Here is a 50,683-nt window from a genome sequence, read left to right on the forward strand (position 1 = left end):
CGACTCGACGGCAGTGGGTTTGGTTTGGTGAGGCTTTGCCATCTTCACTCTGACTGGCTGCAAGACCAAGAGAGCCTGGGAGGACACCCAGAAGGAGAGGGTCACAAACCAGTGACTTGCCTGCTTTCGGCTCTGGGGTAAGTGGGACCCCTGCAATGGGCCCTGCTTCCTGCCCAGCCTGGGGAAGGCTGCAGGAGAGATGGAGGCTGCCTACATGTGCCCCCCTCTCCCCCATGGGGCCAGAAATGCCACCACCAGAGAGCCATGCCTTCATATTGAGCATTGTCCCCTCCAATGTCATCCTGCAATGTAAATACCCCAGTAACAGTGTGTCTATTGGTAGCTCTCAGGGTCAGAGAAAAAGAGGAAGCCCCCTGAACGAGATGGAACAACACAAAGGAGATGGATGGACCCAAACGCAGCAACGATTGCAAGGGTGGTGCAGGACCAGGCAGTGTTTGTTCTGGTGTACTTAGGGTGGCTGTGAGTCAGAGCCAACTCGACAGCACCTAACAACAATAACAAATTGGTAGCTCCCACGGGGTACATTTATCTGTGCAGGGCCCCCGAGAACACCTCAAGAGGAGAAAAGGCCTTGGAACCCCCGTTGCTGTCCTGAAGGCAGACCTGGGAGTGCAGATGCTTCCTCTGGCATCGCCAGTGACCCCCAGCCCTCAGCCCCCCGGAAGAGCAGCAGACCTCTGCGCCGCCCCCACACTCCCACCCATCCAGAGCCCAAGAGGTGGTGGCAGCCAGCCCAGAGGTGGCAAAGCCTGTTCAAACTTGTTTTTATTTTCTAGGGGGTCAGGGCACGGGTACGGGGAGGGCGATGCATAACTTGGGTTTCAGGAGGAGCCCCAGGCCTCGGGGGGTGCCCTGGGTCTAGCCCCTAGTAGGGGTGCTTCAGGGTGTGCTCCATGATGGTACGAATGGCCATCCATGTCTCCTGGGCGGTAGGGACGATCTGTGTGGCCGGCAGCAGGAAGCCATAGCGCCCGGTGTCCCGGAGCTCAAAGCTGAAGGCGTACTTGATGCCGTTGTCGTAGGCCCAGTCAACGGTGATTCCACTGGCCACGTCTGGAAACAAGCAGGCCAAGAAATGCCCCAAAAGAAGAATGGGGCATGGCCACAAGGAACAGAGGCATTGAGTGGGCAGTGGGTTCTGGAACCAAACCCTCACCCACCTCAGGCCGCACCAAGCTTCCTGGCCCAGGTCCACCTGCCCTCCCCAACCTGGACCCCACCCACACAGCCCATTCGCCACCCCTGCAGAAAGAAGTTCCTTGAGGGTATCAGACTTAGGATCCTTTCCCTCAAGGAACTTAGCGTAAGACAAGCATTAGGAGCTGTGCACTAAAGCTTCAAAGAAACAGCTCCCTGGGTCGCCCCCCGCCATTCACCCAGCTACCCAGGCATGGCAGTCCATTTGGGCCCAGCCCAACTGGGTGTCTGGTGTTTCCCCACAGCCACCAGGCTTGTAGGCATCTTAGAGCCTGCACCTGTCTGACCCTGGTGGACAAGGGGCTTGAGCAGCCCCAGGGCAAAGGTCACTCACAAAGGGTGGTGCTGATGCTCCCGTAGATGTACTCGACCCCGTGGGCCTCATACAGGGCCTTCACTGCCTCCCTGGCCAGATAGTACTGCAAAATTACACCCAGAAGGTCAAAGGGTGGGGCCCAAAACAGCTCCCACCCTCCCTCACCAGCTGGTGAGAGGCATGCACTTAGGAGTCCTGAAAGTCAGACTTGCAGGTAGCTCTCAAAAGATGGGAGCAGAGAATCTCTGACTTTGAACTTGACCACACGTGAGACAGTGAGCCCCCTTCTGCCCTGCCCTGGAGTCTACATTAACTTGGCAGGGACATTTGTGTTTTCTATACTCTCGATTTCCTGACAGAGCAAGTTTCTTTTCTTGAATTTATCATGGTCTACCCAACAAGTTGCCGTTGAGTTGATTCCAACTCATGGCAACCCCATGTGTACAGAATAGAACTGCTCCATAGGGCTTTCATGGCTGTGACCTTTTGGAAGCAGATTGCCAGGCCTGTCTTCTGAGGTGCCTCTGGGTGGGTTTGAACCACCAGCCTTTCAGTTAATAGTTGAGCACTTAACCATCTGCACCACTAGGGACCCCCTGGGGTCTATTGGTCCACACCTTGTCTTCAGAGTGACCTAAACTCTTTGGGAGGGGGCCAGATGTAGATTTTCCTGGGGAGGGGCCTCCTTTCCCCTCCCCAAAATGCTGAGCAGCCAATCTCACCAACTCCCTTTGATTTGAAACAGGCTCCAGTGTGTGCCCATAAGGGTACATGAGCATCTGAGAGTAGCTGTGGATGGAGATGAGGGCCTTGATCTTCCCATGGGCTGTGATGAACTTCACAATGGCAGCCACCTCTGGCTCTGACTGAGGAAAGGGTCCGTGGTAAGTCTCTGAGCAGGGGTTTTTGTTAGAACCATTTCCTAGAAGTAAAATAAAACCACCCCAAGAGTTAGAGTTCCCAGGTGCGGCAGAGATGCTTAATGCTCACAAAATATCCATGTGTTCCCCTACATCTCCCAACCTCCCTTGCAGCTTGTTTGAGGCCATGTGGCTAGTTCTGACCAATGAGAATGTTAGCAGAAATGATTTGTCACTTCCAGCCTGCGGATGTTAAGAAAAACCAAACCAGTTGCCAAGGACTCAGTTTCCATGTGCATCAGAATATAACTGTGCTCCATAGGATTTTCAGTGGCTAATTTTTCAGAAGTAGATTGCCAGGCCTTTCTTCCAAGGTGCCTCTGAGTGGATTTGAACTGCCAACCTTTCAGTTAGCAGCCAAGCACATTCTCTACATTCTCTTTGGTCTGCATGGCTTGATGCAACAAACTCTAGATGGAGGAGTTAAATGATGGAAGCGTCCTGAATCCCTCTGTCACCATCAGAGATGCTAAGGGGTCACCCACCTGCATTGGGCTTAAAAAAAAAATGTGCAGGAAAAAGAAACTTTTATTGTTAAGCCAATTTTGGTGAGTGTTACTGCAGGAGTTCCTGGAGGTACCCATAGTTAATATGTTCAGCTGCTAACCAAAAGTTTGGAGGTTCAAGTCCACCCAGATGCACCTGGGAAGAAAGGCCTGATGATCTACTTCTGAAAAACCAGCCATGGAAAATCCTACAGAGCGCAGTTCTACTCTGACACACATGGGCTTGCCATGAGTTGGAACTGACTTGGCAACAACTGTTTTTTTGTTACTGCAGCATCCCTAGTCTAATACACCAGAGAAGTATAGCCACACCATGACTCAGCAACGCCGCAGCCTGCCCCTGCCTGGAGCTCCCTCAGCTTCTCCTTTGGTTAAATTCTGGCCATGGCTCCATTAGAAGGGTAGACCTGCCTCAGAAGTTGCATACAAGGGAAATTAGGTCTTCCTAACCCAACCCTAGCTTCTCCTACTGCACACGGACCCCTTGGGCTGACCCTCAACTGCCACGGACAAGGCTTGGGTTCACTGTCAGCTGAGAGCCCTGACTCGCTGTTTGCTCAAGCTTGGCCACCACTGTGGCTCCAAGAGCTCCAATGGACTTGGGGACCAGGCTAAGAGAGAACCGATCCCTACAGTTGCACAAGGCTGGTCTGGGACCACAGATGCCGGGAGTCTTTGGAAATTCTTCTTGGGGGCCCTGAGTTGGGACTATTTTTCTATTTACGAGTTTCATTTGTTGTAATCTCCTCCTAGGTTCTTTGCTCCCTATCTCTATTCTTCTTCTTCCCCTCCTTTTCGCTTTTCTCCCTGCCCAAGGGCCATGTCCTAGAGGGCTGGGCTGGGCTAGAAAAAAAGACGGGTCAAGATTTGTGGGTTAGGGGCATATTTGGAAAAAGTCATTCCCATTTCTCCTCTTGCTCCTTGAAACAACAGAACCCAAGCCTAGCCCAGAGGCCAGGGATCATCCCAACTCCAGAAACCTCCTGAAGACCCAAAAGCACCCTACTCATCTCCAGGGACAGCAGCTGGCCAAAAAGCTGCCGGGCTGGCTGAGGGACTGGCTCAGGTGATGTTCTGGGACTGCATCAAACCGGTCCTCCCCAAGAGGGCAGGTGATGGCGCACGTCGGTGGGCGGGATGGTGTACAGATTACTCATCACACAGCAATTCAATTAAGGTGATAATAAAACCATAAACAAAATCTTCCTGCCTGAGTCACCAGCCCAGACACACACTATTCCTGGCCGTGGGCAGGCACGGAGGCAGCTCTGTCACTGGGGAGCACACCCCCTCTTGGTCTGCTGGTCCCCACCTCGGGCGGGCACCCTGGTTGGAAGGGGCTGTGCCTGCGAGGAACAAGGGGCTTCGGAGCAGGCCCACTGGGTGGAGTGGGCCCAGCTCACAGCGCCTCTGTTTGTTGTGTCTGCGGTGAGCTCTGCACCTGCCACACTTGATGAATGACAAATAACAGCAGATGAGCTGAGAGGGGAGGCTGAAAGCTTTGTCTGCGTTTGCAGCCCACGCTTGGAGAGCGGTTCCCTTGCCAACGGCCAGGTGGCTTTGCCCATATATGGAGAAACACTTCAGGCCATTAGTTCTGGTTTGAGCTAAGCAGAATAAACTAATCTTCCCCCGACCAAATGGGAATTAGCTGCCTGCCTCTCTCTGCTGTTCCCAGTCAAGGTGCTCCGAGCCTGTCTGTTTCACAAGTACCTGCTAATGGATTCATTGGCTATTTATTTTTCCTTTTCTAAAAAGTAATTTGGAGCAAGGGGAAATCTTTGGGAGGAGATGGTAAATTATTAAAAGCAGTAATCTTAGGGTAATGGGATTTGGGGAGCTTTATCCTTTCTCTGGGTTTGTTTTTTTTTTTTTCCTTGTATATATTTTTTATATTACACTCATATATATAGTTACATTAGACTGATATTTTTTCCCGTGGAGAAACCACAAAAGTTATTTTCTTTGAAGAGTCAATTTGTCTTTCTACTAGGCAGCCTACCTCGGGGTCCCTGGGTGTTGACTTTAGTCAGTTCTGGGGTTCACATGGAAGCCCCCCCAGGGCAAGCGTACCATCATCTGGAGGTGGAAACACTATTTCTGTGTGGTCATGTTGCCTTATCCAAGCTGTCACATACACAGCCCCAGACCCTCAGGTAACCTAACCCCAACAATGTGGGTTGAGTTCTTGCTCTGGGTGGTTCAGAGCCATCTTATTTTTCCAATGAGAACAGATCCAAATAAGCCAGACAGTCAAAGTAATGGGCATCCAGATCTAGAATGTTCTATCTCCTTGGTTTGGCCACCAGGCTGTGGATCTGATTTTCAACAGCAATGGCACTGTTCCCTGTGGAGCCAGACCCCGATCCCCCAGTGTAGTGTTGACTTTTGTGGGCCAAGGGCTGTGTCTGTGCCACCCCTGGCTCTGGGGCCTCTGTCCTGGGTAGACCCAGCATACCACCCACCAAACTGCTGCATTCCTGGGGCCCATGTCCCAGACTCCAAGATTTCTGGAGGCCTCAGCTTCCCCATCTCGTCCCAGTGTCCCTGGCATGGTGAGGGACGCAGCCAAGGAAGACTACCAAGAAACCCAGGAGAAAGGTGCCCCCACCTGTCCCCCTGGGATCACACAGCCATGCAGATATGCACCAGCCCAGTAGCCCATGGTTACATAGTAATTGGGCCAAAAACATAAACCAGGCTGGGCAAGTCAGCCTTGATGATAAGGAAGTGGCTCCTTCTATATTTGAAGTATTCCTCTGGTTTCCCAAAGGGCAAATCGCAGGTCCCAGTTCTCGAAGAATGAGTCCAGAGACCTTTTCTTGTGGCGTGCTCCCTAAAAGGAAGCGCTAGGGACATTTGGGAGGTACCATAAACGTCGGCTATTGATCAGCCAGCAAGGCTGCCTTGCACCTCTTTAAGCCTTTCCTGCCGTAGTTAGAGTTTGACCCTTGCAGTTAGCCCCCATTTCAAGAGCTGGGGGCTCCCTTACGGGCTTTGCATGAATTTGTAGCATATGCACACATTGATTACACGTCTGTGACCTCTCCCCACATGCCACAGCCACTCCTAGCCACGTGCTGACCTGTCCCTGGCCATTACTCACTCATCTTAGCTCACTGCACTGCCCTGTGCCTCCAAAGTTATGAATCAATATAATCTGACCATGTGGGAGAACCTGCCAAGGACCAACAGTTCCCTGCCAGCCGTGCCCCTGGGGTCAGCGGTTGCCATACCTCCAAAACCCGTCTTCCAGTTCCTGTTGAGATCCACACCGATGCAGAAGATGCCAGGTCTGGTAGACTTGTTCTTCCGCCACAGGCGGTTCTAAGAAAGCCCAGGTCAGAAGGCCTCATTACCTGGGCCCACCCCAGGAAGGCACCTCTCCCTGACATCCTGGCCTATGAAGGGGACTGGTGTGGCAGGAAGCACTAGGACGGGATGAGAACCCTAGGTGGGGACTGGGCCAAGGCTGCAGATCAGATACTTTCAGGTCAGGTCAGAGTCTGGGAAGAAGCCTGAGCTGAGGCTGCCACACTGGCTTCCCTGGCAGCAGGAAGGAGGTCAGCGGGCAAGAAGCCACAGCCCCTGAGCTGTATTTCTGGCCCTGGGGATGTTCTCAGCAGGGAGCCCCTGAAGGACCTGGCCTCAGGGACCTTTCCTCCCTCCCCCAAGTGTGCCCCCGAGTCCCTCAGTGCCCTCACCATGCTGTGGGTAAAAGCAAACCCATCAGGGTTGGTGACAATCTCCATGAAGATGTCCATGGCGTTCAGTATGTTTGTCAAGACAGGGTCTTTGCCATATTTAGTGACAATCTGCGTGAAAGGAGGGGTGGGTGCAGGATGAGGGATGGGGGGTCCTGCTGTCTCCTTCAAGATACAGCAGGACAGCTGCACAGCCAGCGGCTGCAGGAAGGGCTGTCACCAAGCCATCAAGGACATCCTTCATACAGAACTGAAGACAGATTTTCAACATCAGGAAAGCCAGGGAGATGCATGGGCTCTGGGCGGTGAAAGGCCAGAGCACATGGTTGTGTTCCAAAGGGCAGGAAGGCATACAGCAACCAGACTTTGAACACAGCAAGTACCATTTTTCAAGTGGAAGTGCCCTTAAGTGGCTGAACAGCCCCACCCTCCACCCTGGCTCCAGCCCCCATCACGGCAGCCCCTCGGCCGCAGATCCCTGCTGACCTTCTTGGCAATCCAGATGCCGGTGGCATGGGTGATCCACTCCCGGGAGTGAATCCCAGTGTCGATCCAGATGGCTGGACGCTGAGAACCTCCAGTGCTAAACTGGGAAAAAGAACCGGGCACCAAACAGTAAGTCACTGAGACGGTCCCTGGAAGAAGGCTCCAGACACATCCTCCCTGCCTGGGCACCTCCATTTGCCAGGTGGGCTTTGCCAAGAGAGGGGGTGTGTGTGCAGGTGTCTGTGTGTGCCACAAAGCTGCACATGTGGGGGTCCTGGGGAGATGGTGGTGTTCTTGGAAAGCAAAGTGATCCAGCCAGAAGCACGGTATCTCCCAGGTTGGAAAGCATCTTAGACTAATGCATCCCAGACTTAGTGTGCACACAAGTCACCTGGGGTCCTACTAAATGCAAGAGGTCTGGAGAGGGGCCTGAGTCTCTGCATCTCTAACAAGCTCCCAGGTGATGCAGTCCGTGGACCACACTTTGAGTAGCCAGGCCTTGGATGTTTGAGAGAAGACGGACAGCCGCTGGGGGAAATAGAGGCAGGAGCAGGGGATGCAAGTCCCAAGTTAGGTGAGACCACTTGGCCATTGGGAAGCATCTCCAGGGCGTTCCAGAGGACAGAGGGTCTGTCTTTCCTGGAAGCCAGTGTCAAATGCCAGCCTGGCCATACTCCAGAGTGCTCTTTAGGGCATGGCTGAGAATTGGTTTCAGGTGGTGAGTACATGGGGTCCCACACTTGCCTGTCCTACGTCCTCATGACCAAGGGCACTGTAGTAGCCGAGTTTGCTCAAAGTCTGCTCCCTGTGGTTCTGGGGAAGGGCTGGGCAGTCTGCCCATAGACTCAGGCCTATCTGTGAGGCTGCCTGAACTGGATGACCTCAGTCACTTGGAAATGAGGCCTGCAAGTATCACTCTTCTCATTTAACAAGTGAAACAACCGAGGCGACAGGAAGAAGTTTGATTGACCCACACTCACACCGCACATCCAGGGTGATGACTGCCACTCTACAGTTCCCTCTCCTTAGCCACCTTCCCACCTACTTCCTGACCCAGGACATGCCAGGTCACCTGTCCACACCTACGAGGGTGGGTGGACCCCTGCACACCGCAGTCCCAAAGTCTACAGGTCACCTTAGGACAGGTGTACACAATCCTCCCTCTCCCCAGAACTCCCAGCCTGCCATTAGTCCCATGAGCTCAGTCTTACACCAGAGGTTCTCATGGGAGTGTCTACTGGTTCACACTGCACTTTTACCTTCAGGACAAGAATGGACCGGTTTTCAAAGCTCTGGCCAATCTGGATTTTTGAGACAATATCTGAATGTTCTGTTACAAAACTATCGATCCAGTTATATATCTGAAAGGAGTGAAAGTTATCACACTATCAGTTAAACAGGGAGAGGGGTGAGCCCCAGGACTTCTCAGAATGTTCTCCCCCCAACCCTCCCTCCCCATTGCTTTCCCACCTCCCTCAAGGACATAAAAAACTCAGATCAAGAATAGAAACACCGGAGAAGCCCTCCAGGCTAAGGACAATGAGTGGTGACCTGCCTGGAGTCCAGGTTTCTCACCCCTGTGCAGAGTTAAGCCTTTGCTGGGCAAACAGCATAACCTGAATCCACTCCAATCCCCAGGTCTGCCTGTATGACTTTCTCGTTGGACCTTTTCCTCTTGCCTTGGTTCCCTTGGACCATTCAATCCATCTGACAGATCTCAGAGACCTGGTAGTGCTGTTTTTGGTCTTACTGCCCCTTTTCGATTTTAACCCCTTGAAGGCAGGGCCCAAGTTTTTATTTATCTTTGGCATCAATAAATAATGACTGTATTTGTTCATTCTCTTATTCTTTGAATTGCAAATATATGAAAGAAAATGGATCCTCTACGACAGATCTGGTGAAGTGATGGTGATAATGACCGAGTAAACAAGATCAGTACTGTTATGTCCTTTACGTGTGAAATAGGGCCTGAGCCTGGATCTCTCTCTGGAGTGGCCATCCCTGTGCCCACCTTGCATATTCTCCTTGGTAAATAAGTCACAATCAGTCCTGTCTGCCCCAGCTGGCTGTAATGGAGATCATGAATTTTCTCCATGTGAAGTCAGCTTTGTTTTATTCTACAAACATGGCTCTCCAATGTGCCTGGCTTCCTGCCCCTACAGCAAGGGGCCACTTAACACCGGGCTGATTATGGAGAGAACAGGACCCCTGGATCCTTGGCTAGAGGGGTGGGCCTGAAGGCAGCCTCCTGCCTGCCCTGTTCTGGCCAGTAGCAGGTCCCTGCCTGAGCGTTCTGCCATAGACCCCTTACTCTGGTCCTGAGCCCTGCCTTGCTTCCATGCCTCCCTCTGAGTATAGTTTGAACTGCAGTCTCTCTGTGTGAAGCCTGGGCTCTGGAACTCTTTAAGGCTGACTGGCTACCTAACAGATATCTACCTACTGCCTGCTCTGGATCCCCCAAGTGTCAGTTCACTGTCTCCTGTAGACCCCCCGAGTCCTCCACTAATTTCTGCCTGAGCCTGGAGACCCCAAGGGATAACAGAGCCCAGAGCTTGACCAGGTAGACCTACCTCCTCCAGGGTGTGGTAAGAGGAGTAACTGAAGCTACTGGTGCTACGCTCCAGCCGGCGGGATTTCGCCATGGCTTCTCTCTCCTCATCCAACAGCACCTGGGAGACAGGAGCACATATTGGAAGAGAAGGGGAAGGCTGGGCAGGTCTTGCCTCTTCTGAGCCCTGCCCGTACACAAAGACAGGATCAGCATGGGAGAATCAGCCACCATGAGTGTGAGCTCTGCAACAGAAGGAGCTGCCAGATTGCTGGGGATTCTTCTGCTTGGCAGAATCAATGCTGCCATTTCCCACATGAGCAAAGGGCAAGGAGTTTGGAGAGCTGGGTTCTAAGTCTCCCTCTGCCACTTATGTGTGACCTTGGCTTTAGTCTCCTCAGCTTGAAAATTGGGACAACAATACTTGCCTTGCCCATCCTCATAGAATAAAATGTAGTAATGGATATGAATGTTTTGAAAAAGGTACTCTTGGCCTACTGCTAACATTGCTTTTGTTCTCCATAAACACTCCATTGAATCAGGGCCTAAGCTGACTCATGTACACTGACAGAAACTGGGGTGAGCAGAAAGCTTCCTTGTCCCCAACGTTGACTTTACTCCCAAGAAGTAGCCTAGACAACTGGTACCCAAGCCATTTGGAAAGCCAGGTATGGACAAAGCCAGTCCAAATTATTATCAACATACCAAGAGTCTTTGACTCACCATGTTAACTGCCTCCTAAACACAAGTCTGGGTGAGCTGAACACAGTCCTGGGGGTCAATTAGGAGGTGGCAGTCAGCCCTCACATGGTACTTCCCGTTGGCCATAGAGAAGACACTATTGTGGCTGGGCTAGGTTAGTTGCCCACTGCTTGGACCTCCCACATTGTCCTGGTTCATTTCTCCCATCTCGGGTCACAGTGAGGTGGGCAGACGTCCTTCACTCAAGCTCATACCTTCACACTTGCACCCAGGGCCCAAGGCAGCCAGGATGCAGCACTGACTGCCCAATGTGGGGAGGGGCCCCTCCGCCACAGAGGATGCTGGGAAAGTGGGGATCCCAACCCAAAGTTGCCCCTTGTTTGCAGCTCTGGGTCACAAGTAAGTCCTGACCATGTCTTACTTTTGGCCAGAGCCTTTCAGTTGTACTTTATCCTCATTGTCTCGTTTGATCTGGTCAGATGACCAGACTACAGGGCAGGAATGAACCCTTCCCATTTGAGAGATTTGGCAGATCAGAGAGGTGATAACAGTTCCTTTTAGAGATTTGACAGATCAAAGCTAACAAGTGACAGACGTGAGATAAGAACCCTGATGGGTAGTTTCTAGCCTTGGGTTCCTTAAGGCTAGCTATCAAAACTAAAGGCTAACAACAATAACCATATCTATGTCTGTATCTATGTCTACGTTTTTGTCTTGCTTACTTTGGACACATCTTCAGGAAAGACCAGTCACTAGAAAAGAACATCCTGTTCGGTAAAGCAGAAGGTCAGCAAAAATGAGGGAAACCCTCCATGAGATGGATTGGCACAATAGCCATAACAATGGACTCAAATATACCAACAATCGGGAGGATGGTACAGGACAGGGCAATGTTTCATTCTGTTATACACGAGGTCACCGTGAATTGGAGCTCGCCCAGTGGCAATTAACTAACAACAACATGTCTAGGTACGCACACAGAGAGAGAGAAAGCAAATGTACCAAATACTAACAATAGCTAAAAACTCCATCACACTATTCTTGGAATAAAAAAACTTTAAAAAATGATGAAAAAGCAAATGCTGTTGAGCACAGGAAACAAAAGACACTATGACACCCCCCCCCCCAAAAAAAAATAAAATAAAATGCAACAATGCCTGTTAGGATAGAAGGATTGAGATTTTGAGAAATTTTTTCTTTATTTTTACATTTTTCATAGTGTGCTTATACTACTTCATTAAGTAAGAGCTTTAAAAATTAATACAAAGAAAAAAAAAAGCCTTCATGGCTAAAATGAAGCTGCACATGGAGTCCTCAAATACCAGAGCCAGAAGAGAGGTCCCACCCACTTGCTCCAGATGAGGCTACAACCAGGGATGTGCTCTTTTCTGATGATGTAGTCGCTTGCTCTCCACCTTCAAGTTCACAGACTTAAAAATGGGACTGGAAATAGATGTTTGGGGCTCATTTTTATTTTTGAGCACCAGCTATGCCCTAGGCCATTGTAACTGCAGTGTGTTCTAGCTGAGCTGGCTAGGCTGGGGACATTCATACTTGGGCAAAGCCAGGCCTGTCCATCCATCCAGTTGGATATGGCTGCAGAGCCCTGGTCCTCGCTGGCACAAGCACCACCCTGGCACAAACACCACCAGATTTCTAACAAAAGGAATTTGTCTTCTTCCCAGGAAATCAGACAAAATCTCCACAGTCCACCATGACCAATGTGTGCCCGTCACTGTGGGACAGCTGGGTGCTACCAGCTGTGGTGAGCAGCTGCCAAGCCTGAAGCAGGCTGGGCGGGTGTGCACATGGAGTTGGCAGGCCTGGTCCCAGGCTACAGCCCCACTGCAGTGAGGTTGAAGAGGCTGGGCATCTAACTTCCTAGGGACTGGTGCTGTGTTGTTATTAGGTGCAGTAGAGTTGTTTCCGACTCATAGCGGCCTTATGCACAACAGAACTAAACACTGCCCGGTCCTGAGCCATCCTCACAATCATTGTTATGCTGGAGCCCATTGTTGCAGCCACTGTGTCAATCTGTCTCATGGAGGGTCTTCCTCTTTTTCACTGACCCTCTACTTTACCAAGCATGATGTCCTTCTCCAAGGACTGATCCCTCCTGATGACATGTCCAAAGTATGTTAGATGAAGTCTCGCCATCCTTGCTTCTAAGGAGCATTCTGGGTGTACTTCTCCCAAGACAGATCTGTTTGTTTGTTTTTTGGCAGTCCACGCTATATGCGATATTCTTCGCCAACACCATAATTCAAAAAAGGCATCGATTCTTCAGTCTTTCTTATTCACTGTTCAGCTTTCACATGCATATGAGGCAACTGAAAACACCATGGCTTGGGTCAGGCTCACCTTAGACTTCAAGGGACTGATAGGTGTTGCAAATGATTAGCACCTTAGACTGTTAATGCAAAGGCTGGAGATTCAAATTCACCCAGAGGCATGTTGGAAGAAAGGCTTGTTGGGCTACTTCCGAAAAATTAGCCATTCAAAACCCTATGGAGCATAATCTTTAAACCTTAAATTGAAAATACCCCCTGAAGTCTTCTTAAAACCAAACAGTAGTTTAGCTTAGTGATTAGATCTTTGTCGGATTTGTCATAGCGAAATATTTTTTCTCGGTCTGTAGGTTGTCTTTTTACTCTTTTGGTGAAGACTTTTGATGAGCGTAAGTGTTTAATTTTTAGAAGATCCCAGTTATCTAGCTTATCTTCTGGTGTTTGTGTATATTGTTAGTTATGGTTTGTATCCTGTTAATGCCCTGTATTCGGGCTCTAGCATTGACCCTATTTTTTCTTCTATCATCTTTATAGTTTTTGGTTTTATATTTAGGTATTTGATCCATTTTGAATTAGCTTTTGTGTATGGTGTGAGGTATGGGTCCTGTTTCATTTTTTTGCAGATGGAAGTCCAGTTTTGCCAGCACCATTTGTTAGAAAGACTGTCTTTTCCCCATTTGATGGGCTTTGTCAAAGATCAGGTGACCGTTGGTGGATGGATTTATATCTGGGTTCTCAATTCTTTTCTATCGGACAATGCATCTGTCATTGTAGCAGTACCAGGCTGTTTTGACTACCATAACTGTATAGTAGGTTCTGAGGTCAGGTAGTGTGAGTCCTCCTACTTTATTCTTCTTCAATAGTGCTTTACTTATCCAGGCCTCTTCCCTTTCCATCCCTTTTCATATAAAGTTAATGATTAGTTTTTCCGTCTCTTTAAAGAATTGAGCGTAACTAGTAAAGAATGTCTGCCTTAAGCATTATGTTCTTTTAAGATCTATCTACACGGGATCAAAGTAACAGCAACTCATTAGATAGGAACCTTAGGCAGTAAGTTTATGTTAATGAAGAAGGAACAACTCAGAAAAGGAGAGTGAGAATGGTTGCACAACTCTAAAAATGTAATTGGTGTCGCTGAATTGCACTCGTAGAAACTGCTGAATGGGTGTATGTTCTGCTTGTGTATATTCTCAACAACAAAAATTATTTTTTAAAAACCCTACTGAGTACAGTTCTACTCTGACACACATGGGGTCACCGTGAGTCGGAGTCAACTTGACGGCAGTTAGTTTTATGTGGAGGGTCCGAGGTGGTAGGTGAAGGTGGAGAACAGAGAGGAGAAATTGGAGAGCAAGGACCAGAGGAGCCAGTTCTTCCCACACAGCCCAGGACTCTCACAGGAGGGCGGCCCCCAGGAAGCCAAGCTATGTTCCACACAACAGCCTGAAGGCAAATGGGAAGTGGGCACCAAACTGCAAACAACTTCCCAAACACCGTCACAGCCGTGTGAGTCGCTGTAATGCCCTCGCACAAACTACTGCTCAACCCTCACAGCCCCCTCAATTCCAGACCTGAAAACTGCACAGATGCCTGCTCCCTTCACAGGGCCAAGGGAAGGGGATGGGAGAGCTAAGGAATGCGGCCTTGCCACTGGTTCCCTCCGGAATGCCTAATTACAGCCCTGTCAGGCTTCCCAGGGGGAAAAAAAACTCAAAAGTAAGCCATTTGCCTTCCTGGAAGCCAGAACCTGACAAGGAAAGTCATATCTGGGTGTGAATTAATTTATGGCAGGGGTAAGGGCCAGATGGGGCGCTAAGTGGAGAAGAGTACTCCAGGGTGGGGGAAGGGAGGGACACAAGACCCTGGAAAGGCCTGAAGGAGCAGGTCCTCTCAGCAGCTGAACAACCACAGCTGTGAAATGGATGGAGAGCTGGGGCATCAGCTCTGTGACAACAGCAGACACCTCTGCTGATACATCCCTGGCCTCCTCTTTCCAGAACTAACTTTCACAGAAGCAACTACCTGGCTAGTGGTCACTACAGGCCATGCCTGCATGCGGGTGGCTACATGTAGATCCCATGCTGTTAGAATGGACACCCACACACACAGGTCAAGGCTGAACCATGGTCTCACTGCCCAAAAGGTCAAGTTAAAACACCACACACGCAACAAGAATGCCCACAGCGAAGGCAGATGGAACAATAGCCAAGAATGGGGGTCTTGGAGCAGGACTGTCTTAGATTAACTCCTGACTCTCACTTACTCAGGCAAATTACCGAAGTCTTTGTGCCTCAGTTTCCCCATCATAAAATGGGGATCATGTTAGCACATGCTAATTTAAAGGGTTCTTTCTGAGGCTTAGCAGGGTTCCCACATGTAAAGTGCTTAGACCCTGCAGGCAGATAGTAAATGCAGGCAGTGATGATGATGTGATGATGATGATGATGATGATGGTGAGGATGACAACAGTAATCTTGACATGACTCCGGGGCTCTGTGATGCAGCAATCATTACAAGGCATGGCCAAGGGATCTGGGTTCCTCCAGAGGGAATATGCAGCCTCGGTGGCACAATGGTTAAGCAATCAGCTGCTAAATGAAAGGTCAGAGGTTCAAACCCACCAGCCTCTCCCCGTGGGACAAAGACGTGGCAATCTGCTTCCATAAAGATTACAGCCTTGGAAACCCTATGGGGCAGCTCTACTCTGTCCTATAGGGTTGCTATGGGTCGGAATTGACTCGATGGCAGTGGGTTTGGGTTTTTTGTTGTTGTTGTTCCAGGGGGAATATGGCATCCATAGTGCTCAGGCGGCAGACTGCCCCCTATTAATGATCACTTGGGTGAGTGAGCCAGCACCCGCCCCTCGCCAGGCCAGCCAGAGGGGCCTGATCTTTCCTCTGTCCCTGCCCCTTGGTGCAGCCACAACAGCTCCTGCCTTCCCTTGCCTTCTCCAGCACTCTCCCAAACTACCGGCTTCTCCTCTTTTGGGCTGTACCCACCCCCACCTCAGGCAATGGCGTTTCCACTTCTAAAACTCTTCTACTTGCCAAACAAGTATTTGTTGAGCACCTACTATGTGCTGGGCACTAAGATATGGCAGCCCACACACCAAAACCTCCTGCCTCATGGGGCTTACACGCTAGTGGGGGAGACAGACAATAGATTAGTCAATTATATGGTATATTAGAAGGCAAAATGGAGTTATGGGAGTAGGGAGAAGAGGGTACAATTTAAGCTATGCAGACGTCTGCAGAAAGAGCATCCAGGCATACCAATACCAGTTGCTGCGGCGTTGACTCCAACTCATGGTGACCCCATGTGCGTCAAAGTAGAACTGTGCTCTACAGGGTTTTCAATGGTTGATTTTTTTGGAAGTAGGTTGCCAGGCCTTTCTTCCCAAGTCTGTCTTAGCCTGGAAGCTTCGCTGAAACCTGTTTAACATCATAGCAACATGCAAGCCTCCACTGACAGATAAGTGGTAGCCACACGCACATGAGGTACATTGGTTGGGAATTGAACCTAGGTCTTCCACATGGAAGGTGAGAATTCTACCACCGAACCACCAATGCCTAATCACCAGGAGATAGAAGGTATTTAACACCATGATCCTGATTGAAGGTTTGGAGGAGACATCCAAGGATGAGCTAGGAAACAGAAAGACAACATGCAAAGGAGCAGCCAAAGAGGTAGGAAAACCCAGGAGGGTGAAATATCCTGGGAGCCAAGCCAAGAGATGCTTTCGTTCCAGGGAGGAGAGAATGGCTGGTTGTAGCTTACCAGAAAGATGGGTCCTTTGAATGTGGCCGTGCGGAAGCCATTTTTGACATTACCAAGGGCAGTTTTGGTGAAAGGAGGCAGAACCTCCACTGGAGGAGAAGAGGGGCTGGAAGTGGCAAGGGTAGCTCAGTACTCCCGGGAGTTCTGCTACACAGGGGAGCAGAGAAACAGGGTGGTAGCTGGAGGGGGGTAAGGGCTCCAGAGCAGACTTTTTAAGATGGGGGAAAGAACCATATATTTGTATGCTGTTGGGGAAGATCGCGTAACGAGGGGGAAATTGGTGGAGCAATATTCACACTGAATCGTGTTTCTCTCTAGATGGTCAGAGCATGGGTGATTTTTCTTTCCTTCTCTGAGCTTTTCCCTGTTTTCCAAATTATCTAGCATGAATATTTATTAAATTTGTAATCAGAAAAAAGCCATTAAAATCCACAGAGCTGATTGCTCCAGTGAAGCTTCGCCGTGGTGACTCATCCCGGGGTGAGGAGTGGGGGGGAACAAACTGAAGGGCTGTAAAGAACGAGGAGGTGAAAAAAAATTAAATGCAAATAGCACTCTTTTGGAATCAGATAATTTCTTGCCTGGCCCACTGCAATTTCCTCCCCACCCTTCTGCCTGTCAGTCTCTGCGTGGCCCTGTCCCCACCTCCACACTGTCACGACCCCGCGCACCAGCCGTCAGAGGGACCTTTCCTAAATGCAAATCTAATCGTGTCAAAACCCCTCGACGGCTCCCCACGGTTCTCAGGGTAAAACCCAAGCCCCTTCGCAGGGCAGAAAACGCCCCCTGTGATCCGATGAGGCCTTGGTGTGCCCCCCCTGGCCCGCTGCACCATAATTACAGCCTTCTCCAACAAGCTAGCAGCAAGCAGCAAGCAGATGGACATACAGGGCCTCTTGCATCCGCTCCCATAGCAACCTGCCTGCTCCGCATCCAGCTCCCGGCCTCACCATTGTCATCTCGGATTGGCTCCTCTGCTCCCCCACCCCCTCAACACTCCAACCGCCCTGGATAGAGACCCCGTATTACAGGGCCAGGGTTGCTAGCTTTGTGTTTCCAGCACCTGGCCCAATCCCTAAGTGGACCCTGGTGGCGCAGTGTTGAAGCGCTTCGCTGTTCAAAACCGCAGCAGCTCTGCAGGGGAAAGATGTGACTCTGCTTCCCTAAAGATTTACAGCCTTGGAAACCCTATGGGGCCATTTAACTCACTCGTATAGGGTTCCTATGAGTCAGAGTTGACTCGACAGCAACGGGTTTTTGTTTTGTTGGCCCAATCCCTAGTACACAGTAGGTGTCCTTGTGTCTGTTCGTGGGAGTAAGGAATTTCATCTTTCTCAGGTCCCCCTCTGATCCCAGTGAGGGAGCCCTTCCCTTCCTTAAAAATCTCCTCTGCCCCTGAGCAGCGAGAAAACTGGCCATCAGGTTTGTCATGCTCAGCCTGGCCTGGGGGACAAACATCTCCTCTCCTTCCTTTGCTTCTCGTATCCATTAATTCAGGGATGTTTATTCAGCTCTGACTAAGTGGCAAGTCCACCACCTGTCAGTTTGTGGTCCTGTGGTATCTTGCGTGTTACTATAATGCTGGGAGCTAATTAGTCACGGGTATTTCAAATACCAGCAGGATCACTCATGGTGGACAGATTTCAGTGGAGCCTCCACGCTAAGACAGATTAGGAAGAAAGGGCTGGAGATCAACTTCCAAAAATTAGCCAGTGAAAACCCTATGGATCACAACAGAACATTGTCCAATATGCTGGAAGGTGAGCCCCTTAGGTTGGAAGGCACTCGAAATACACAGAGAACTGGAGCACACCAACAATCATGAAGATGGCTCATGACCAGGCAGCGTTTCATTCTGCTGTCTGTGGGATCACCACGAGTCAGACCCAACTCTGTAGCAACTAACAACAACAAGTGGCAGGTCTAGAGTAGGTGCTGGGCTCTAAAGATGGGTTAGGGGCATAATCCTGACCTTGAGGGGTGAGGGAGGAGATCAGAAGGCAAAGACCCACGTATTCACAAGCCTTTTTCTGGACCCCTATCCTGAACCTGGCGGCAGATGAATCCATCCAGCAGACATGTGTTGAGGGCCCACCACACAGGTGACACTGTGGCAGGTACTGGTGCTAGGAAGTCTCAGAAATTGTGTACATACACTGGTAACCACTATGTCAGCCCGGACGCCAGCTCCCAGCTCCCTCTGTTAGTACCTTCAAACCTTCCTCCTCCTGGATGCCTTTCCCATCCTTCCCAACAAATCAGCTCGATGCAGCAGCCTCCCAGCCAGGTTCCCACTAAGCCAAAATCTGATCTCAAATATGACAACGTGCGCTTGGTGCTTGATCTCATGGAGACAGAGCAAGTGGTTGGTGAAAATCTTACCCAGCTGCTTTGGGCCAAGAGCTCAGGGCATTTGACAGAGTAAGGGAGGGCAAGGCCACAGTGAGGGACTTGGGGGGTGGGGGAGAGGCAAGGAAGGCTAGCTGAGGAGAACGAAGGCCACCAGCTCCAGAGAAGCCAAAAGGGAGGCTGGGGAGGCGACTTTGGGGCCATTCCTGAGGTCCAGAAATCAACAGAAAATGTCCTAGAGATGTATCGTATCTGTTTGCCAAATGCTGTGCATTTCCAAGATGGGGCTGAAGTAGGGAAGTGCCAACTTCAAAATGCAGGCCTGGGCTACAAATGAGAACGAAGTCCTGTGGCTTTTGATGTGGTGGCCTCTCTTGTCTGTGGGAGTTTCCCCATTTCTGAGTGTGGGGATTGAGTTAGAGAAACAGCCCAGCCCCACATGTTGAGCGGGAACCAGATGTGTCTGCCGAGGGGGTGGTGGCGCTGGCCTGGGAAAGGAAGGAAAGCCATCTAATGCGTTGATCCCCTTGGCATGTGGTGTCAAGTGTACAAGCTCTGAGGCCTCTGTGTTCCCACAGTCGGGGCCCTGGAGGAGATTAGCTCCTGCACAACATGTTTGGGAGTGAATCTATGCAGATACAACTCCATAGGTACGCAGCTGTCAACAGCGTCCACGGAGGGGTGTGGGGCCCCAGGGAGGGAGGCCCCAGCCAGGGATGGGGTTCCAGTGACTGCTGTAGGGAACAGGCTGTGCAACCAGCATCTTCCACAGGCTCTAGGCATGTCCTCGGAGACAGAATCATTGAAATAGAACATAACGACGCTCAGGAAAGAGGAGTAACATGGGGGCGAGGAGGCTGGGGCTGCCAGGATGACAGCTTCCTGTGTCCTACGCAAGGGGACTCTGTAGCCACTTGTCCCCAGGCTGGTCCTGGGTGGGGGGGGTCACCACTCCTGGGAAAGAGAGCCCTGGGACGGGGGGAGGAACCCACACCAGGCTCAGTTCACTCTCCCAGCTCCTCTGGGGGAACGCTGCCTGGCGCTGTAGGGCAGAGGCACAAAGGGGGACAGGAGGGAGCACTCAGGAAAGCAAGGAAGCCACCAAGAGCTGCATTTCCACAGTGCCAGGAAACCAAAACCAACCCACTGCTGTTGAATAGACTCCAACTCATAGCAACCCCATAGGACAGAGTAGAACTGCCCCATAGGGTTTCTAAGGCTAATAAATTCTTACAGAAGCAGACTGCCACATCCTTCTCCTGTGGAGCAATTGGTGGGTTTGAACCGCTGACCTTTTGGTTAGCAGCCGAGGGCTTAACCACTGTACCACCAGGCATCTTTTTTGCCAGGAAATGCCTGAACTATTATTTATTCCTTCTCCTCTCCCATTTCTCCCATCTCCTCCTTTGTTATTAGCTACAAATGCATTACCACCTGTGAGCTCTGCCCTGTGTCTGAGGTTCTCTGAGTTCCTCCCACGGCCTGCCCGCACAGACGCAGATGAAGCTCCAGGACAGGGATGTCCACCCCACTAGCCCTGGAAGATTCCTCCATGTTGGGCCCAAACCAGACAGGAAGGTGGAGGGGGAGTGGCTGGCCTCAGCACCAGGAGGCCCTACCTGGATGTCCTTGATCATGACGCTGTAATCGAGGCCGTGAGAGTCCAGATACGACTTGACGTTTTTCAGTTCAGAGAAAGGAACCCTCATGTCCACGGGGAGGCTGGGCCTGGCCGGGCCACGCCAGAAATCCACCTTGGTCACAAAAAAAGAAAATGGGTGCATTTATTGCATGTCCTCGCCACAATCCTAGAGGCCCCGTAAGAGCCAGGTGGGTCCCCTTCTCTTACCCAGTTAGAGGGCCCAGCTCCATATAGAAACTCTAAGGCAGAGCAGAAAGATCGAGACCAAAAAACAATCCCCACATCCTTGAGTTTCTTTCCCTACTTTCAAGGCCCTTCGTCTCCCAGCTGCGCTAACACACTGCAACATCCCTAGGATCCAGAGAGCCCTGAGCAGTTCCTAAAGCTGGGCCCTCACATCCCCTAGGACATGAGAATGGGTAAGATCCCTGGTCAGAGAGGGAGACTTCCTTGTCCCCAGGCCCTGGAGAGGGAGAAGCCTGATCTAGGTCCCCATGTCATCTTAATGCTACATCTATTTTTCAATTTGGAAAATGGAATTATCATAAGGGGTGACGAATCCTCGTCAAGAAGAAAATTTGTACAAATAGGGGTGAAGGTTTTGGGCCCTGTCCAGAAGTCTCTGGTCGTTTCAACAGCCCTCAAACAAAACCTTTCTATTATAATAGTTGAAGAAAATGTTTCCTGTTGTGAAAACTTGGAAAGGACAAATGTCCTTGGTGGAAACAAGTGTTCAGGCTGACAGAGACAAACCCAAATAAAACACCGGTTGGCCAACAAGCCAGTGCAACTGGGAAACAGATGTGTCCAGTCAGTGTGCACCATGGCTTCCCACCACAGACACCTGCACCTCCTGTGTGGCTTGAGGAAATTCCAGTCGTCGATGGCGCAGCCTCCAAGACAGAAGGGAAAAGCATAGGGACCGAAGCCTGACCACAGCCCAGCCTTCTGCACCACTGTTCCCAACATTCTCCTGAGGAGGGACCCCATGTGATCTTTCCACAGGGCTGTAAGTAATCTTTGGGAGGACATCAGGAGGGCAGGTTTGCCGTGGGGGGAGCAGGTTTGGGGCGGAGGTAGGAAGGCATGTCCCCAGGCCCTGGGGATCTTCACCTTCTGGGGCTTCATGCCCTCCAGCTTCCTGAGAAGTGAAAGCTGCTCCTCGTCTTTGGCCAGAATTCGAAGGACCTGGTCTCTGGAAAGACACGGGGAGGTCAAAGGAAGCTGCTGAGGAAGGAATTCCTGGAAGGCTGTGTCGCTTGGGAAAGGCAGAGTGGACAAGAGCTTAGGCTGAGGGAACCCTGTGGCCGGGAGGCTGAAGGAGCCCTGAGCAGGAAGGACTGGCATATAGGAAGCACACAAGTCCCTCAGTCTGGGGCCAGTGTCTCCCCAGCCCCTACGGCAGACCACTGAGGGAGCTAAGCAAAACCTATCCATGCTACTGACAAGCCTAAAGCCAGGACAGAGAAAGAAGGGTGTGAGATGAATGTGGAGGAGCAAAAGGAATGAAGAGGAAAGAGGAGTAGACGCTGGAGGGTCTGGGGACCAACAGTGACAGCAGTGCCCTTCACACAAGTCCCCAAGGCCATGGTCTGTCTAAACCCCACAGCCCCCTTCTGCCTTCTCCCAAGAGCTTGAGGACATTGAAGGGAAGATGAGGTGCTCTGGCCCCACCTTATGAGGGAAGCTGAGCTCCTTTGTGCCCAGTGGGTGTCAGAAGTTGGAACCTTTTGGATCTGCCACCTCAAGTGATGACGCTTTCTCTTAGCTCTGTCTTGTCTTCTCTTCTATGGAAACCACCTCTTGGAATCTTTTGGAACCTGAGAAAGCACCTCCTCAGAGGGCCTGTACTTAATAGTACTTAATTACTTCTGAAAACTTAGCCATTAAAAACCCTGTGGAACACACTCCAACACACATGGGGGTGCCATGAGTACGAGTCGACTCAACAGCACCTGGTTTTTGTTATTTAAAGGGAGAAAATGCCACATCCATTTGTGGTACCTAGTCTTTGGGACAGGGGAGTAACCAGCGTCTTTAAGAATCGGGGGAAAGCTGTGGACCCTTCCCCCAGAAAAGGTACATGCACACAAAATTTCACACGTGATTTCAAAGGATTCCTGGAGCCCCGGAAGCTTCCCCAAGGACCCTGGAACAGAGGGAGAAGACAACAGCAGAGCCTCAGTGTGGGAGGTTGTGGAGTCGGAGGTGGGCTCAGGATGGGCACTGAAGACCTGACTCCCTCTGCCTTGACCGGATCACAGCAGGACAACCAGCTCCCCGTGAGACCCGCCAGTCCTCCCTCCCGCAGCGAGGCAGCCACTCACCCTGTGAAATTCATTTGGCCTAAAGCTGCTGCCAGGATACAGCTGCAGACCAGGAGCATCCGCCTGTCCATAGGGGGCCGCCTGGGGCCCATCCCTCCTCTGGGGGTGCCCTGAGTGCTTCCTGCTCAGGAGCGGCACGAGCCTTCTGCGAGCACAGGCATCATGGCCCAAGCCTCAGGACAGTGCAGCACCTAAAGGCCGGCAGCCCGGCCTGAAAGGGGGTGTTAGGGTCTCTCTGGGGGCCAGGGACAGGCCCACATACAAGGTCCTTGGGAGAGCTAGGGCTGCCCCTCCCCACCTCTAGGCAAACCTCTTGAGAAGGGGAGAGGAAGGAGAAGGAGAGGAAGACAAGACTCTTTGTTCCTCTTTCCTCCTGGAAGTTTGCTGGGCCATCTCTTGTGACCATCGAGCCCTCTGTCTCCAGAGAAAGGTGAGAGTTGCCAGGGTTCTAGGAAAATGCTCTTGGCCTTTCTCCTCTATCAAGTCTTGTCTTTGGCTCTCCTTTTCCCTCCCAGTCCACTCGCACTTTCTCTGGGCCATATCCTCCTTACACATAAGGGTGCGGACGGCACTGAGAGACAGAAAACCAGGGTGCTCACCTCCTGTCTACAAGATCTGGGGTAATTCCCCTAATCTCTCTAAATCTCAGTTTACTCATCAGTAAAATGGGGTTAATAATACCTCCCCTCCCTATCTCACAGGGGTTTGGGGGGTATTAGATGAGACAACTTGGGTGAATGGGCTTAGCAAATTGCACAAGCCCGCAAATGGAATATATTATTATTTCCAAGGCATTAACTCTTAGTCACAGCTGCATTTTAGGTCAGGATGCTGATTGCAACGAGGAGGAGAAAAGAATGGAGAGGGGAGCAGAGGAAAAGAAATTTCTATATTGTGTGAGAAGGAATTCAGCACAGATCCCCTTTTCTCTATCTTCAGGTGGTCGCCATTATGCTGAGGTAGGAAGCACATTTTCTGCTAGACATGAAGGTCACTGCTGTCATTATTATAGTTCTTAGTGGCTTCAATAGAGCAGAGTTGGTTTCTTGGTCCTGCTGCAACCCCACACAGCCCATTTATGGTCTGGGAATAGAAAGAATGAAGCCAAGGACAGCACACAATGCAGTCATACTGGAGGGGTAATGTGAAAGACGATGCCTGAATGGCAGACTATGAATCTAACAGAAGGCCCACAGGAGGTGGGGGAGAGGCAAAGATGAACTCCAACAAAGTCCTGGTTCAGCAAAGGACGTCAACAAAAGGCCACTTAACTGTCACCAGCATTTCTCAGAAGCCCCCCTCCCCATCCGTTTTTTTCCCAGAAAGGCCAATTAAGTGGCCTGAGTGCAGAGAGGGGAGCTTTCCTACGGAGAGAATGCCCTTCTCTCCCCTGCCCCCACCACCAGCCCTACTCCATTATTTCATGGTTCAGCTCTCAGACAGGCCAGGCTCTTCTAGAACCCTGGCTTTGGGGACTCTCAGGCAGTAACATTAGCAAAAGGTTTAAGGATCTAGAAAAGAAAGCAATTATGCTTTCCACCCAAGTAACATTCAGCTTTAGTGGCAATGGGAATAGAAGAATGTACTGGTTAACAGGAGCTCAGGAGTTTAAAAGAAAAAAAGTAGGGATGGTGCTAAGTCACCCAAAGTACCCAGCATCTTCTTGTTCAAAAGCATGTCACTAAGAATGTCACTAAGAAGGAGAAAACTATCCCTGTACTTGGTTTAGGAGCGGGAAGAGAGAGGGAGAGAAAGGGCAAGAGTGAGGCAGGAGCAAAAGAGAGAGGAGCAGTCAGGAATTCTTGAGAATTCTATGGCAGCACTTCCAATAGAACCTTCTGTGATAATGGAAATGTTCTGTCTGAGTTGCCCAATAGGGCAGCCACCAGCCGCTTGAAATGCGGCTAATGCCACTGACACTGTGAATTTTTAATTTTGTTTAATTCTAATTAAGTTAAATAACTGAAATATAGCCACATGTGGCTGAGGGCTACCGGACTGGACAGCAAGGTTTTAGGGGAATTCATTAACCCCGAAAGCACCGCCTCGAGTGGCTATGTTTGAAGTAGAAACGCACAGCTATGTTTGACTTGATACCTGATACTGGCTTCTCACTCAAAATATTCATCCAATCACTTACGCAATAAATGTCTATTGAACACCTACTATGTGTCAAGAAAGTAAGGTCTGGGAATAAAATAATGAGCAATACAGACCTGGCCCTCACACTTCTAATGGGGTAAGTAGACAATTTAAAGAGCATACAAGTAAGTGTGAAAATGGAGCTGGCGTATGTGCAACTGGGAATCACACTGTACCACAAGAGATACGTGTAGACTATACTCTGTGGACTGAAGGGACAAGGAGGGCTTCCCTGAAGAAATTTTGTTAGAGGACTTTTATTTCCCGTGGGCGGACAAGTAGTTAGATACCTAAACAATCCTGCCTCGGTGAAACAATTAAAATGCTGGATAAAATATTTAAGTAACTTTTTAAATGTGTCACTGGGTTGGCATGAAAGTAAGAATCCACAGAGCCCAAAGAGAAATAAAAGCAAAATACCTGAGAGGTAAGCAAAAATTTTCCCCCTTGGGATTTCTCTGCACCCTGGAGCTCTTGAGCTTCCTCCTAGAGAGTCCTGAAGGGCCCAGGGAACAAGAAATAAAGCCTGGAACTCATCCAAGGAGGAGAATTTCCTGGGCGACTCCTGCTTAAAGATGAAATCCTAATGGAATATAACCTCAGTGTTAAGTAAACAAAGAAAGCCATGTGCAAAAGGAAGCAGGAAGGAACCTTAACTATTTCAATTTTGGTGTTAGGTGATGCAGGGAAAAATATCTCCTGAGAATTCATAACCACAAGTAAGTCCCCACATGAGTTTTTGGTCTAAATTAACACTATCTGTAAAGTTAAAAAAAAAAAAAAAAAAAAGAACTCAAATGGATATTTAATTTACAGTGGTCTCAGGTTGGTAGTGTTCTCAAGGTACCGCGCAGAAGTTAAATACCAACGCTCTCTGGAGAAATTCATCTCTAGCCCAGGCTCAGAGGATTTCCACAGATAAAGTTCCAAGGGAAATGATTGGCTTACAGTCAAATGGCACAAGGAAACACCGCATAATGAGAACCAGCAGAAACAATAAGCAGCAGAAATAGACGTACAAAGTCTTCAGATATTATAATTATCTGACATGGAGTATTAAATAATATGTTTTACAAGTATAAAGAAACAAACGAGCAGTTCTAAAGTAAGAAATTCAAGTCATTTTGGGCTTGAAAAAGAATCAAACAGAACTAAAAATGGAAAATGAATACCGTGTTTTGTTGACTATAAAACACCATTGATTATAAGAGGTGCCATAATTTTATGTACCATCAAAAACACTGCCAATTATGATCGCAAGATGCTTCTGGTTGTAAGACGCACCCTCATTTCAGATGTATTAAATCCGAAAAAAAAAAAAATTGCTTCAGAGTCAATGAACTGTAGAAATTGAAATTTAAAACTTATCAGGTTGATTAAATAGCAGGTTAAACTAATCTGATAAGAGTTCATTAACTGCAATAAAGAAACAAATAATTGATACAAAGAAATTATCCAGATTGTAGCCATAAGAGACAATGAAATGGAAAATAGAACGGGTAAGAATCTTGGAGGATAGAATGAGAAGGCCTAACGCATACCTAATTAAAGCTTTAGAAGAAGAAAATAGAACGGAAAAGAGGCAATATTTAAAAAGATAATGACTGAGAAATTTTGAAAATAGTGGAAAGAGAGCAATCCCCAGATACAGGAATTCAAATGAATCTCAAGCAGAATAAACCAAAAGAAATCTATACTTTGACACATTTGGTATACCGAAACAGTACATGATAAAACTGTAGAACATCAAAAGAAGACTTCAAAGCAGCTGGAGATAAAAAAAAAAAAAAAATCACCTAATAAAGAACAGCAAATAGACTGATTACCTTTCAACTGCAAAAAATGGAAGCCAGAAGACTGTGGGATAATATTTTCAATGTGCTGAGAGAAAAATAATAACCGACCTAGAATTTTATGCTCGGTAAAACTCTCTTTTAAAAATAAGAGCAAAATAAAGAATTTTCAAACAAAAGCACAGACCTTCACTAAAGGAAAAATTTTAAAGATACACTTCATGCAGAAAGAAAATGATCCCAGATACAAGGTCTAAGAAGAAATGATGAAAATTTGTATTTAAAGTTAAAGAAATGTTGACTCTATAAAACAATAATAATTAATATAATGTCTAAGGGGGAAGACAGGCTAGATCTTAAATCCTGGACAATACAGCATATTATTTGTTGTTGTTAGGTGTCGTCAAGTGGGATGCAATTCACAGGGGCCCTATGTACAACAGAATGAAACACTGCCCAGTCCTTTGCCGTCCTCATGATTGTTGTTATGCTTGAGCCCATTGTTGTAGCCACTGTGTCAATCCATCTCCTTGAGAGTATTCCTCTTTTTCACTGACCCTCTACTTTACCAAGCATGATGTCCTTCTCCAGGGACTGATCCCTCCTGATAACATGTGCAAAGTATATGAGACAAATCTCGCCATTCTTGCTTCTAAGGAGCATTCTGGGTGTACTTCTTCCAAGACAGATTTGTTCGTTCTTTTGGCAGTCCATGGTATATTCAATGTTCTTCACCAACACCACAGTTCAAAGGTATCATTTCTTCTTCTGTCTTTTGCATGCATATAAGGTGATTGAAGAAACTATGGCTTGGGTCAGGTGCACCTAAGTCTTTAAAGTAACATCTTTGCTTTTTAAAACTTTAAAGAAGCAGGTAATTAGAGTTTGTGCACGTGTCAGAGTAGAACTGTGCTCCACAGGGTTTTCAGTGTCTGATTTTTTAAAAGCCGATCACCAGGCCTTTCTTCCAAAGTGCTTCTTCCACAGTGCTTCTAGAACTCCAAGCTTTCAGTTTGCAGCCAAGCATGCTCACCATTTGTACCACCCAGACTCCGAGTATGATATACTTAACAATAAAACATTTTAAAGAAAACATGGGAAAGCTAAATTCTTATTTTTCATCGTGGAAAATCCGTAGAAACATTTAAAACTGAAAAATCGAGAAGTACCAATACAGGTACCTTATCTAGGTTTATGGGGATGAATGCCCAAACTAAGAAAGTCCCAAGTGGTTGCTGCCGAGAGCAAAATATACAAAGAAGAAGGAGGGCTCTCTGTTGCTTTTTATAACAAGTCTTGTAGAACTATTTCACTCTTTAAACAATGTGCCATACAATTGGTTAAAAATAAAAGGCAAATTTAAAAAGTGGCCTTTGAACTAGGTAGGTGAGATATGTGGGAATTAACGAGCCAAAGCAGGTGGGGAAGCAGCAGGAAAGCTGATCCTTGCCCTGAGCTCCTTCCCCATTAACGGTATTAAGGCCCCATTCTGGCTGGGGACCACCCAGAGGGTCTTCAGAGATTGCCTGAGGCACTCCAAAGAAAACTTTTGCAAAGAAAATTCTCAAATTAATTACGCGCTTCCTCTCCACCCTACCCCAACAAAGCGCCTTCAGGTGCTTCAGGAAAATAAGCCTATCAAATGCAATTTTAAAACACAGAAAAGAAGGAGAGACGTCATTCACATTACGGAAGGATTCTTTGGTTAACAAGAGGATTTATCACACGGTTTCTTAAAATAGTCAACGCCCTAGTACACTCAAAATGTGGTTTAATTAGCAAAAAAAAAGAAAAAAAGGCTTATCCCACTTTCCAGAAATATGCCAAACAGCTGCTTTCAGAAGAAACTGAGTATTGAAAATCTAAGAAAGCAATGACCCACCAAAAGGGGGGTTAATGCTCCTCTAGACTCAGGGTTCTAGACCCACTGCATCCTTTAAAACCTCACACGGGGCCACCCCTAGGGAAGCCGAGGCTGACTGACCTACCTTCCCACCTAGCTCACTATATCTTATCCAGCTCTCTACTATCACAGATCCATAGATTCTAATTCTTTCCAGGAAACTGTCCAGCACCCAACAAACTCCTTGCAGGCAGGGGCTGGGACATAATCATCTATCCAACCCCAAGACTCTGCCCAGGGCCCAGGCCACTGTTATTGTTGTTGTTAGGTGCCATCGACTCTTAGAGACCCCATGCACAACAGAAGGAAACACTGCCCAGTCCTGCAACATCCTTACAATCGTTGCTATGCTTGAGCTCATTGTTGCAGCGCTGTGTCAATCCACCTCGTTGAGGGTCTTCCTCTTTTCCACTGACCCTGTACTTTCCCAAGCATGATGTCCTTCTCCAGGGACTGATCCCTTCTGACAACATGTCCAAAGTATGTAAGACGTAGTCTCTCCATCCTTGCTTCTAAGGTGCATTCTGGTTGTACTTCTTCCAAGACAGATTTGTTCGTTCTTTTGGCAGTCCATGTCATATACAACATTCTTTGCCAACACCACAATTCAAAGGCGTCAACTCTTCTTCGGTCTTCCTTATTCACTGTCCAGCTTTCACATGCATGTGATGCAAATGAAAATGCCACAGCTTGGGTCAGGCGCACCTTAGTCTTCAAGGTGACATCTTTGCTTTCAACACTTTAAAGAGGTCCTTTGCAGCAGATTTACCCAATGCAATGCGTCTTTTGATTTCTTGACTGCAGCTTCCATGGGTGCTGATTGTGGATTCAAGTCAAATGAAATCCTTGACAACTTCAATCTTTTCTCCGTTTATCATGATGTTGGTCATTGGTCCAGTTGTGAGGATTTTTGTTTTCTTTATGTTGAGGTGCAAACCATACCGAAGGCTGTGGTCTTTGATCTTCATCAGCAAGTGCTTCCAGTCTTCTTCACTTTCAGCAAGCAGGGTTGTGTCATCTGCATAACACAGGTTGTTAATGAGTCTTCCTCCAATCCTGATGCCCCGTTCTTTCTCATATAGTCCAGCTTCTCAGATTGTTTGCTCAGCATACAGGCTGAATAAGTGTGGTGAAAGGGTACAACCCTGACACACACCTTTCCTGACTTTAAACCACTTAGTATCCCCTTGTTCTGTCCAGACAACTGCCTCTTGATCTATGTACAGGTTCCTCACAAGCTCAATTAGATGTTCTGGAATTCCCATTCTTCGCAATGTTATCCATAATTTACCCAGCACCAATAATTTTTTGTTGTTGTTTGTAATTATATTTTATTGAGATACAGTTTACCGAACACAAATTTTACCACTTCAGAGTGGACACTTCAGTGGTTTTTAGTATATTCACTAGGTTTTACAGCCATCCACCAAAACCAAACCCGTTGCCATTGAGTCGATTCCAACTCATAGCGACCCAATAGGACAGAGTAGAACTGCCCCATAGGATTTCCAAGGAGTAGCTGGTGGATTCGAACTGCTGACCTTTTGGTTAGCAGCGGAGCTCTTACCCACTGCTCAACAAGGACTTCTGTAAAACCATCACCACTGTCTAACTCCACAATTTTCCATTACCCTCCTAAAAAAAAAACAAAACAAAAAAGCCCATGCTTATTAGCAGTCACTCCCTTTTTCGCTCCCTGCCGTCCCTAGTAACCACTACTCTACTTTCCGTCTCCATGCATTTGCCTATTTCATATAAATGGAATCATACACTAAGTGGCCTTTTGTGTCTGCCTTTTTTACTTAGTGTAATGTTTTCAAGGTTCATCCATAGGACCTTTGTTGAACAAATATATGAATTAACCCTCCAAGCTCAGATGAACAAACCTTCGAATCCTAGCAGAGGCATCACTAAGGCCGTGCGGGGGTGGGGGGACAGGTACGGACTGCACTGGGTGACACTGTCAGAGAGGGTGGCACCAAAATGACTGTCTATAAAATTTTTCTGCAATATTTCAGCAGAAATTTACTACTTTTTATAAAAATATCCTTGTAGTTAGTTATAATAAAATTTTTTTCCCTAAGCCCAGGTTATATATACCAGTATACCTACGAGAATAAAATTCCGTGCTAATATATTTTTTGAACCTTCTCAAGCATTCTGGTCAGTGCTGTCATTATTACCCAATTACAGTGAGACTTTAAATTGTGTAGTTTTGTCTGCACACACTACAAACATGCGCTGTTGTTTTTGTTGCTGCCGGGGTTTTTAAAGTCACTGATTTTGTCAAATGTTCGGTGTTTTGAGTTTTAGCTACAATATTGTGATAATTAGCGCAAAGGTGGGGAATAACACCATGAGCTACTGCTCTGGGTGACACCAACTTTAGTGACGTCACTACATCCTAGGCCTTTGCCCTTGCCTGAACCACTCACTCTGCAGCCCTCAGCCCAGGGCTCCTAAATTTCTGCCCTGGCCTGCAGCCTGTATTGGGGCCCAATCTCATCCCCCACAAGCCAGAGGCCTCACCTGGTAGTAGCTTTAAGTGCAGCCCTTCTAATCCTGGTGCTTCCTCTCCTTAAGACTGGAGTCCCTTCCCAATCCAGCCCTGCAGTTGATGACCAGCTTTCAGGCCAGCCTACACATGGTCACCTCCCCCCAGATACTACACCCGCCCCCTTACCTGATAGTTTAGCCACCTACCAAGGGAGTCCCCAGCTCCATCCAGCCTGCCTCCACCCAGTCTTAGGGGAAGGAAGTTTGTCCAGCTAACTACTGTTATGGATTGAATTATGTTCCTCCAAAATGTGTATCCATTTGGCTAGGCCATGGTTCCCAGTATTATGGATTGTCCACCATTTTGTCATCTGATGTGATTTTCCAATGTGTTATAAATCCTACCTCTATGATGTTAATGAGGCAGGATTAGAGGCAGTTATGTTAATGAAGCAGGGCTCAACCTACAGGATTAAGTTGTATCTTGAATCAATCTCTTTTGAGATATAAAAGAGAGAAGCAAGCAGAGAGACAGGGGACCTCATGCCACCAAGAAGGAAGAACCAGGAAGGGAGCATGTTCTTTGGACTCAGTGTCTCTGCACTGAGAAGCTCCTAAACCAGGGGAAGATTGATGACAACGACCTTTCCCCAGAGCCAACAGAGACAGAATGACTTCCTCTGGGCTGGTGCCCTGAATTTGGGCTTCTAGCCTCCTAGGCCATGAGAGAATAAATTTCTCTTTGCTAAAGTCAACCACTTGTGGTATTTCCATTATAGCAGCACTAGATGACTGAGACAACCATCCTGGCCCTCGATCCCATATTTCTTCAGCACCCTGTGGCTGGGTGCCTGGCCACTTAGGATCCAGCTAACGACCACAGTGCAGTGCCCAAGATCATAGGCCAAGAGTCTGCTCGAAGCAAGGCAGGACTTTGGCAACTACCATTGAGAGGCTGCTTCCTGTTTTGAGGAAGGAAGGCACTGGCATGGGGTGCGGCTATAGCCTGAGCCAGCGCCTGGGGGTAACAGCCACTCTACAGCCCTGTGAAGAGTTGAGGAAGCCCCCACTGTGTGCCCAGTGCCACCCTAGGCCCTGCCTTGGGGACTGACGGGGGAAGGCAAGGCTAATGAGACACTTTACCTGCCTAAGGGAGTCACCACCTAGTTCTAGGGGCTGCCAAACTTTTTCTGTTGAAGGCCAAAGAATAAATATTTTAGGCTTTGGGGACTACAAGGTAAAATAGAGCAACTGTTGTTGTTGTTAGGTGCTGTCGAGTCAGTTCCGACTCATAGTGACCCTATGTACCACAGAACAGAACACTGTCTGGTCCTGAGCCATCCTCACAATTGTTATGTTTGAGCCCATTGTTGCAGCCACTGTGTCAATCCATCTCATTGAGGGTCTTTCTCTTCTTTGCTGACCCTGTACTCTACCAAGCATGGTGTCCTTCTCCAGGGACTGATCCCTCCTGACAACATTTCCAAAGTACGTAAGATGTAGTCTCGCCATCCTTGCTTCTAAGGAGCATTCTGGTTGTATTTCTTCCAAGACAGATTTGTTCATTCTTTTGGCAGTCCATGGAATATTCAATATTCTTTGCCAACACCACAATTCAAAGGCGTCCATTCTGCAGTCTTCCTTACTCCTCATACAGCTTTTTTTTTTTTTTTATTAAGCTTCAAGTGAACATTTACCATTCCAATCAGTCTGTCACATGTAGGTTTACATACATCTTACTCCCTTCTCCCACTTGCTCTCCCCCTATTGAGTCAGCCCTTACAGTCTCTCGTTTCATGCCAATTTTGCCATCTTCCCTCTCTCTCTATCTTCCCATCCCCTCTCCAGTCAAGAGTTGCCAACACACTCTCCAGTGTCCACCTGATTTAATTAGCTCACTCTTCATCAGCATCTCTCTCCCCGCAACTGACCAGTCCTTTTCATGCCTGATGATTTGTCTTTGGGGATGGTTCCTGTCCTGTGCCATCAGAAGTTCTGGGGAGCATTGTCTCTGGGATTCCTCTAGTCGCAATCATACCATTAGGTATGGTCTTTTCATGAGAATTTGGGGTCTGTATCCCATTGGTCTCCTGCTCCCTCAGGAGTTGTCTGTTGTGCTCCCTGACAGGGCAGACATCGATTGTGGCCAGGCACCAACTAGTTCTTCTGGTCTCAGGATAATGTAGGTCTCTGGTTCATGTGGCCCTTTCTGTCTCTTGGGTTCTTAGTTGTCGTGTGACCTTGGTGTTCTTCCTTTGCCTTTGCTCCAGGTGGGTTGAGACCAATTGATGTATCTTAGATGGCCGCTTGTTGGCATTTAGGACCCCAGGTGCCACAATTCAAAGTGGGATGCAGAGTGTTTTCATAATAGAATTATTTTGCCCATTGACTTAGAAGTCCCCTCAAACCAAGTTCCCCAGACCCCAGCCCCTGCTCCGCTGACCTTTGAAGCTTTCATTTTATCCCGGAAACCTCTTTGCTTTTAATCCAGTCCAATTAGGCTGACCTTCCTTGTATTGAGTGTTGTCTTTCCCTTCACCCAAAGCAGTTCTTATCTACAGATTGATCAATAAAAAGCCCTCTCCCTCCCTCCCTCCCTCCCCCCTTTGTAACCACATAAGTATGTGTTCTTCTCCGTTTTTTCTATTTCTCAAGATCTTATAATAGTGGTCTTATACAATATTTGTCCTTTTGCAACTGACTCATTTCGCTCAGCATAATGCCTTCCAGATTCCTCCATGTTATGAAATGTTTCAGAGATTCGTCACTGTTCTTTATCAATGCGTAGTATTCCATTGTGTGAATATACCACAATTTATTTACCCATTCATCCTTTGACGGACATCTTGGTTGCTTCCAGCTTTTTGCTATTGTAAACAGAGCTGCAATAAACATGGGTGTGCATATATATCTGTTTGTGTGAAGACTCTTGTATCTCTAGGGTATATTCCGAGGAGTGGGATTTCTGGGTTGTATGGTAGTTCTATTTCTAACTGTTTAAGATAACGCCAGATGGATTTCCAAAGTGGTTGTACCATTTTATCCTCATACAGCTTTGGCATGCACATGATGCGATTGAGAAAATCATGGCTTGGGTCAGGCACACCTTAGTCTTCGAGGTGACATCTTTGCTTTTCAACACTTTAAAGAGGTCCTTTGCAGCAGATTTGCCCAATGCAATGCGTCTTTTGATTTCTTGACCCCTGCTTCCATGGGTTTTGATAGTGGATTCAAGTAAAATGAAATCCTTGACAACCTCAATCTTTTCTGTTTATCATGATGTGGCTTACTGGCCCAGTTGTGAGGATTTTTGTTTTATGTTCAGGTATAATCCATACTGAAGGCTGATCTTTGATCTTCATCAGTAAGTGCTTCAAGCTTGTGTCATCTCTATAAGACAGGTTGTTAATGAGTTTTCCTCCAATTCTGATGCCCCATTCTTCTTCCTACAGCCCAGCTTCTCAGATTATTTGCTCAACATACAGATTGAATAGGTATGATAAAAGGATACAACCCTGGCACACACCTTTCATAACTTTAAACCACTCAGTATCCCCTTGTTCTGTTTGAAGAACTGCCTTTTGATCTATGTACATACAGGCTCCTCATGAGCACAATTAAGTGTTCTGGAATTCCCATACTTTCCAATGTTATCCATAATTTGTTATGATCCACACAGTCAAATGGCTTTGCATAGTCAATAAAACACAAGTAAACATCTTTCTGGTATTCTCTGCTTTCAGCCAGGATCCATTTGACATCAGCAATGATATCCCTGGTTCCACATCCTCTTCTGAAACCAGCCTGAAATTCTGGCAGTTCCCTGTCAATATAGTGCTGCAGCCGCTGTTAAATGAGCTTCACCAAAATTTTACTTGCGTGTGATATTAACGATAATTGTTTGATAATTTCTGCATTTGGTTGGATCACCTTTCTTGGGAATAGGCATAAATATAGATCTCTTCTAGTTGGTTGGCCAGGTAGCTGTCTTCCGAATTTCTTAGCATAGACAAATGAGCACTTCCAGCGCTGAATCCATTTGTTGAAACATCTCAGTTGATATTCCGTCAATTCCTGAAGCTTTGTTTTTCATCAATGCCTTCAGTGTAGCTGGGACTTCTTCCTTCAGTACCATCAGTTCCTGAACATATGCTACCTCTTGAAATAACTGAATGTCGACCAATTCTTTTTGGTATAATGATTCTGTATATTCCTTCCATTTTCTTTTGATGCTTTCTGTGTCATTTAATATTTTCCCCACAGAACCCTTCACTATCGGGACTCGAGGCTTGAATTTTTTCTTCAGTTCTTTCAGCTTAGAAATACCATAGAGTTCTTTCAGCTTAGAAATACCATAGAGCAACTAAGGACTATTATCTTTTTAGTGAGAATAGAGCAGCTATGCTCACTAAAAATAGTAATAGTCCTTTTTACATTTAAAAATGTAAAAACCCCATACATTCATAGTCAATTGCTTTTCAACACGAATGCTAAGTTTGTTTAATGAGGAAAAGAACAGCCTCTTTAATAAGCGGTGCTTGGATTTTCACATCCAAAAGAATGAAGCTAGACCCCTGCCTCAAACTAAATACAAAAATTACCATAAAAGGCATCAAGGACCTAAACGTAAGGATTAAAACCATAAAACTCTCGGAAGAAAACATAGGGTAACGCTTTAGAACTTGGTTTTTGACAATGGATTCTTAGATATGACACCAAAGAACACGCAACAAATGACAAAATAGACAAATTGGACTTCATCAAAATTAAAAACTTTTGTGCATGAAAGGACTGTTAAGTTGAAGAAACAGAAGTCATTTATGAGACTATTAGAAACTAATAGCAAGTTTAAGGTAAATCATAGATAAGAGTCAGAAGCATTCTTCAATCAAATCCAATGATCTCCAAAGAGGGCTTTCATTTCTATGGGGGGGGGGGTGGTCAAGGGAGAAACTATTAAAACTTCTACTGTACATTTTTATCTCACCCTTTTTTTATTTCAATGTTTGCTGTGTCTTATACATAATATGAACATAATGGTATTTGTATGGAATTTATAAATATGTAATTACATATCTAGGGTATGACATGCTAAAATGTTTTAATTATAGGGGTGCAGAAAGAAAAAAATTGAAGAATGCTGGTCTAAGGAAACGGCACCGATTTATTTTGAGAAGCTTAGCACCATCATCCCTTTGTTTTTACAAGTACCCCTTCTCTCAAATAGTGTTGGGTTGCAAAATCTGGGTTTTTTTTTTTTTTTTTCCCAAGTAAAAATTATTTAAATCAATGTCGATAGATATTGGAGAATTTTGCTGTATTTGAAATCAAGGTATTATTCAATTTGAAAAAAGCCTATTTATTGAGCACGGCTATGAACACAGTTCTGCCTCTGGAACCTGCTCTCTGATTGAGATTTTGAATCTTTACTGCTCTTTTTTGTCACACAGAGTCAGAACCAACTTCTTCCACGGAAAGCCTTTGGGACCAAGAATTTTAGGGCAAAAATGCAAACAGGAACCTATATATCAATGTGATGGTTAAAGTTGTGTGTGATCACTTCCGTGATGAGATTTGATATAATGTGATCACCTCCATGATGGGATCTGCTGTGAGTAGCCAATTAGTTGAAAGAGTTTCCTCGTGGGTGTTGCCTTGCCTGCATCAAATATAACTGGCCATTCTGGCAAGGCTTGTGGGCTTTTTTGCTTGCTCTGGATCCTACAGCTGACTCCTGTTCATCCGACCTCCAGCTCTTGGGACTTCAGCTAGCACCTTGCCTGCTGATCTTGGGATCCCTTGATCCTCTCAACCTATGAGCAAGAAACCTACTCTCTGACCTGGTGATTTTGGGTTCTCTAGTCCCTGCGGCTATATGAATCAGGAAGAACCTCTATCCTGACCCACAGAGCAAGAGGGCTGAGTGTCTTTGTAAAGGAGGCTTTCTGGTGGAGCAGGTGCCTAAGAGCACTTATTGGTGGAGCTAGGCTTGCTGACCCACAGAGCAAGAGAGCTAAATGCATTTCGGTGGGATTTACTAGTGGAGTGAGGTACCTCCAGGCACTTATCGGTGGCGCTAAAGAGATTTGGAACACCTGTGTGAGCAGGACAGAGGCAATGAGACATCAAGAAACCGGGAAGCAGAACATGAAAAGACAAGCAACACAGGAAGCAGAGCTGCCTCAGTCTCAAAGTATAGGGCCATGACCTCTGGGGTCTCAAAGGGTGGAGTAGCCAGGAAGAGGGACTAGAAGAATGGACCCACCCAAATTTTAGAGAGCACAGTTGGTGTTCCGGTGGGGCATGGAAGGTAGAGCTGAAGCCCAGGGCCTAGGGTCCTTTACTCACAATTTGGAGAATGTGGCCAACACCTAGAGTCTGCAGGCAGGAACATTGGGTAAATAGTCTCAGAGAACAGAGGATTATTTTCAAGCCTGGAGGGCTAATGTAATCTGTTCTGCTGCCCTGTTTGGTGCCTGATATCCCTTCTTGCCCTCCAATTTCTCCCTGCAATGGAAATGTCTGACTTGTGCCTGTTCCACCATCGTACTTTGGAAGCAGATAACTTGTACTCTAGATTTCACAGATGAAGAGGAATTTTTGGATTTTGCACTTGAAGTTGATTTAAGACTTTTGCTATGATATGAAGGGGTGGATGCGATTTACATGTGGCAAGGACATGAATTGTGGGGGGCCAAAGGGTGGAACGTCATGGATTGAATTATGTCCACCCAAAATATGTGTCAACTGGTCTAGGCCATGATTCCCAGTATTATGTGATTGTTCACCATTTTGTCATCTGCTGTGATTTTCCTATGTGTTGTAATGTTAACCAGGTGGGACTGGCAGTAGTTATGTTAATGAGGCAGGATTCAATCTGCAAAATTGTTGCTGTTGCTGTTAGGTCCCCTTGAGTAGGTTCGGACTCATAGCAACCCTATATACAACAGAACGAAATACTGCCCAGTCCTGTGCCATTCTCAAATCATGGTTATGCTTGAAACCATTGCTGCAGCCACTGCGTCAATCCATCTCGTTAGGGTCTTCCTCTTTTTGCTGACCCTCTACTTTACCCCCACGTGTCTGTCAGTTTGTTGTATTGTGGGGGCTTGAGTGTTGCTGTGATGCTGGAAGTTATGCCACTGGTATTCAAATATCAGCAGGGTCACCCACAGTGGACAGGTTTCAGCTGAGCTTCCAGACTGAGACAGACTAGTAAGAAGGATCCGGCAGTCTACTTCTGAAAAGAATTAGCCAGTTAAAACCTTATGAATAGCAGTGGAACATGGTATGATATAATAGAATGCCAGAAGATGAGCCCCTCAGGTTGGAAGGCACTCAAAAGATGACTGGGGAAGAGCTGCCTCCTCAAAGTAGAGTCATCCTTCTGGAAGGACCCCAGTGGTCATGGCCCCCAGACCTTCTGTTGCCCCAGGACAGGAACCATTCCCAAAGCCAACTTTTCAGACATGGATTGGACTGGACAATGGGTTGGAGAGGGATGCTGGTGACGAGTGAGCTTCTTGGATCAGAGAAGATCAGCTTCTTGAGACTATGTTGGCATCTCCTGCCTGGAGGAGAGATGAGAGGGTGGAGGGGGTTAGAAGCTGGCGAAAAGGACATGAAAAGAGAGAGTGGAGGGGGAGAGCAGACTGCCTCATTAGGGGGAGAGTAATTGGGAGTGTGTAGCAAGGTGTATATGGGTTTTTGTGTGAAAGACTGACTTGATTTGTAAACTTTCACTTAAAGCACAATAAAAATTATTTAAAAAAAAAAGTAGAGTCATCCTTAATGATGTGGATGGAGTCAAGATTTCAAGACCTTCATTTGCTGGTGTAGCATGACTCAAAATGAGAAGAAACAGCTGCAAGAATCCATTAGTAATCGGAACCTCGAATGTACAAAGTATGAATCTAGGAAAATTGGAAATCATAAAAAATGAAAGGGAACACATAAAGATTGATATCCTAGGCATTAGTAAGCTGAAATGGACTGGTATTGGCCATCTTGAATCAGACAATCATGTAGTCTACTATGCTGGAAATGACAACTTGAAGAGGAATGGCGTTGCATTCATGGTCAAAAAAAACATTTCAAGATCTATCCTGAAGTACAACGCTGTCACTGATAGGATAATATCCATATGCCTTCGAGGAAGACCAGTTAGTACTACCATTATTCAAATTTACTCACCAATCACTAAGGCCAAGAAATTGAAGATTTTTACTAACTTCTGCAGTCTGAAACTCATTGAACATGCAATCAGGATGCATTGATAATTACTGGTGATTGGAATGTGAAAGTTAGAAACAAAGAAGAAGGGTTAGTAGTTAGAAAATATGGTCTTGGTGATAAAAAACTGATGCCAGAGATCACGTGATAGAATTTTGCAAGACCAATGACTTCTTCATTGCAAATACTTTTTTCACCAACATGAATGGCGACAATACACATGGACCGCACCAGATGGAATACACAGGAATCAAATCGATTACATCTGTGGAAAGAGACAATGGAAAAGCTCAATATCATCAGTTAGAACAAGGCCAGGTGCCAACTGCAGAACAGACCACCAATTGCTCATATGCAAGTTCAAGTTGAAACTGAAGAAAATTCGAACAAGTCCACAAGAGCCAAAGTATGACCTTGAGAATATCCCACCTGAATTTAGAGACCATCTCAAGAACAGATTTGACACGTTGAACATTAATGACCAAAGACTAGACGAATTGTGGAATGACACCAAGGACATCATACATGAAGAAACCAAGAGGTCATTAAAAAGACAGGAAAGAAAGAAAAGACCAAAATGGATGTCAGGAGATACCCTGAAACTTGCTGTTGAGCGTCAAGTAGCTAAAGCAAATGGAAGAAATGATGAAGTAACAGAGCTGAACAGAAGATTTCGAATGGCAGCTCGAGTAAAGTATTATAATGTCATGTGGAAAGACCTGGAGATAAAAAACCAAAAGGGAAGAACACACTCAGTATTTCTCAAGCTGAAAGAACTGAAGAAAAAATTCAAGCAGTGAGTCACTATTAGGATTCTATGGGGAAAATATTAAGTGATGCAGGAAGCATCAAAAGAAGATGGAAGTAATGCACAGGGTCACAATAACAAAAAGAATTGGTCAACATTCAACCATTTCAGGAGGTAGCATATGATCAGGAACCAATGGTACTGAAGGAAGAAGTCCAAGCTGCACTGAAGGCACTGGTGAAAAACAAGGCTCCAGGATTTCACAGAATACCAGCTGAGATGTTTCAACAAATGGATGCGGTGCTAGAAGTATTCCTTTGTCTATGCCAAGAAATTTGGAAGACAGCTACCTGGCCAATTGACTGGAAAAGATCTATATTTATGCTTATTGCCAAGAAAGATGATCTAACTAAATGAGGAAATTATTGAACAATATCATTAATATCACACGCAAGCAAAATGTTGCTGAAGATAATTCAAAAGTGGCTGCATCAGTATGTTGTTGTTAGGTGCTGTCAAGCTGGTTCCAACTCACAGCAACCCTATGTACAACAGAACAAAACACTGCCCAGTCCTGAGCCATCCTCACAATCATTGTTTTCCTTAAGCCCATTGTTGCAGCCACTGTGTCAATCCATCTTGTTGAGGGTCTTCCTCTTTTTCGATGACCCTCTACTCCACCAAGCATGATGTCCTTCTCCAGGGACTGATTCCTCCTGATATAACATGTCCAAAGTATGTGAGACGAAGTCTCGCCATCCTTGCTTCTAAGGGGCACTGTAGTTGTACTTCTTCCAAGACAGATTTGTTCATTCTTCTAAGAGTCCATGGTATATGCAATATTTTCTCCAACACCACAATTAAAAGGCATCAGTTCTTCTTTGTCTTCCTTATTCATCATCTAGCTTTGCACGCATGTGAGGCCACTGAAAACACCATGGCTTGGGTCAGGCACACCTTAGTCCTCAAGGTGACATCTTTGCTTTCCAACACTTTAAAGAGGTCTTTTGCAGCAGATTTGCCCAACACAATGCGTCTTTTGATTTCTCGACTGCTGCTTCCATGGGTGTTGACTGTGGGTGCAAGTAAAAGGAAATCCTTGAGAACTTCAATCTTTTCTCCATTTATCATGATGCTGCTTATTGGTCCAGTTGTGAGGATTTTTGTGTTCTTTATGTTCAGGTGTAATCCACACTGAAAGCTGTAGTCTTTCATCTTCACCAGTATTTCAAGTTCTCTACACTTTAAGCAAGTAAGATTGTGTTATCTGAATAACGCAGGTTGTTAGTGAGCTTTTCTCCAGTCTTGATGCCCCATTCTTCATAGTATCCAGCTTCTCAGATTATTTGCTCAGCATACAGATTGCATAGGTATGGTAAAAGGGTACAACCCTGACGCACACCTTTCCTGACTTTAAACCATGCAGTATCCCCTTGTTCTGTCCAAACAACTGCCTCTTGATTCCTCATGAGCACAATTAAGTGTTCCGAACTTCCCATTCCTCACAACGTTATCCATTATTTGTTACGATCCACACAATCGAATGCCTCTGCATAGTCAATAAAACACAAGTAAACATCTTTCTGGTATCCTCTGCTTTCAGCAGTATATCGACAGGGAACCACCAGAAATTCAAGCCAGAGTCAGAAGAGGATGTGGAACCAGGGATATCACAGCTGATATCAGATAGATCCTGGCTGAAAGCAGAGAATACCAGAAAGATGTTTACCTGTGTTTTATTCTGATGACATTGAGCTTTTCCACCGTTTCCACAGATGTAGTTGATTTGATTCTTGTCTATTCTATCTCACAAGATCCACATGTATAGTTGCCATTTATGTTGGTGAAAAAGGCATTTGCAATGGAAAAAGTTGTTGATCTTGCAAAATTCTATCATACGATCTCTGGCATCGTTTCTATCACAAGGCCATATTTTCCAACTACCAATCCTTCTTGTTTGTTTCCAGCTTTCACATTCCAATCACCAGTAACTATCAATGGATCCTGATTACATGTTCAATCAGTTTCAGACTGCAGAAGTTAGTAAAAAAATCTTCAATTTTCTTCAACTTTGGCCTAATCTACAAGATTAGGTTGTGTCTTAAATCAATGTTTTGTGAGATATAAAAGAGAAGAGTGAACAGAGACAAGGGACCTTATACCAAGAAACAAGAGCCAGGAGAATAGCGTGTCCTTTGGACCAGGATCCCTGCCACTGAGAAGCTTCTTGACCAGGGAAGACTGATGACAAAGACCATCCCCCAGAGCCAAGAGAGAGAGAAAGCCTTCCCCTGGAGCTGGCACCCTGAATTCAGACTTCTAGCCTCCTAAGCTGTGAGAGAATAGATTTCTCTTTGTTAAAGACATCCACTTGTGGTATTTCTGTTATAGCAACACTAGATAACTTAACCGATGTTCAGTCAGCATTTTTCACAATAGCGAAAACATGGAACAACCCAAATGTCTATCAACAGATGAATGGGTGAACAAAATGTGACATATACCTGCAATAGAATACTACTCAGCTATAATGAAAAATGAAGTCATGATGCATGCCACATGGTTGAACCTTGAAAACACCATGGCTGAGAGAAATAAGCCGTGAAAGGGCAAGTACTGTATCTCACTTATATGAAATAAGCAAATATATAGAAACCAAAGATTATTAGTGGTTACCAAGGGTGAGAGGGAGGGGAACGGGGGCCATTTTTGCTTAGGGGGCATTGAGGTTATATTAATGGTGGTGGAATGATTTGGAAATGGATAGCAATAATGGATACACAATTTAAAGAATGTAATCAGTGTCACTGAGTTGTACGTGTAGAAGTTGAGATGGACTATGCTTTATTATGTATGTTTTCACCACAATAAAAAAAAAAATTGTTTAAAAAATTTTTAACTACTGCTGGGCCCATGCTCACTTCAGGCTCTTTTTGAACTTTCATAAATTAAATACTAACATACCTGTGTATGCAGAATTCAGTCTCCTGTATAATGGCAGACTTTTGTGCAACAGAGGATGGATAGCAAGTGTGTGTGTATGGGAGTGCTGCCTGCCAATTTAGCTCCTCGTCTTGCTTAACTGGAAACCCTGGTGGCGTAGTGGTTAAGTGCTACAGCAGCTAACCAAGAGGTTGGCAGTTCAAATCCACCAGGTGCTTCTTGGAAACTCTGTGGGGCAGCTCTACTCTGTCCTATAGGGTCGCTATGAGTCGGAACCGATTCAACGGCAGTGGGTTTGGTTTTGGGCTTCTTGCTTAACTTTGTCTGAACAGCAGCGTTTGTACATTTTGCCCATTTTGTAAAAATAAGTGGAAAATAAAACTGAAATTACTAGTGCCAATGATGAAATAATTGAGGTAACACTTGATGCAATTGAGATACAAATGGAAACAAACATGCTGGATGCAAGTCTTTAGCCTCACTTGGACACACATTGGATTAATCCTGGTAGCAGGGTATTGATTTGGACATGAAAAGAATAAACCTATAAAAGATGTCAAGAACTGTGAAGGGTCTGAGATTTTTCCCCTACTTGCAAGCTAACAAGCTAGCCTGCCACAGTTTCATGGATAGTGACACAAGGCACAAGACTCCTGGGTCAGAGACAAAGGACTTTATTACTCTCAGCAATGTCAGCATTTGTGCCAATTTCCTGAGTCCCAATTTTCTTGTCTTTGTTTCCCCTTTTGTCTTTGGACTTAAGTACTCTTCCTTGGAGACCCTGGTAGGGTAGCGGTTAAGAGCTACAGCTGCTAACCCAAAGGTCCGTAGCTCAAATGCACCAGGCACTCCTTGGAAACCCTATGGGTCAGTTCCGCTCTGTCTTATAGGGTTGCTATGAGTCAAAATTGACTCGACAGCAAGGGTTTTTTTTTTTTTTTTTTCAAGTACTCGTCTTTGGAGAGAGTCTGCAACTTGCATTTCTTTCAGCTGTAATCCACCATTGTTATATTGTTATACCAGAGCCCTGTTGGTGTGAGGGAAGGGAAGCATTCTATAATCTTAGGATGAAATCTCAGTCACTCAGTGAGTCTCTGGGCCGTGACCTGCACAATGACTTCTTAGATTTTTTCTTTTTTTTCCCCCTTAGGTTGAGACAGGATGGCTGGAGTCAGGGCAATGCCCTTCCCCCAAGTCAGAGAAGGCTCTGGTAAAGTCTTTCCCCCTAGCAGAGTAGGCCTTTGTTATGGAGAACACTGTGGACAGTATTTAAAAATGGTTGCATTTCCCCTCCCCTGCCAGAAACATCAGGGTATTTTTCTTGGCTCTTCACCCTGAGAACCTGATGAGGTTCCCAGAAGTAACATCCATGCACGTGTGGCATCCAAATTACTATTTAAGTGTTTATGGCCCCAGCAGCCTTAACTGCAGGTAAGCAGGCTCGTTTGCGACTCAATTTGCCTGTCTCTCCTGATTTCGGGGTGGCAGTCTCCCTTGTGACCTCAGTTCTCTGGTGAATCCGAAAGAAGTCACTGATTTCCAACTTGCTCAACTTTTTTCTTGTTGCTCAGCTAAACATGATAAGTTTCCAAGTTCTTCGAGTGTCAGAGCTGAAAGATTATGGAAATCCTTAGTCCTTCGGAATGGGCAGCCAGCCTACCTGCCCTTTGCTGTGGAGGGAGACTATATCTTCATTGTACTGGACAGTAAACAAATCTGCCCTTCACTCCAAAGGGAAACATTATCTTCCAAGGCTGTTTGTTGTGCTAACATCTTTGTGTTGAAAATAATTTAAGAAAAAAGAAAGTATATAGGGTTTATTTGAGCAGTTAATCTCTATGCACACAGAGAAACCTCGCCTGCTCAGAAGAAAGAATAGGAGGGGCCCTCGTCAGCTAGCTACAATGAGGTTTTAAGGATGAAATAGAGTAGAAAATTACCCATTGGCTAATAACTTGGTTGACTGAGTCATGCTCCCCTTCCGAGATCAGCTGACATCAGGTTACTAGGTAGTCTCTGTGGCCTGGCCAGCGCCCTCCCCCGCCCCCCCCCACCATTTGCACAAATCCTAGGGTGTGGTCTAAGATTTTTAAACAATAACGGCACCTCAACTGCTCAGGAAATCCTAAAGTTTTGGCATTATCTCTCAGGAAGCAAGGGACTTACCTAAAGTTAAATTCTTTGCATTAGATAAACTTTAAACGAATTCTTGGTTAACAGATGGCTTGTCACAAAAAGGGGTTTGCATGATTTTATGACCACTGTGTCTCCTTTGTTCCTGTTTATCTGTTCCTGGGTACCTTCCACAACTGTCAGTGACCTTCGCGGAATTTCCTACGGCTCAGATGAATCTGTCAATTTGGGCCTCGATTTCCTTTTTATTAACATTTAAAAGATAATCTGGAATAATCTGACTGTGCAGAACAGTAAGATTCATGGAGAATTGTCTCCCAACTGATGTGGAAAACGGTGGGAAAAGGCAACTGAAAAGTGGTTTGAAATAACAGCTCTCAACCTTGGCTGTTGGTTAGCACCACCTGGGCAGTTTAAAAAAAAACAAACAACGTCCAGAGATTCTGTTTTAATTGGTCTGAAACGGAGCCCAAGGATCAGTAGCTTAGAAAAGCCCCCAGGTGACTTTAATGGGTAGGCCTGATGGAGACCACCTGTCTAAAAGATGTCTGACTGACTGAGGAGTTGCTGCGGAGGTGGCTCTCCCGACTCCTGGCGATCTCCCGTGTGCCAGCGTAGAACTGTGCTCCACAGGGTTTTCATGGTTTGGGGACATAGATCACCAGGTCCCTCTTCTGAGGCACCTCTGAGTGGATTCAAACCACCAACCTTTTGGTTAACAGCCAAACGAGTTAACTGTTTGCACCACCCAGGGACTCAAAAGATGATAAAAAAGTGGAAAGGTGAGGTTTAATTGAGGTCAGTGCTTCTCGAACTTTGCTGGGCATGTGAGTTAACTGGGAATCTTGTTTAATGCAGACTCTGAGTCAATAGGCCCAGAATGGGGCCTGAGATTCTGTTTTGGACCAGCTCCCTGTTGTTACCTGATGTGTACGTTTGAGTAGCAAGGTTTGGCTCATTGGGAATAGATTTTTCATTATAACCCGTTTCTACCTATGGACTTTCTACATATCTTCACAGGAATTTATCACATGTGAAATAAGGTAGCCTGGCTCTGGAGTGGCTCTCGCAATGAGAGCAAACACCTACCGTTTCCCAGGACCACAGAAAAGGCCTGGGTGTTGCGATCATGAGGAATGTGAGCGATACTTCAGGATGCTGAAAACCAGACACTTAGGATACCTGGCCATTACAACCCGCACAATATCACTATGAGTCTTACACGGCTCAAGTATTAATGGTAGCAGTTGAGGGGTCCACAAATTTAGATCCAAGTGTCAGAGAAATAGCAAAATCCTGGTGTTGCTGGAGTAAAATCTCCATCAGGTATGAGCAACCCAGAAAAACACTGATCAGCTTGTTACTGTTTCTCCTTCTATTGTGAATAGGGGAAGTCATCTCTGGACTGCTTCCTTCCAATCTCCTGGTTTAATTGTTAAAGGTCACCATACCGCCGGCCTCCGAGACCACAGAGCTGGCACCTGCATGCTTTCTACCTCTCCATGGCTCTGGCAGGAAGTGGGAAGGAAACACTCACTTCCAAGGCGGGTGCTACTCATGGATGGGCCTCCCCCCAGCCTAGCAATGGGTCCACTTTTCAGCTTGAGCAAATATGCTTTCTGGCCACACGAGTCTTCATTTGTTTTCTAGAATAAACTGAAGATTTTTGGACCTCCTACCAGGTTCCAGGTAGCCCAGAGGACATGCAGAGACATGTCTGTTGAATACAGATCCTACTGACGGCCCTGGGGAAGGAGGTGGGCAGAGATCTCTAATGCCTTTTTCTTTGATGTGCCTCCTTAACCAGGTTAAAGCCTGTCCACCCACCAGCTGCCTCTGGAAGTGTTTTAGAAATATCACTTCACAATGACGAGGCAGGTCTTTCTCCCATTCCCAGTGGGCCTGGCCTCTCTGAGTTTTCTAATACAGATTTGCTGGGATTGAAACAGCAGGTCTTTGCTTATCCTGACGTCTTGTTTCTCACTTCCATCAGAAAAGAGCAATGCCATGGCAAGTAACTAAGAGCTGAGGAAGGGAGCCTGCCTCAGCCATCTAGCTCAGCGGAAAGAAGACAATGGGCTCCTTTGGATCGGATGTGAAGTCAAGATTGAATCTGAAGGTATTCATTCAATGCAACTTTGTGATGCACCATTAGATGCCTAATTAGGGGCTAAGATTCAAAAATAAATTCGTCCTTATCTTTGCCCTTGAAGGGCTTCTAAGTCCAAAACCTGAGTTAATGGTTTTCCAAAGTCAGGCCAAATCATTTAAATGTTCGAACAGAAAATATCTATTAGCCTTTTGAGAGAACGGCTGTTTTTGTAATCCAAGGTAAGAGAAGCCAATAGTTAAGGGTAGGGGTACATGGTTCTGTGGGTTGTGCCCAATCCCCACGAAAGGGCATCAAGTCCTTGGTGGATGGAAATAAGTGTTTTTAACCCATTCCAGCTGTTTCATGATCATTAAAATATTACCCCAGATTCTCCCTGAATGACCACCCGAGCACAGACCCACAGTGGGAGGACCCACGGGAACAACACAAAGCCCTCCATCTGTGTAGTCAGCAGCCAGCCATGGCAGCCAGGGAGGGAGAGCTGGCACCCATTCCTCCCTAAAATCCCTCTCATGACTGCAAAGGTGAAAAGGCAAGGGCCTTCAGGGGCCAGGGAGATAATGCTGGGGTGTGAGACCAGAGAGACTGGCGGGACTATGTGCATTTTAAAGGCATTCAGATTCAAAACAAAAGTCAAGGATACACCCTTCTTTCCTTTCTCAGCCACACGTCTGTAGGGCTGGACTTGAGAATCTGTTCCCTGACTCCACCATGTTACTTTAACACTCTGACTCCTCGTCAGTTAAATGAGTATAATTTAAGTGCACCTATCACCAGATGGTTGTAATAATTTAACTCTCCAATATCTATGAAAGTGTTTTTAAATTGTAAATCATTACAAAAATGCAAGCAACCGAACCACTATCAAGTCTTCCTTATCTCTGAAAGTTTAATTTATGTTCTCTCTTAGAACTCAGGGACATACATTCCAAACTCTTTTCCAGAATCCCACTGATAATTTTTGTTGGGAAAAGCACTCTTTTCCTGCTGCCCTAACTTGTTGGGAGTATGGCTTACTCAAATGTTAAACTGCTGCCCTGCAGCAAATCAAATCAACAAATATTTACTAGCTGCTGAGCTTGGCCTTGTATGAGATACAAAAGAACATGAGATTCACTCTCTGCGTTAATTTAAGGGAGTAAATCGCCAAGCTGCACCACAGCACCCATATATTCTAGAGGAGAAAAAAACTGCCTGTGCTCTCTGGATACCCCAATACACCTGGGGCTTTACTTCAAATACAAGACGCAGCTGGTCCTTGTGACTTAAGACTCAGTGCAAATAACGGAATTTATTTCCAAGCTGCCTGATTTGGTAGAATTCCAGAAAGATAAGGCTGCTGCTGATGATAAAAATGGTCCTACATAGTTGGTCTTCATATAATAACATAAAAGATGTGCAGCCCGCACAGACAATTCCAAAGCTAGAACATACTCTCAACTTCACCCCAAAGAGATTTACAGCACGGCCTACCCAGACCTGGGAAAAAACAGAGGTGACCAAAGGCTTGGCACAGTGGTGTTTGGTCTCGGGCTGGACCTGGGAAGATTTCAGGCAATGGTTGTGTTGGCGATGGTGTTAGCTGCCATCAAGTCGGGCCCCAACTCATGGAAACCACAGGCACAACGAGATGACATGCTGCCCAGCCCTGCATGTGTCCCCAGGATTGGCTGCAGATGGTACTTCATACTAATCCAGGGCATCGATATCTATTTGATACAGAAAAGCCCCAAGAGAAAGGACGCCAATATTTCAAACACTAAATAATACTAGGAATTTTTTAAAATATTAAATATGACTAAATAATACTAAAAAGGATAACAACCAAATAGCGCTTTTCTGGGAGCTTTTGAGATTTTTGTCATTAAGTTTCATTAAAAGTCTAAAGCAAATAAGGGTCACACTTAGGGAAAATGCCAACGACCTGACTCAGAAATAAATTTCTACTCCTCGGTGAGAATAATAATTCTAGCTAACACATACTCTTCTATAAAAATTAGTTTTATCCTAATTTGTGTGCCGTCTTTAAAAGTATGTATATGTATTTTTTCAGCTGTTTAGAACTTTATAGAAAGGATATATTCAATTTTTTTTTTCATTGTTGTATTTTAGTGGCGTCCCTGGGTGATGCAAATGATTAACATGTTAACGAAAGGTTGGAGGTTTGAGTTCACCCAGAGGCACCTCGGAAGAAATGCCTGGTGACCTACTTCCAAAAAACCAGCATTGAAAATCCTACAGAGCACAGTTCTCCTCTGACACATGTGGGGTTGGCATGAGTTGGAATCGACTCGACGGCAAGTGTTGTTTTTTTTTTTTTTTAATAATATATTTTTTAATATACTTTATTCACCTACCCTCCCACTGATGGGCTTTTGAGTTGTTTTAGGTTTTAGCTATTATGCACAGTGCTCTTGGGAGCATTCTTGTATACGTCTCCCGTTGTATATGTGCAAGAGTTTCTTGGGCTTGTGGCTGGGGTACATACTTCAGACATGTTATCAGGAGGGACCAGTCCCTGGAGAAGGACATCGTGCTTGGTAAAGTAGAGGGTCAACGAAAAAGAAGGCCCTCAATGAGATGGACTGAAACAGTGGCTGCAACAATGGGCTCAAGCATAATGATTGTAAGGATGGCACAGGACCGGGCAGTGTTTTGTTCTGTTGTGCACAGGATCGCTATGAGTCAGAACCAACTCGATGGCACCTAACAACAACATGGCTGGGGTGGAAGAGCTGGTTATAGGTGTGAACTTCAGAAGATGATGCCAAATTCTTTTCCGAAATGGTTTCACTAATTCACACACTGGTGATGTATTTAAGAGGTCCCATCACCCACCTTTTGTCCAACTGTTTAATTTTTGTAAATCAGATGAGAATAAAATGGTGTCTCATTGTGGCCTTGATTTGTACTTCCCAGACCCCCAATCACTTCTTCCTCTGTTTATCAGATATGTTTGTTTGCACTTACGTGAAATGCCTGCTCATGTCTTTTGCCCATTTTTCTACTGGGTTGTTTGCGCTTTTCTTATTGATTTGTAGGAATTCTTTATACACCCTTTATCTGTCCCATATATGGCGAATACTGTGAATATCTCCTCCCAGTGTATAACTTGTTTTCTCACCTTCCTTATGGGGTTTTTTATTGAACAAAATTTCTTCATTTTATTACAGCCATGGGTATCGGCCCTTTCTTTCTATGGCTTTTTTTAAATGTCTTGTTTAAGAAATCTTTTCCTTAAGGAATTCAAAAGGCAAGCTCAGTCTGAGAGGATGACAAATCGAGCTAGGTTGAGTCACAGAGGCCAGCACTGCCATGCCTTGTCCGGTCCCGGGCAGCCCAGATTGCCCAGCACAGGGGACGGCCAGCTGCTGGCAGGTGTGTACTGGTTGTG

The 50,683-nt window shown here is 46.3% G+C and overlaps 1 protein-coding gene across 1 annotated transcript; it reads right to left on the bottom strand.

Moving 5' to 3' along the window:
* Positions 1–816: 816 nt before the first annotated feature.
* CPA5 (carboxypeptidase A5) lies at positions 817–22,878 on the bottom strand. Its single transcript, XM_003407048.4, has 11 exons — positions 22,787–22,878; positions 21,573–21,654; positions 20,437–20,571; positions 9,724–9,822; positions 8,413–8,514; positions 7,154–7,255; positions 6,668–6,778; positions 6,200–6,290; positions 2,260–2,459; positions 1,556–1,640; positions 817–1,077 (listed from the first exon to the last, which is right to left on the bottom strand). The coding sequence occupies exons 1-11, from the start codon at positions 22,876–22,878 to the stop codon at positions 890–892; spliced, it is 1,287 nt and encodes a 428-aa protein (XP_003407096.2). The 3' UTR covers positions 817–889.
* Between the last annotated feature and the right edge of the window lie 27,805 nt (positions 22,879–50,683).

Source organism: Loxodonta africana, chromosome 8 (assembly GCF_030014295.1).
Source record: "Loxodonta africana isolate mLoxAfr1 chromosome 8, mLoxAfr1.hap2, whole genome shotgun sequence".
Taxonomy (NCBI): Eukaryota; Metazoa; Chordata; class Mammalia; order Proboscidea; family Elephantidae; genus Loxodonta; species Loxodonta africana.

Coding starts and splice junctions, on each gene's coding strand:
- CPA5 (XM_003407048.4), bottom strand. CDS start 22,878: ATGGGCCCCAGGCGGCCCCCTATGGACAGGCGGATGCTCCTGGTCTGC. Junction 1,641..2,259: donor TTTCAAATCAAAGGGAGTTG/GTGAGATTGGCT, acceptor GTAATTTTGCAG/TACTATCTGGCCAGGGAGGC. Junction 1,078..1,555: donor GAGCATCAGCACCACCCTTT/GTGAGTGACCTT, acceptor GCTTGTTTCCAG/ACGTGGCCAGTGGAATCACC.